Raw genomic sequence first — 72,089 nt, forward strand, 5'->3', positions numbered from 1 at the left:
AAAGATGGGCTCAATAAAGGACAGAAATAGTATGGACCTAACAGAAACAGAAGATATTAAGAAGAGATAGCAAGAATACACAGAAGAACTGTACAAAAAAGATCTTCATGACCCAGATAATCACGATGGTGTGATCACTGACCTAGAGCCAGACATCCTGGAATGTGAAGTCAAGTGGGCCTTAGAAAGCATCGCTATGAACAAAGCTAGTGGAGGTGATGGAATTCCAGTTGAGCTCTTTCAAATCCTGAAAGATGATGCCATGAAAGTGCTGCACTCAATATGCCAGCAAATTTGTAAAACTCAGCAGTGGCCACAGGACTGGAAAAGGTCAATTTTAATTCCAATCCCAAAGAAAGACAATGCCAAAGAATGCTCAAACCACCACACAATTGCACTCATCTCATATGCTAGTAAAATAATGCTCAAAATTCTCCAAGCCAGGCTTCAGCAAAAAGTGAACCATGAATTTTGAGATGTTCCAGTTGGTTTTAGAAAAGGCAGAGGAACCAGAGACCAAATTCCAACATCCGCTGGATCATCAGAAAAGCAAGAGAGTTCCAGAAGAACATGTATTTCTGCTTTATTGACTCTGCCAAAGCCTTTGACTGTGTGGATCACAAACTGTAGAAAATTCTGAAAGAGATGGGAATACCAGACCACCTGACCTGCCTCTTGAGAAATCTGTATGCATGTCAGGAAGCAACAGTTAGAACTGGACATGGAACAGCAGACTGTTTACAAATAGGAAAAGGAGTACATCAAGGCTGTATATTGTCACCCTGCTTATTTCACTTATATGCAGAGTACATCATGAGAAACGCTGGACTGGAAGAAACACAAGCTGGAATCAAGGTTGCCAGGAGAAATATCAATAACCTCAGATATGCAGATGACACCACCCTTATGGCAGAAAGTGAAGAGGAACTAAAATCCTCTTGATGACAGTGAAAGTCGAGACTGAAAATTTTGGCTTAAAGCTCAACATTCAGAAAACGAAGATCATGGCATCTGGTCCCATCACTTCATGGGAAATAGATAGGGAAACAGTGGAAACAGTGTCAGACTTTCTTTTGGGGGGCTCCAAAATCACTGCAGATGGTGACTGCAGCCATGAAATTAAAAGACGCTTACTCCTTGGAAGAAAAGTTATGACCAACCTAGATAGCATATTCAAAAGCAGAGACATTACTTTGCCAACAAAGGTCCATCTAGTCAAGGCTATGGTTTTTCCTGTGGTCATGTATGGATGTGAGAGTTGGACTATGAAGAAGGCTGAGCGTCGAAGAATTGAGGCTTTTCAACTGTGGTGTTGGAGAAGACTCTTGAGAATCCCTTGGACTGCAAGGAGATCCAACCAGTCCATTCTGAAGGAGATCAGCCCTGCGATTTCTTTGGAAGGAACGATGCTAAAGCTGAAACTCCAGTACTTTGGCCAGCTCATGCGAAGTGTTGACTCATTGGAAAAGACTCTGATGCTGGGAAGGATTAGGGGCAGGAGGCGAAGGGGACGACAGAGGATGAGATGGCTGGATGGCCTCACTGACTCAATGTACGTGAGTCTGAGTGAACTCCTGGAGTTGGTGATGGACAGGGAGGCCTGGCGTGCTGTGATTCATGGGGTCGCAAAGAGTCGGACACGACTGAGTGACTGGACTGACTGACTGATACTCTCACTGACCCCATATAAGATGTTCCACTGAGTCAAATTCTATGTAAAACTAACTTATTTAATACTAACTGATTTGATTTCAAATTTCGCAAAACTAGCATTCATAAATGATACTACATTTCATTTCCGTTCAATTAATAAGGCTGCTGCTAAGTCACTTCAGTCGTGTCCGTTTCTGTGCGACCCCATAGACGGCAGCCCACCAGGCTCCGCCATCCCTGGGATTCTCCAGGCAAGAACACTGGAGTGGGTTGCCATTTCCTTCTCCAATGCATGAAAGAGGAAAGTGAAAGTGAAGTCGCTCAGTCACGTCCGACTTTTCGCGACCCCATGGACTGCAGCCCACCAGGTTCCTCCATCCATGGATTTTCCAGGCAAGAGTACTGGAGTGGGATGCCATTGCCTTCTCAGTAATAAGACTGAATACATTTTAAAATTCTTATTTATGATTCATGTTTTCTTTCTGTGGAAGGCTTTTGTTCTTTTCCCCGTTTGATTTTGTCTGTTTTCTTATTGCTATATACGGATTATTTTGGCAGTTGTACATATCACATATATCACAAATATCTTACACATTTCTGTCTTGTCTCTTTTCATCATGTCTTTCAGTTCAGTTCAGTGCTTAGTCATGTCTGACTCTGCGATCTCATGAACTGCAGCACACCAGGCTTCCTTGTTCATCACAAACTACCAGATCTTGCTCAAACTCATGTCCATCAAGTCAGTGATGCCATCCAACCATCTCATCCTCTGTCATCTCCTACTCCTCCCACCTTCAATCTTTCCCAGCATCAGGGTCTTTTCCAATGAGTCAGTTCTTTGCTTCAGATGGTCAAAGTATTGGAGTTTCAGCATCAGTCCTTCTAATGAATATTCATGATTGATTTTATTTAGGATTGACTACTTTTTTCTTCTTAAAATCCAAGGGACTCTCAAGAGTCTTTTCCAACACCACAGTCCAAGAGCATCAATTTGTTGGTGCTCAGCTTCCTTTATAGTCTAACTCTCACAACCATACATGACTACTGGTAAAACCACAGTGATTCATACTTGTCTATAGGTTCAATTCATTTAAAAACCTTATTTCAGCATGGTTTTGGGGGAACTTGACAAATACGTTATAAAATTTATGTAAAGTACAAAGATTCAGTGATAAAATACAACCCTGGAAAAGAGAAATGGAGTGGTATTTTTAGTAATAAGACAGTGAGAATGTTGTCCTAAAGATAAATAAATAAAAATAAAATTGGGAACTTAGACCTGTACATTGTGTATAATAGTGATGGTGTTTGCAGGTCACTGGGAGAAAAAAAGACTATTCAGTAAAATATTTGGCATTTATCACATACCCTGTGACACAGAAATTTCTTCTTAGATGTATTTTCTAGATGAGATATAGCCTGCCAGGCTCCTCTATCCATGGAATTCTCTAGGCAAGAATACCGGAGTGGCTGGATTGGCATTCCCTTCTCCCGGGGATCTTCCCAACCCTGGGATCAAACCCTGGTGTCCTGCACTTCAGGAAGATTCTTTACTATCTAAGCTACCAGGTAAGTCAGAACTCCTACCCAGAGATGTACAAAATGTTCATAGCAGCACTACTCAGTAACAATAGCTAAAATGGTATTTCTATGTATTTATAGATTAAATTTAAGTTTCTGAAAATGTAAGAATTAAATGTAAAATCAAGATCTCAATTATTTTCAATTAGGAAATAAGTCCTTAGTGTCAATACAGCAATTTTGCCTTTTGTTGTTTTGGTTACTAAAGTTATGAACATTTTCCTCAGTGTTGTTCCCTAAATTTTAAGATCTTGATTTTACATTTAATTCTTACTCCAGTATTCTTGCCTGGAGAATTCCATTGATAGAGGAGGTCTGTTCATAGTGATGCTTCCTAAAACTCACTTGACTTCACACTTCAGGATATCTGGCTCTAGGTGAATGATCACACCATCATGGTTATCTAGGTCATTAATATATTTTTTGTTTAGTCCTTCTGTGTATCCTTGCCACCTTTTCTTACTGTCTTCTGCTTCTCTTAGGTCTACTGTTTCTGTCCTTTATTGTGCCAATCTTTGAATGAAATATTCCCTTGGTAACCCTAATTTTCTTGAAGGGATTTCTAGTATTTCCTTTCTATTGCTTTCCTCTATTTCTTTGCATTGATCATTTAGGAAGGCTTTCTTATCTTTCCTTGCTATTTTTTCAAACTCTGCATTCAGATGTATATATCTTTCCTTTTCTCCTTTGCCTTTCACTTTTCTTTTCTCAGTTATTTGTGAGGCCTTCTGAGACAACCTTTTTTTTTTTTTTTTTTTTTTTTTCCTTTTTGCATTTCTTTTTCTGGAGGATGTTTTGATCACCACCTCCTGTACAATGCTGTGAACCTTCATCCATAGCTCTTCAGTCACTTTCTCTATCAGGTATATTCCCTTGAATTTATTTGTCACTTCCACAGTATAATAGTAAGGAAGTTGATTTAGGTCATACTTTAATGGTCTAGTGGTTCATCTTCACTTTTTTCTATGAGGGTGGTGCCACCTTCATATCTGAGGTATTGATATTTATCTCAGCAATCTTGATTCCAGCTTCTGCTTTATCCAGCCTGGCATTTCACATAATGTATTCTGAATATAAGTTAAATAAGCAGGGTGACAATATACAGCTTTGACATACTCCTTTCCCAATTTTGAATCAATCTGTTGTTTCCTGTCTGGTTCTAACTCTTGCTTCTTAACCTGCATACAGGTTTCTCAGGAAGCAGGTAAGGTGTTCTGGTATTTCTATGTCTTTAAGAATTTCCCACAGTTTGTTGTGATACATGCAGTCAAGGATTTCCATGCCTCCATCTATTTATCTATCTGTGCCTCCAATTTATTTCTGTGGTTTTGAGTAATCTTTACTGTCATTACTCTGAATTCTTTTTCTGGTAGTCTGCCTATTTCCTCTTCATTTGCTTGGTTTGGTGAGTTTTGACCATGGTCCTTCATCTGCTGCATGTTTCTATGTGTTTTCACTTGGTTTAATTGAAGGAATGAAGCTGAAGCTCCAGTACTTTGGCCACCTGATGTGAAGAACTGACTTACTGGAAAAAAAACCTGATACTGGGAAAGACTGAGGTCAGGGGAAGGGGATGAGATGGTTGGATGGCATCACTGACTTGATAGACATGAGTTTGAGCAAGCTCTGGGAGTTGGTGATGGACAAGGAAGTCCAGCATGCTGTAGTCCATGGGGTCGCAAAGAGTTGGACACGACTGAACTGGACTGTGCCTGAGGACTCTCTTCTGCAGGCTGTAAAGTCAGAGTTCCTCTTACTTATGGAATCTGTCCCTGGTGGGTAGTGTTAGACCAGTGCCTTTTTCCTGGTAGGGGATGGCTGGTGCCTACTTTCTGGTGAGTGGAGTTGGATCTTGTCCTTCTAAAAGGCATAGTTGTGCCCAATGTTGTGCTATGGTATATTTGTGATCTTGGTATGACTTTGGGCAAGTTGTCTGTGAATTTGTAAGTTGTGTTCCTTTGTTGCTAGTTGTTTGGTATGAGGCATGTGGCATGTGGCACTGGAGTTTGCCTGCATTTGAGTAGGGTCAGGTCCTGGTTTTGAAATAGAGGCCTTTGGAAGTTTCTTACCTATTAGTATTCCATGGGGTCAGGAGTTCTCTAGTGGCCCAGTGTCCTGGTCTCAGGCCTCCCTCTTGGAGTTCGGGTCCAACCCCTTGATGGAGCACCCATACTCTACAAGCCTCATAGCACAGAAGGGAAAAGAAAAGAAAAAAGAAAGAAAGAAAGAAAGAAGAAGAAGAAATGGAAATATTTAAATAAATATATAAATAATGACAAAAAAAGAACAGATAGAAAAGGGCCCAAGACAAATGGGAATAGCAGCATTAATCAGACAGGAACACACAAAGAAAGCCACAAACACGCTCACAGAAAGAAAGAATAAAGAGAGTAACAAAAAGAAGAGAGTAATCAAAGCAAAAAACAAACCCATAAATGAAAACAAACTCTAAAAGCTAGAGTAACAATAATACAAAACTACAAGCATGGAAAAAATGTAATATAATGATAAAATATTGTATAAATAGCAAAAAAAAATAACTTATTTAAAAAGAAAAGTATTAAAAAGTAAAAAGTGAGTAAAAAATGAAAATTAAAGGATTAATATAAAGGAACAATAGAACAAAATATAAAAAAAACCAATACATATACACACATATACATGTTGTGTGTGTGTGTGTGTCTGCATAGAGTGAGAGAGAGAGAAAGAGAGAGAGGTAGTAAGAAGAACACACTGTGCCATCAGTTGTTCTTACCATCAGTGAACTCCAGCCAATCTACCTACTCAGAAAGTTTATGAAGTAGGTCTCTGGACCTATTGTGAGCACTGCGTACTCAGCTCTCACTCAGATCTGGCCCTACTCTAGCTTGTTCTTGCTTCCAAATTCCACAATCGCCCTCAAAGTTCACAAGCTATTTGCAGGAATTTAATCTGCTGCACCTGCTGCTGCAGGAGTGAATTCCCTTCTTTATTCATGCAGCCTCTGGTGTTCCACTTTGGTTTTCTTCCCTTTTGCAGGCCACCTCAAGTATCTGTTCCCCATCCAGGTAAGAGTGGTGAAGGCTGAGGCTTATTAGACCTCACTTGCTCAGTTAGGCTTGGGGATGGTAGGGGCATGAAAGCCACAGTGGGATGTTCATGGAATGCTTGAGGCTGTAGAGACCTGTCAGAAGTTACTACTGTCTGGGAGGAGGGAGGGGTCATGCACTGTCCCAGGGAAGTTGGGTTATGGATCCCTTGGAAAAGCCAAGCTGGATAGGTTCCCAGAAAGTTGTGGATAGTGACTGGCTCATAGCTTGGCAGCTGCTGCAGTCATCATCACTCTCATGTCTGTGGTAACAGACCCAAGACACATATCACCCCTTTACCTCTGGCACTTGTACCAGACTTGGAGGTGGCAGGTTCACAGGCATGCCCACCTCTGGGGTCACAGACCACAGTTGGCTCACCCCACCTATGACACTCATGAAGGCGGGTCCTGTGGTCTGCAAGCATGTGGAATTAGAAGGTCTTCATGACAATGATCTCTTGCCCCTCTTTCAGGCCTAAACTTTTCCCTGGAATCCCTCAGCTGTGTTGTTCGAGCCCCACCTGAGTATCTTCATGGCAGTCAACCCCAGCCCTCTATCTGGTGTCAGACTTCCAAAGCTAGAGCCTCAGCATTCAGACCCCACTGGGGAAGTGGGTGTGCAGACCTCCTGTTGCCTGGGAAGTGTTGGTGGGCAGCTATCTCCGTGGTGAATTCTCTCTGTTTTGCCTTCCGAGCACCTGTTGCTGCAGTTCTCTTCTGAGGTTCTGAAGTTTTGCCCCCGGCCAGCGCCATCCCTCCCCACCCCACCTATGAGGGAGTTTCTGAGTGTGCAGAAACTTTTCTTCCTCCACTTCTCCCTCTCCAGAGTGCAACACCTGATTTGTTTCCTCTCTCTCTCTTTTCATGCTTTTCTTGTTGCTGCTTCCATACCATTTTATGTAGAGATTAGCTTGCCTTTTTGGAAGTCTGAGGTCTTCTGCCAGTGTTCAGTAGGTGACCTGTAGGAGTTGTTCCACACGCAGCTGTATTTTTATGTATTTTGGGGGAAGAAGATGATTTCCATATCTTACTCCTCTGCCATCTTCAATCCCCTTCCAAGATAATACTCTTTGAAAAGATACATATGTTTCCAAAAATGTGGATTAATGAAGAAGATAGCTTAGGGTTTAGTAAAAGTTTCTTCACTGGAAAAAAACACTTCCAAATTTTCTATATGAGCAACTTCTGCTCATGATTGCCAAAATATTCTACAGCCCATGAAATATATTTCGATTAATCACTATTATTAGAATATCAGCCTCAGTGTATTGATTGGTTGCATGCCTTGTGCATGTTAAATTGCTAAGTCATAGCTGACTCTTTACGACCCCATAGACTGTAATCTACCAGGCTCCTCTATCTATGGTATTCTCCAGGCAAGAATACTGGAGTGGGTTGCCATTTTGTCTTCCTGATCTTATTCTTCAGGTATCAAACCCACATTTCTTGCATTACATGTGTCTTCTTTACCACTGAGCCACCTGGAAAGCCAGTTGGCTTGCTATGGTCACCATAACTAAATATCATAGCCTGTGTACCTTAAGCAACAGAGTTTTTTTTTTTTTTTTTAATATGATTCTGGAGGATAGAAATCTGAGATCAAGCTCTGCAGACTTGGTTTCTTCTAAGGGCTGTGAGGAAAGGATCTACTCTAGGATCTGCTTATAGAACACCTCTTCTCCTTGTACACATCTTCTCTCTGTCCATACCTGTATCCAGATTTTCTTAGAAAGACACTGGTTTTATTGAATCAGGGCCCACAATAATAACCAAATTTTAATGAAACCTCTTTAAAGACCTTATTTAAAAAAATGGTCACACTCTGAAGTACCAGAGTTAGGACCTTAATATATGTATTTTTGATGGGTTATAATTCAGCCAGATGGTTACCTCATCTCCATATTAAGATAAGGAAATAAACCCTAGTTTAAGTATATTGTTTAAGGTCACATAATTAATAAACTAAAATTAGAATGCAAATCCATGTTTGTGAGAGTGCAATGTCAATGTCATAATCACTAATTAAGCAGCTGATTTTTTATTTATTTAATTTGCTTATTCTTTAACTTTATTTTTTCAAAATGATTTACAATAAGTTAATGACAGACATGATCAAATTAAAGACCATTTTCATCATTAGTATTATAAATTTCTGTTGTTGTTGTTGTTCAGTCACTGTGTCATGTCTGACTCTTTGTGACCCCATGGGCTGCAGCATACCAGGCTTTCTTGTCCTTCCTTATCTCCCAGAGTTTGAAAAAACTCATATTCATTGAGTCAGTGATGCTATCCAACCATCTTATCCTCTGTCATCCCCTTCTCCTCTTGCCCTCAATCTTTCTCATCATTAGAGTCTTTTCCAGTGAATCAGCTCTTTGCATCAGAGGACCAAAATATTGGAGCTTCAGCTTCAGCATTAGTCTTTCCAATAAATATTCAGGGTTTATTTCCTTTGGGGTTGACAAGTTTGATCTCCTTACTGTCTCAGTTCAGTTTAGTTGCTCAGTCGTGTCCGACTCTTTGCGACCCCATAAATTGCAGGACACCAGGCCTCCCTGTCCATCACCAACACCCAGAGTTCACCCAAACTCATGTCCATCGAGTTGGTGATGCCATCCAGCCATCTCATCCTCTGTCGTCCCCTTCTCCTCCTGCCCCCAATCCCTCCCAGCATCAGAGTCTTTTCCAATAAGTCAACTCTTGTTATGAGGCGGCCAAAGTATTGGAGTTTCAGCTTTAGTATCAGTCTTTCCAATGAACACCCAGGACTGATCTCCTTTAGGATGGACTGGTTGGATCTCCTTGCAGTCCAAGGGACTCTCAAGAGTCTTCTCCAACATCACAGTTCAAAAGCATTAATTCTTTGGCGCTCAGCTTTCTTCACAGTCCAACTCTCACATCCATACATGACCACTGGAAAAACCATAGCCTTGACTAGATGGACTTTTGTTGGCAAAGTAATGTCTCTGCTCTTTAATATCCTATCTAGGTTGGTCATAACCTTTCTTCCAAGGAGTAAGCATCTTTTAATTTCACAGTCTAAGAGACTCTAAAGAGTCTTCTCCAACATCACAATTAGAAAACACCAATTCTTTGGCTCTCAGCCTTCTTTATGGTCCAATTCTCACATCCATACATGCCTACTGAAAAAATGATAGCTTTGATTATACAGACATGTCAGCAATATGATATCTCTGCTTTTTAATACACTGTCTAGGTGTATCATGCTTTTTCTTCCAAGGAGCAGGAGTCTTTTAATCATATGGCTGCAGTCACCTCTGCAGTAATTTTGGAGCCCCAGAAGATAAAATCTGCCACTGTTTCTATTCTCCCCCCACCCATCTATTTGCCATGAATTGATGGGACCAGATACCACAATCTTAATTTTTTAAATGGTGAGTTTCAAGCAAGCTATTTTCACCCTGCTCTTTCACATTCATCAAAAGCCTCTTTAGTCCTCTTCACTTTCTGACATTAGGGTGGTATCATTTGCATATCTGAGGTTGTTGATATTTCTCCCTACAATCTTGATTCCAGCTTGTGATTCATCCAACCCAGTATTTAGCATGGTATATTTTGCATATAAATTAAATAAGCAGGGTGACAATATACAGTCTTGTGGTACTTCTTTCCCAATTTGAACCAGTCCATTATTCCATGTCTGATTCTAGCTGTTGCTTCTTGACCAGCATACAGATTTCTCAGAAGGTAGGTAAGGTGTTCTGGCATTTCTTCATGGCAAAGAAATATTCTCATTTCTTTAAGAGTTCTCCACAGTTTGTTGTGATTCACACTGTCAAAGGCCTCAACATAATCAATGAAGCAGAAGTCGATGTTTTTTCTGAAATTCTCTTGCTTTTTCTATGATGCAATGGATGTTAGCAATTTGATCTCTGGTTCCTGTGCCTTTTCTAAATCCTGGTTGTACATCTCGAGGTTCTTGGTTCATGAACTGTTGAAGCTTAGTTTGAAGGATTTTGAGAATTATCTTGCTAGCATATGAAATGAGCACAATTCTATTGTAGTTTGAGCATTCTTTGGCATTGCCCTTTCTAATTATATAGTATTTGATGTAATACATGTACTTTTATTTGATAATTTTTATACACAATGGTCTTTCCCAACAGATATAAGAAAGTTTGTGTAAAAAGTCATATTTGCAACAAGAACATAAATAAAAAAGAACAAGAACTTACCAAGAAGGTGCTGGGTTTGACCAAAGAAACACAATTAAGGTAAACTATGAGCAATTTTCCTAAATGCAAACCTTATTTCTGAATGTCCTACTTGTATGTGTGGAGACTAGTTCAGCCTAAAGAAGGAACCAGAACCCCATGTGCAATTGTTATATTCAGAAAATACAGTATATCTGCATGTCCAAAACTTGAAAATGTAACAAGAACATTAAAACAAACTCTCCAAATTAAAGCCCTGCATTATGCAACAAGTTCAACTTAGAGGTATCTGATTCCCTGAGGGTTGTATGGGAATGTGAGTTCATTTTGGAAATGTGACTCCGTTTGAATTATTATTTACTATTAGGGCTCAGATTCTGAAAAGTTGTTGTCTTATACAAAACGTTGTCTTGTAAAAAATAGATAAATTGAAAATTATTTTTGTCTAGGAGAGATGAAAATGATCCCAGTCTATTGGAAGAGATAAAATAACCCTAAGGTTACCATTGCATTGCTCAGTAGAGCAATAACAAGTTTCCTCTCCCAGTTATAGTATTCTTATTCCCTCAATCACTTTTTTGTGTGTATGTAATCAACTTTATTATTCTGTATCATTAACAAGTTAAATATATCTCTCAATCTTTAACTTGTGTCCACTAAAAGACTTATCCATTTAACTTTTTAAAAATATTATCTTAACATTTGATAATCTGATGGGTCAATGATCCTCCAGGCTTCTGTTTAATGAGATATATGTATTGGGCAGATACTGCTTTGATATTTTATGCACAGATGCCTAGACCAAACCTGAGAGAGAAAAGAGAACAGAGATGGTTTTGTTGGTTCATCCTTAGCTCCAACCTGGTGATTAGATGTGATCTATTATGAGCAAAGTGTGAAAGGAGCAGGACTGTCTTGAAGAAGCTCAGAGCACAATCAATATTACATCTGAACCCAGCCCTGAGTGAGGGAGAGGGGCAAATCCACAGTCCCAAATGTGGGTCAGTAGGTATCAAGAACCATAATGCAGAGGGGGTCTTTTCACTGCAGAGAGTATCATCGGTGAAGCAGTCACCACAAGGGCAGTGCTGACTGGCCTCTGAAAACCAGGCTCCCATTTCTAATGATTTCTGAGAAATGAAATTTAGTCAGGAGACCATAGCAGAGGTACAAGCAGGGGCTCAACTCTTAGGTCATAGAAGATACTACCTTAAAATTCACAAACATAATTGAGAAAAACTGAGAAAGATAATTTGGTTTTAAAATAAGGGACGTGCCCCGGGGGGTGGGTGTGATGTCATAGTAAAAGTCATGTGTTCATATTGACATTAATTTATTTGAATACAATGTAAGAAGACCTGAAGACATTTCATTTTTCCAGTTTTAAAACAAACATTGTATGTAAATGTCACAACAGAACTTTTCTACTTAGTTACCCAGTCTTAAGGAATTCCAGAGTCATCTTTGCATTATATTTTGTACAAAACAAGAAAATTTATCCCTCATAAGGGGTAATACTATACCATGACTATTAGTATAAGAAAATATATTTAATTGTGGTTTCCAAACTGAATTTTTCTTTCAACTAGCTTGTTTATAACAGATAAAGCATAACAAACCTGAGATTTCTTTCACTTTTGCTTGATTTTGTAAACAAAGGCAAGACTTTTATTTCTATAAAAATACTTTTTTTTCTAGAAACTAATAACAGATTATTAGTAGAGGAACAAGGAGACATATAAGAGCATTAGGAAAACAATATAATATACATCTGACCAAGATACTTTCAATCGTGAAAGGGGAAGCTATTAATAATTAACCCAGAAATGCAAGTGCAAATCAGAATGGTGAGGAGCAATTGAGATTTAAGTTCACTCTAGTAAAAGAATAAACCTTAATATTTTCTACATAATTTCAGAAAATGTGAATATACTTGTAATGAACAAAGAGATGTACTACTCGTATCAGACCACCCCCCCTCCTCCACCAGGAAAGTTTCCCAACTCTTAGGACCACTGTCAGCTCCTTCATAAATGCCTCAGCTATAGAGGTAAGTCTTGCCCAAGATCTTTCCCTTCCCAAGGTAGTTCAGACCATTTTAGTTCACATAGGACTATTCTCAGACCACTTATTTTCAGAGCTTCCCAGAGACTTCTTCCTCTGCCGAATCCTGCTTACCTCCCCCTAGGATGTTGATCTTAAGGGCACTCCCTAATAAATGCCTTGTGTAATAGACTCCATCTCAGGATTTGCTTCTCAGAAATTCCACCTGAGACAGTGCTTGATGTTGATATGTTATGTAGATTGTGGTCACTCAGTGGCAAATGGGTGATGACCACAGACTCTGAAACTATCTCCTGGTTACAACCTGGGCTCCACCACTTAACACCTATATGCCTGTGGGCATGTTTCTAAGTCCTAATTTCTATCTCTGTAAATTGTAGACAAAAACAGAACCTATCTCATAGGGTTGCTGTGAAATTTCATAGCAGTTGGGATTGACTAAGTTCCCTGTGGCAGGGCCCTTTCTCGCATCCCAAGGAAATGCCAGCTTCTTGACAAGCACGTAGGTCCTAATACATTATTCAGATTCTGGCACTAAGCACAGTTCTTCTAGGGATGAAATTTCTTGTCTGGGGTCCATGTCTATCCAAAGTCTAGATTCCTAGAATAGCTCAATTTTCCTACAACCATGTCCCTGAAAGTCACTCTGGGATATCCCCCAAACCTCCAAATCCACATAGTCAGACCTTCAATTCTATCAAGTTCAGCAGATATCTGGGCCTCATCTCAGTCTGACCTTTGCCAGTAGCATGCTTATGTTGCTCCCCACCCCCACCCACTGATCAAATTTCCCAAGATGATTCATGCTTAGACAACAGTCTCATATTATTTTTCCTGTTTACATAATCAACCCTGTCAAGCTGCAATTCTTTTGTTCTATAATCTGGTCTTTGTTGATACCTTCAAAGTCTCAGTCCCAATCAGTGTGATGAAAGAAAATCTCTCAGAGGAACAAACTACAAGTGACATAGAGATGCTAAAAATATCATCAATAATACCAACCACAGTGAAATTTCAGGACTCTGGTGAGGTTGTAAAGTACATCTCCACAAGTGACTTTGTAGAAAGACTGGAGAATAGTATGCACCATTCACTATTTCAGATAGTCTAGATTATGATAATAGTAATGGCTTCTGGAATCAAAAAAAATGAACATTTATTTTGAGATATTATTTATTCTTTCTAAATAAGAAACTATTTCTGAAAGAAGGCAGAATATTGTATTTTTTTTTTAGTCTTTAGATAAATAAGATAGAAATAGTGACAACTAAATTGCATAACCTGTTACTTCATGTATTTCCCAATTTATTTTTGTTAATAAAAGGTACACTTTATATTTACAAAGTCTTTAAAAGTTTTAATCAAAACTTGTTTTCATAAAATAAACATATTTTTACTGCTAAGGAAAAATACTTATAATAAAACAATTTTAGTTTGAGTGTATTTGTTTTGGTGATAATGGTCATTTACTATGATGTATTAAAAATCCATCATGGATACTAGAAAAGATCTTGAATAACCAAAGCAATCCTGAGAAAGAACAAAGCTGGTGGCATCATACTTTGTTATTTCAAGCTATACTATAAAGCTTTAGTAATCGAAACAGAATAGCACGGGCATAAAAACAGATACATAGACCAATGGAATAGAATCAAGGGCCCAGAAATATACCTATACACATATGGTTAGTTAATATTTGATAAGGAAAACAAGAATCCTCATTGGAGAAAAGACAGTCTCTTCAATATATTCCATTGGGGAAATTGGATATTCACATGTGAAAGAGTCAAACTAGACCCTATCTGATACCAACCACAAAAAATTAATTGAATCAAATTGAAGGCTTAAATGTAAGACCTAAAACCATAAAACTCCTGGAAGAAAGCATAGGGGAAAGATACTTATGGGTCTTGGCAACTTTTGTTGTTGTTGTTATGATACCATAAGCCATAAAATAAAAAATAAACAAATATTCTAAACAAGTATTCTAAGTACTCTGGACAGGGAGGCCTGGCTTGCTGTGATTCATGGGGTCGCAAAGAGTCGGACATGACTGAGCGACTGAACTGAACTGAACTAAGTACTCCAGCTTGGGTTATGCTACTATTTCTGTCACCAAAGTGAAAGAAAAGTGAAAGTGTCAGTTGCTTAGTCATGTCTAATTCTTTGTGACCCCATGGACAGAAGCTACAGTCCATGGGATTCTCCAGGCAAGAATACTGAAGTAGTTAGCTATTCCCTTCTCCAGGGGATCTTCCTGACCCAGCAATCAAACCTGAGTCTCCTGAATTGCAGGTGTATTCTTTACCATCTTAGCCACCAAGGAAACCCTATTTATATGACCAAAGGAATGAAATAAAATAATTAGTTGAAGTGGGAGGAAATGCAGTTCCCCAAAAGAAGGGGAAAATTTGTTCCTTGGGAGGGAAGGAACAGAACATTAACTGTCCATTACAAAAAAAAAAAAAAATCCTTGTCTCCAACTTTAGCTTTTAACCAGCTACTGCTGCAAGAAAATGCCTGGAAGACACTGTTTCTTATTCTCATGTCAAGCTTCAGCAAAGCTGATACTATTTATCACTGGTCATGCATGGTTTAGATATACTTGATCTTGGTTCTAGAAATGCTGACATCCCTTTCCTCTACCAACCGAGGCCAATGTTCAAGTGACCTCCAGAATCTGAACCAAATGAAGCTAAGAACAGCCTTGGGAGAATTCAACACCTAGTAAGACAAAATTTTGATACTGAAATAATCTTGAGAAACACAACAGTTTTCCTAAGGACTTCAATATCCCTTCTTTATTGTAAGCAACATCTATGCCTGGCTCATAATATTGGCATTGTTCTTCTACTCTCCATTGTGATTCCAAGAGTTGTGAAAGGGCTACTTAAGGGCATGAAGATGTCCACAGAGATGAGGTTTTTATCTAAACAGGCAATAACTGAAGGTATCAGGTTATATATAAAATAAAACAAAGAGAAAGGTGCACAGCTGAGATGGATTTGGGTTCTTTCCATTTTAACAGCAATAAGTCATTTGTCATTATTCCATAGTGGCCTCATGCCTAGAGGGATGAAGGAAAATGGAAAAGCAATCCCAGTTGTGCAGCAGAGGCAGCATCCATTGCACAGCTTGCTAATTGTTCATTATATAAACTTCCCAGTGAATAACCATTCTAGCAACAACAGAAGAGTCCTGATATTTGGCCCATATCATTTCTGAAATATTCAAATTCCTATTAAAATGATAAATCATAATGATTCTTTTAAAAAAAATTGTAATATTCTTGGTTTAGCAGCTGAATAATCACTGGATTAAGAGTCTCCAACAATATTATAGATGTAACTCCTTGGAAGAAAAGTTATGACCAACCTAGATAGCATATTGAAAAGCAGAGACATTACTTTGCCAACAAAGGTCCATCTAGTCAAGGCTATGGTTTTTCCAGTGGTCATGTATGGATGTGAGAGTTGGACTGTGAAGAAAGCTGAGTGCCAAAGAATTGATGCTTTTGAACTGTGGTGTTGGAGAAGACTCTTGAGAGTCCCTTGGACTGCAAGGAGATCCAACCAGTCCATCCTGAAGGAGATCAGCCCTGGGATTTCTTTGGAAGGAATGATGCTAAAGCTGAAACTCCAGTACTTTGACCATTGCATGCGAAGAGTTGACTCATTGAAAAAGACTCTGATGTTGGGAGGGATTGGGGGCAGGAGGAGAAGGGGACGACAGAGGATGAGATGGCTGGATGGCATCACTGACTCGATGGGCTTGAGTCTGAGTGAACTTCGGGTGTTTGTGATGGACAGGGAGGCCTGGCGTGCTGCGATTCATGGGGTCGCAAAGAGTTGGACACGACTGAGCGACTCAACTGAACTGAACTGACTCAATGGACATGGGTTTGGATGAACTCCGGGAGTTGGTGATGGACAGGGAGGCCTGGCGTGCTCAGTCCATGGGGTCGCAAAGAGTCAGACACAACTGAGCAACTGAACTGATCCCCAAACCAAAGGCCCTCATCAATTTAAATTTATTTGATTAATAGCCCAGAAAATAAGTTACTAGTGCTGGACATGCAGGAAGTGGACTATGTGAAAAACCAAATTAAAATCTACATCATTTGTCTTTGATGCCATAAAAAAAATAGTATTAAATAAGATAAATACAAATACATAAGTCTATTCTAAATTTAAATAGACAACAAGTTGATAGAGTGGATTCAATTTTAAAATTATAATAACTATAAAACCACTGAGTTTTTTTTTTTTTTTTTTTTTAATTGATGATGAATGGGTGAGTTTTGCCCTGGATTGTTGAATCTGAAGGCCGTAATCCAAACTAGCCTTCAATTGCTAGCCTGTTCAAGGGCTGCTCATCAGGGGCTCTTTCCATCCTGGTGGATTATGTTTTCCATCAGCCAGTGAATTTACCTACAAAAATGAAATCAATAGGTAAGCCAGCTCACTCCATTTCCTTTTAAATAGCTTAAACTTTCAATAGAACAAGAAAATAGAGTCTGTCATGAGATTAAATCAAACCAAGGGTCAAGGCTTGTGGTGAAAAGAAGCTGAGATTTCAGAACTTACTGGGGGGATCTGATAAAAGTGGAGAGGCTTTTTTTCAATCTCAAGAGGACAGCTGAAAAATTGTTTTACTGCAGGTGATATGTCAGCCTGTTACTTACTCATCATATCTGCCAAACTTGAGAGGCTCTCTGTTATTACTTATAACTGCCACTTTACAAGATGTCCCTGTAGGAAGTAAATGAACCAACTGAAACACACAGAGTTTAGACCACAGCTGTAATGTCTACTCTAGTAAGCACAAGCAGTGAATCTTAAATAGGAAGGACCAGCCCAAATACTTTTCCTTGAGGTCATCAGATCTTGTGGGTGTGAGGAATGGCTCCCAGCCCCAGGAGTTAACTTCTGTGGAGTGCTGTGGCCTGGGAATTCTGATTGATAGCTCAGGAGAAAGGCTTGATTTGATCACATAAAGACTTTCCACATTAACTGCTTCTGAATAGATAAGATTTTTCCTAGTAACTTTACCTTTAGTTCAAAATATGGGGGAAGAGCAAATAATTAAGCAGAAACATCAGTGAAAATGTGCAGCAATATGGGAAACACACAAAGACAGCCCTGACAATCTGAGTAGACTGAAATAAGAGAAGCTGAAATTGAGAAAAGGATTCTGTCTGCCTAGAATATTTTTTCTGTGCCATTTTTCTTCCTTTGTCATGCCTTTCTGTTTAAGCATTTCAAGTTAGAGGCTGTTCTGGACATAGTATATGGCTCATCTATTCACCCTGGTCTTACTTAGATTTGATCTTTCAGTTAAATTGGCATTTTGTAGTTGTTTGGATGGAGAAGGCAATGGCACCCCACTCCAGTACTCTTGCCTGGAAAATCCTGTGGACAGAGGAGCCTGGTAGGCTGCAGTTCATGGGGTCCTTAAGATTCAGGCATGACTCAACGACTTCTCTTTCACTTTTCACTTTCATGTATTGGAGAAGGAAATGGCAACCCACTCCAGTATTCTTGCCTGGAGAATCCCAGGGACAGAGGAGCCTAGTGGGGTTGCACAGAGTTGGACACGACTGAAGCGACTTAGCAGAAGCAGCAGCAGCAGGATGACCTAGGGAAATTTTAAAAATACCCATGCCTGTGTTTCATCCTTGGACATTCTAATTTAATTGGACTAGGTCAGGACTCAGTTCTCAAACTTTTAAAAAAGTTCTCTCAGATATTTATAATGTGCACGTATTTCTAATATGCAACTAGAACATAGAACCCTAGCTGCACATAGAATGCCTAAAAGGCAGGGGGGAAAGCCAAATACAAAGACAGTGAGTGCTCTGGTATATAAGGGGATGTGTGCTGCTATTTGTAAAGGATCCATTAAATTCTTAATGACATTGGGTCTGTTGTTTGATGAGATATATAACCCTAATAGATGCTCATCTCTGTGCTTCTTGGCATAACATTATGCATGTTGGGATTGTGTGTGTGTGTGTGCATGTGTGTAACTATACATATATATCTATATCTATATAGCCTGACATGCATGAGGCATGTATTCATACCTGTTAGTAGCTTAAAACAATAGTGTCAAGTGAAGATTCAAACTTCATTCTTCTGAAAGAATACCGTGGTGATAATTGTAACACCAATGCATTTCAAAAGTGTAAACCTTCACTAACTTGAGTTCAAAATCTTTTCAATGTATCATTAAAGAAATTCTTCTCCATATAAAATTTGATATTCAACCAGAGTAAGAAGGGCTGCAGTTTTTCAAATTGACACAATTTCTTTGATAAAGTAAAGACTGTCAAAATTATACATAGAAGCCCTAAGGCAGGAGAAAAGATGCTTTCGATCTCCAAGGTAAATAAAGTTTTTGATAGAGTCTGAGTGAAAGAGGACAGCAGTCCAGTTGGCAATCTCCTAATAGTCATTCTTGATATGATGGAAGATGGATTATGGAAGGGGGGGCATGATTAGATTTCATCACAGTTTCATGACAGAATCTTCCCATCAGCAGGACTAGCCTTATGGGAAAGATTATGATACATACTGCCATTCATAAATTGTCTATATTATGCAACTGATGATAAAAAATATTTGACATTCCATGAAGTCTAAATAGAAAAAGCAAAGCATATGAATTATGATTTAAGTGGAAAAGCAACCTCCTGGGGAGAGAGCAGGCTAGTCCATCACAAGAAATTTGGGCTTTAATATTCCTGTATTCCAAGTTTCAGTAGGCTGATGAATAGGAAGTGATGAATGATTACTTTGTTGCAGAGTATACAACTCCCTTTGAGAATTAGAATTGATACTGGCTATTTACTCTGAATATTCACTGGAAGGACAGGTGCTGAAACTGAAGCTCCAATACTTTGGCCACCTGATGCAAAGAGCTGACTCATTGGAAAAGACCCTGATCCTGGGAAAGACTGAGGGCAAGCGAAGAGGGTTATAGAGGATGAGATGTTTGGCTGGCATCACTAACTCAATAGGCATGAGGTGAGCAAACTCCGGAAGATAGTGAAGGACAGGAAGCCTGGTGAGCTGCTGCTCACTATGTCTTATTCCTTCTTATCTTCTCAGAGTGTACAAAGCCAAGCAGCTGGTAGGTAGACAGCATGACTGAATTGAGCGACTATGGCACCATGATAGGAGTAGGAAATGCCAACCCAATTCAGTATTCTTTCTTGGAAAATTCCACAGACAAAGGAGCCTACAATCAGAGAGCAGGCTACAGTCAATTGGGGTTGCAAAAAGTTGAACAAGGGCCTGGCACAACTATGAAAACATGAGATGATGCTGCAGGACTTGAGAAAAAGCTCTTGCAATTTACACAGAGTCAGCAATTGACCCACATAACTCCATTTATTGAATAGTAATGGTGAAAGTGGGCACCCTTGTCTTGTTCCTGACTTTAGAGGAAATGCTTTCAATTTTTCACCATTGAAGATAATGTTTGCTGTGGGTTTGTCATATATAGCTTTTATTATGTTGAGGTATGTTCCTTCTATTCCTGCTTTCTGGAGAGTTCTTATCATAAATGGGTGTTGAATTTTGTCAAAGGCTTTCTCTGCATCTATTGAGATAATCATATGGTTTTTATTTTTCAATTTGTTAATGTGGTGTATTACATTGATTGATTTGCAGATATTGAAGAATCCTTGCATCCCTGGGATAAAGCCCACTTGGTCATGGTGTATGATCTTTTAATGTGTTGTTGGATTCTGATTGCTAGAATTTTGTTTAGGATTTTTGCATCTATGTTCATCAGTTATATTGGCCTGTAGTTTTTTTTTTTGTGGCATCTTTGTCAGGTTTTGGTATTAGGTGATGGTGGCCTCATAGAATGAGTTTGGAAGTTTACCTTCCTCTGCAATTTTTTGGAAGAGTTTGAGCAGGATAGGTGTTAGCTCTTCTCTAAATTTTTGGTAGAATTCAGCTGTGAAGCCGTCTGGACCTGGGCTTTTGTTTGCTGGAAGATTTTTGGTTACAGTTTCAATTTCCATGCTTGTGATGGGTCTGTTAAGATTTTCTATTTCTTCCTGGTCCAGTTTTCACACCAGTCAGAATGGCTGCGATCCAAAAGTCTACAAGCAATAAATGCTGGAGAGGGTGTGGAGAAAAGGGAACCTCTTACACTGTTGGTGGGAATGCAAACTAGTACAGCCACTATGGAGAACAGTGTGGAGATTCCTTAAAAAACTGGAAATAGAACTGCTTTATGATCCAGTAATCCCACTGCTGGGCATACACACTGAGGAAACCAGAAGGGAAAGAGACACATGTACCCCAATGTTCATCGCAGCACTGTTTATAATAGCCAGGACATGGAAGCAACCTAGATGCCCATCAGCAGATGAATGGATAAGAAAGCTGTGGTACATATACACAATGGAGTATTACTCAGCCATTAAAAAGAATACATTTGAATCAGTTCTAATGAGATGGATGAAACTGGAACCTATTATACAGAGTGAAGCAAGCCAGAAAGAAAAACACCAATACAGTATACTAACACATATATATGGAATTTAGAAAGATGGTAACAATAACCCTGTGTATGAGACAGCAAAAGAGACACTGATGTATAGATCAGTCTTATGGACTCTGTGGGAGAGGGAGAGGGTGGGGAGATTTGGGAGAATAGCACTGAAACATGTATAATATCATGTATGAAACGAGTCGCCAGTCCAGGTTCGATGCACCGTACTGGATGCTTGGGGCTGGTGCACTGGGACGACCCAGAGGGAGGGTAGGGGAGGGAGGAGGGAGGAGGGTTCAGGATGGGGAACGCGGGTATACCTGTGGCAGATTCATTTTGATATTTGGCAAAACTAATACAATATTGTAAAGTTTAAAAATAAAATAAAATTAAAAAAAAAAAAAAAAGAATAACCCATGGGGAGGGGGTGGGGAACACATATACATCCATGGTGGATTCATGTCAATGTATGGGAAAACCCATACAATATTGTAAAGTAATTTGCCTCCAATGAAAATAAATAAATTTATATTAAAAAAAAAAAAAAGAATAACCCTTTGAGCTCTATTCACATTTTACTGTAAAGGGCCATGTGTCTTTCTTTTGTATTTTCTCCTCTCAGTACCAGAATCATGGGACCATACCTAGGCCTGTTGATATCCAGCATCTCTGAATACTTCAGTTCCTGATCTTATGTGCTTGTCTTACTCTTTGTATCAAGGAAATCCACATCTAAAGCCAATAGGCAAATGATTGATTGATTTTTATCTTGTAACTAGAATGTAAACATTTTTCCCATAGCCAATGGGATTCTTCTTGCATATCTCATTATCTTTTCTTCCTTCTGTTATCTATCTAGGACTCTACATTAGTAGTCATTCATTAAAACACATATGCTGTAACTTTCATAAGACTCTAGAATGTAAGAGGAAAAATACTATAAGAGTGTGTGTGCATGCTCAGTCCCATGTCTGACTCTTTGCTAATGTCAAGCAAAGCATTAAAAGAATATAAAATCAGTAAAAAACAAAACAAAACAAAACAAAACAAAAAAAACACAAAACAACAACAAAAAAAAACCTCCATTTATTATTTTTTATTTCATATTGTAGTATAGCTGATTTACAATGTTGTGTTATTTTCAGGTTTACAGAAAAGTGATTCAGTCATATATATATACAAAATGTCCCAATTCTTTTCCATTATAGGTTATAACACAATATTGAATATAATTCCCTGTGCTGTACAATAGGTCCTTGTACATTGTATATCCAAGTCATATATATAGTAGTGTGTATATGTTAATTTCAAACTCCTTATTTGTCCCACCCTCTTCCACTTCTCCCTTTAGTATCCATAAGTTTGCTTTCTATGTCTGTGCATGTAACTACATTTAATATTGAACTAATTTATTTTAAATTTTAAAATCACAGAATCTTAAACTAATATGGGGGTATATGTTCATGATTTTGCTCAAGATAACCAACAAGAACCTACTTTGTAGCAGAGGGAATTCTACTCAATATTCTGTGATAACCTATACAAGAAAAGAATCTAAAAAAAGAATGAAGATGTGTATATGTATAACTGAATACTTTGCTGGTAGTGTTCACCTCTGTATCCTCAAAATCTAGAAGATGCTTATATGCAAAATAGACAACAATGAGCATGGTCATCTTGAATGAACAAATGAATAAAACTTCATTGTTTATAGACAATACAATTTGCAATATCCAAATATACTTAAGTGTTTATGGTACCTATTTGAAAATTTGGGGTCAGAATACATAATTCCTAGCATCAAGTTTTGTGCTTGTACATTGAAAGGCAAATACTCTTTGGGGTAATACTCAGTAAATGTTGTTGTTTAGGTGCTAAGTCATGTCCTGACTCCATGAATTGCAGCATGCCAGGCCACCATGTCCATCACCAACTCCCGGAGTTCACTCAGACTCACATCCATCGATTCAGTGATGCCATCCAGCCATCTCATGCTCTGTTATCCCCTTCTCCTCCTGCCCCCAATCCCTCCCAGCATCAGAGTCTTTTCCAATGAGTCAACTTTTCGCAAGAGGTGGCCAAAGTACTGGAGTTTCAACTTTAGAATCATTCCTTCCAAAGAAATCCCAGGACTGATCTCCTTCAGAATGGACTGTTGATATCCTTGCAGTGATCAATTCCTCTCCTTCACAGTCCTAAATCCGTATATGGAAAAACCATAGCCCTGACTAGATCAAGAGTCAATGTTCTTTTCAATATACATCTTTTAATTTCCTTCAAGGAGTAAGCATCTTTTAATTTCATGCAGTCAGTCATCATCTTCAGTGATTTTGGAGCCCAAAAAAATAAAGTCTGACACTGTTTCCACTGTTTATCTTTCCCATGAAGTGATGGGACCAAATGCCATGATCTTCGTTTTCTGAATGTTGAGCTTTAAGCCAACTTTTTCACTCTCCGCTTTCACTTTCATCAAGAGGCTTTTGAGTTCCTCTTCACTTTCTGCCATAAGGGTGGTGTCATCTGCATATCTGAGGTTATTGAGATTTCTCTCTCCTGGAATCTTGAGTCCAGCTTGTGCTTCTTCCATCCCAGCGTTTCTCATGATGTACTCTGCATATAAGTTAATAAGCAGGGTGACAATATACAGCCTTGACGTACTCCTTTTCCTATTTGGAACCAGTCTGTTGTTCTATGTCCAGGTCTAACTGTTACTTACTAACATGCATATAGGTTTCTCAAGAGGCAGGTCAGGTGGTCTGGTATTCCCGTCTCTTTCAGAATTCTCCACAGTTTATTGTGATCCACACAGTCAAAGGCTTTGGAATAGTCAATAAAGCAGAAAGAGATGTCTTTCTGAAACTCTCTTGCTTTTTCCATGATCCAACAGATTTTGGCAATTTGATCTCTGGTTGCTCTGCCTTTTCTAAAACCAGCTTGAACATCTGGAAGTTCATGGTTCACGTATTGCTGAAGCCTGGATTGGAGAATTTTGAGCATTACTTTACTAGCGTGTGAGATAAGTACAATTGTGTGGTAGTTTGAGCATTCTTTGGCATTGCCTTTGTTTGGGATTGGAATGAAAGCGGACCTTTTCCAGTCCTGTGGCCACTGCTGAGTTTTCCAAATTTGCTGGCATATTGAGTGCAGCACTTTCACAGCATCATCTTTCAGGATTTGAAATAGCTCAAGTGGAACTCTTTCACCTCCACTAGCTTTGTTCATAGTGATGCTTTCAAAGGCCCACTTGACTTCACATTCCAGGATGTCTGGCTCTAGGTCAGTGATCACATCATTGTGATTATCTTGGTTATGAAGATCTTCTTTTGTACAGTTCTTCTCTGTATTCTTGCCACCGTTTTTTTTTTTTTTTAATTTAAATTTATTTAATTTAATTAGAGGCTAATTTCTTTACAATTGTCTTGGTTTTGCAATACATCAACATGAATCTGCCATGGGTGTACACGTTTTCCCAATCCTTAACCCCCCTCCCACCTCCCTCCCATACCATTCCTCTGGGTCATCCCAGTGCACCAGCCCCAAGCATCCTGTATCCTGCATCGAACCTGGACTGCTTCTGTTAGGTCCATATAATTTATGTCCTTTATTGAGCCCATCTTTGCATGAAATGTTCCCTTGTTATCTCTAATTTTCTTGAAGAGATCTCTAGTCTTTCTCATTCTGTTGTTTTCCTCTATTTCTTTGCATTGATTACTGAGGAAGACTTTTTTATCTCTCCTTGCTATTCTTTGGAACTCTGAATTCAGATGTTTATATCTTTCCTTTTCTCCTTTGCTTTTCACTTCTCTTCTTTTCACAGCTATTTGTAAGGCCTCCCTAGACAGTTATTTTATTTTTTATTTTTTGCATTTCTTTTCCATGGGAATTTCTTGATCCCTGTCTCCTGTACAATGACATGAACCACAGTCCATAGTTCATTAGGCACTCTATCTATCAGATCTAGTCCCTTAAATCTATTTCTCACTTCCACTGTATAATCAAAAGGGATTTGATTTAGGTCATACCTGAATGATCTAGTGGTTTTCCCTACTTTCTTCAATTTAAGTCTGAATTTGGCAATAAGGAGCTCATTATCTAAGCCACAGTCAGCTCCTGGTCTTGTTTTTGGTGACTGTATAGAACTTCTCCATCTTTGGTGGCAAAGAATATAATCAATCAATGTTGACCATCTGGTGATGTCCATGTGTAGAGTTTTCTCTTTTGTTGTTGGAAGAAGGTATTTGCTATGACCAGTGCGTTCTCTTGGCAAAATTCTATTAGCTTTTGCCCTACTTCATTCCATATTCCAAGGCCAAATTTTCCTGTTACTCCAGGTGTTTCTTGACTTCCTACTTTTGCATTCCAGTCCCCTATAATGAAAAGGACATCTTTTTTGGGTGTTAGTTCTAAAAGGTCTTGGAGGTCTTCATAGAACCGTTCAACTTCAGCTTCTTCAGCATTACTGGTTGGGGCATAGACTTGGATTACTGTGATATTGAATGGTTTGACTTGGGAAATGAACAGAGATCATTCTGTCGTTTTTGAGATTGCATCCAAGTATTGCATTTTGGACTCTTTTGTTGACCATGATGGCTACTCCATTTCTTCTAAGGGATTCCTGCGGGCAGTAGTAGACATAATGCTCATCTGAGTTAAATTCACCCATTCCAGTCCATTTTAGTTTGCTGATTCCTAGAATGTGAACGTTCATTCTTGGCATCTCCTGTTTGACCACTTCCAATTTGCCTTGATTCATGGACCTAACATTCCAGGTTCCTATGCAGTATAGCTCTTTACAGCATCATACCTTGCTTCTATCACCAGTCACATCCACAACTGGGTATTTTTGCTTTGGCTCCATCCCTTCATTCTTTCTGGAGTTTTTCTCCACTGATCTCCAGTAGCATATTGGGCATCTACTGACCTGGGGAGTTCCTCTTTCAGTATCCTATCATTTTGCCTTTTCATACTGTTCATGGGGTTCTCAAGGCAAGAATACTGAAGTGGTTTGCTGTTCTCTTCTCCAGGTGACCACATTCTGTCAAAATCTCCACCATGACCTGCCTATCTTGGGTGGCCCCACAGGGCATGGCTTGGTTTCACTGAGTTAGACAAGGCTGTGGTCTTAGTATTATTAGATTGACTAGTTTTCTGTGAGTATGGTTTCAGTGTGTCTGCTTTCTGATGCCCTCTTGCAACACCTACCGTCTTACTTGGATTCCTCTTACCTTGGGTGTGGGGTAGCAGCTGCTCCAGCAAAGCACATCCGCTGCCCCTTACCTTGGACGAAGGAAATCTCCTCACTGCCGCCCCTCCTGACCTTGTATGTGGAGTAGCTCCTCTAGGCCCTCCTGCGCCCGGGCAGCCACTGCTCTTAGACCTGGGGTTGTTCCTCTCAGCCACCACCCCTGACCTCGGGCATGGGGTAGCTCCTCCGGGATGCCACCCCTGGCCTCAGGCAGGGAATGGCTCCTCTTGGCTGCCGCCCCTGACCTCGGACCTGGGGTAGCTCCTTTTGGCTGCTCCTGGGCTGTCGCAGCCTGGCACTCTCAGCCACCACCCCTGACCTCGGAAGCGGGGTAGCTCCTCCTGGCTGCTGCCCCTGACCTTGGACGTTAGGTAGCTTCTCTTGGCCTTTCCTGTGCCATCGCAGCCTGGCACTCTCGGCCGCTGCCCCTGACCTCGGACGTTGGGTAGCTCCTCTTGGCCGCCACCCCTCGGGCATGGAGTCCTCCCAGATTCTGCCCCTGATCAGCTCAGAAGATTAGATCCCACTTATTTATTTTTGCTTTTATATCCTTTGCTCCATGAGACATAGCCTATATATATATATTCCTGAGACCAATGTCAAAGACCATGCTGCTTATGTTTTCCTCTAGAAGTTTCATGGTTTCATGTATTACTGCTACTGCTAAGTCACATCAGTCATGTCCAACTCTGTGCGACCCCACAGACGGCAGCCCACCAGGCTCCTCTGTCCCTGGGTTCTCCAGGCAAGAATACTGGAGTGGGTTGCCATTTCCTTCTCCAATACATGCATGCTAAGTCTCTTCAGTCATGTCTGACTCTGTGTGACCCCACAGGCAGCAGCCCACCAGGCTCCCCTGCTGTCCCTGGGATTCTCCAGGCAAGAATACTGGAGTGGGTTGCCATTTCCTTCTCCATCATGGAATTACATGTATTACATCATGTATTACACTTAAGTCTTTAATCCATTTTCAGTTTAATTTTGTATATGGTGTGAGAAAGTGGCCCTGTTTCACTTTTACATAGAGCTTACAGTTTTCCCAACACCATTTATTGAATAAGCTGTCTTTTTCCCATTGTATATTCTTGGCTCCTTTGCTGTGGATTGACTGTATGTGTGTGGGCTTATTTCTAAACTCTCACTTCTGTTCCACTGATCTTTCTGTGTCCCTTTGTGTAAGCACCCTGCTGTTGTGATTATTTTAGCTTTGTAGTATAGTTTGAAGTTGGAGAGTGTTAGCTCCAGCTTTGTTCTTTAAATTTGCTTAGGCCATTCAATCACCCTTTGTGTTCTATGCAAATTTTAGGATTTGGGTTCCAATACTCTGAAAAAATACCTCTGCATTTTAATAGAGATTGCATTGAATCTGAGGATTACCTTAGGGAGTATGGTCATTTTAGTAATATTAATTCTTCCAATCCATCATCACAGTTTATCTTTTCATTTGTTTCTTTCGACTTTCTTTCATCAATGTCTTACACAGAAATTTTCTGAGTCTAGTAACTTTACCTCCTTAGTTAGCTTTATTCTTATTTGTTTTATGCTTTTTCATGCAATTGTAAATGAGACTGTATTCTTAAATTATCTTTTTGAGAGTCTGTGACTACTCTATAGATATATAACTTAGTTTACATATTAATTTTCCTCCCACAACTTCACTGAACTCATTTATTAGTTCTACTTGTTTTTTGGTGGCATCATTAGGATTTTTTATGTATGATACTAGTTATGTAACCACAGTGACAGTTTTACTTATACTTTTCCAATTTTGATGTATTTTATCTCTATTTTCTCACCTGATCGCTATGACTAGACTTCCAATACTATGCTGAATTTAAGTGATGAGAATGAACATCTTTATCTTATTTGTGATCTTAGAGCAACTGCTTTCAGCTTTTCACCATTGAGTATGATGTGGTTGTACATTTGCCATATCTGGTCCTATTATGTTGAGTTATACTTGCCTGGAAAATTCAGTGGATAGAGGAGCCTGACAGGTTACAGTCCATGCAGTTGCAAAAAGTCAAACATAACTGAGTGACTGAGCACACACATATACCCACAGACATACACGCATTTCCTCTATAATAAATTAGTTGAGAGCTCTGTCATAAATGGATGTTGAATTTTGTCAACAATTTTCTTTTCTGAATCTATTGAGATGATAATATGAATTTTATCCTATGCTTCTTTAAATGTGGTGTATCACATTGATTTTGTTGATACTGATCTATCTTTGCATTACTAAAATAAATCCCAATTGCTCATGATGTTTGGTCTTTTTTTTAAAAAAATGTTTTAAAATTTAAATGTATTTATTTTAATTGGAGGCTAATTACTTTACAATATTGTATTGGTGTTGCCATACATCAACATGAATCCACCACGGGTATACACATGTTCTCCATCCTAAACCCCCCTCCCACCTCCCTCCCCGTAGGTGAGACAGCAAAAGAGACACAGATGTTTGGTCCTTTTAATGAAATGTTGAGTTCAGTTTATTAATATTTTGTTGAGGATATTTGCATCTATCTTCATCCAGAATATCAGCCTGTAATTTTTTTTTCTGCTATGTCTTAGTCTGGTTTTGTTATTAGAGTGATGCTGCTCATGTACAAGTGCTCTTTCCTCTTCAAATTTTTGGAATAATAATTTGAGCATACATATTAACTCTTCTTTAAATATTTGGTAGAATTCTTTATTGAAGCCATCTGTTCCTGGACTTTTGGGGAATTTTTATAGTTTATATATTTTATATCTTTTGTATTTCTGTGATATTAGTTGTCAATTCTCTTCTTTATATTTCTGATTTTATCTGTTTGGTCCCTCTCTCTTCTTGAGCTTCAGTAATAGCTCAGTTGGTAAAAAAAAAAAAAAAAAAAAATCTGCCTGCAATAAAGGAGACCACAGTTCGATTCCTTGGTTGGGACAATCCCCTGGAGAAGGAAAAGGATACCCATTCCAGTATTCTGGCTTGGAGAATCCCATGGACTGTATAGGCTATAAGGTCACAAAGAGTCAGACTGAGAAACTTTCAATTTCTCTTTTTTCTTGATTAATCTGGATAAAGGTTTATCAATTTTGTTTATATATTCCAAAAATCGGATCTTATTTTCATGGATCTTTTTCTGTTTCCTTTCAGTTCAGTTCAGTTCAGACACTCAGTCATGTCCGACTCTTCGTGACCCCATGAATTGCAGCACGCCAGGCCTCTCTGTCCATCACCAACTCCAGGAGTTCACTCAGACTCACGCCCATCGAGTCAGTGATGCCATCCAGCCATCTCATCCTCTGTCGTCCCCTTCTCCTCCTGCCCCCAATCCCTCCCAGCATCAGAGTCTTTTTCAATGAGTCAACTCTTCGCATGAGCTGGCCAAAGTACTGGAGTTTCAGCTTCAGCATCGTTCCCTCAAAGAAATCCCAGGGCTGATCTCCTTCAGAATGGACTGGTTGGATTTCCTTGCAGTCCAAGGGACTCTCAAGAGTCTTCTCCAACACCACAGTTCAAAAGCATCAATTCTTCACTGCTCAGCCTTCTTCACAGTCCAACTCTCACATCCATACATGACTACTGGAAAAACCATAGCCTTGACTAGATGGACCTTTGTTGGCAGAGTAATGTCTCTGCTTTTCAATATGCTGTCTAGGTTGGTCATAACTTTCCTTCCAAGGAGTAAGCGTCTTTTAATTTCATGGCTGCAGTCACCATCTGTAGTGATTTTGGAGCCCAGAAAAATAAAGTCTGACACTGTTTCCAATGTTTCCCCATCCATTTCCCATGAAGTGATGGGACCGGATGCCATCATCTTCATTTTCTGAATGTTGAGCTTTAAGCCAACTTTTTCACTCTCCTCTTTCACTTTCATCAAGAGGCTTTTGAGTTCCTCTTCACTTTCTGCCATAAGGGTGGTGTCATCTGCATATCTGAGGTTATTGATATTTCTCCCAGCAATCTTGATTACAGCTTGTGTTTCTTCCAGTCCAGCATTTCTCATGATGTACTCTGCATATAAGTTAAATAAGCAGGGTAATAATTTAGTCTCTATAATAAATTTACATTCTCTGCAGTCTTCACTATTCCTTCCTTCTATTAAGTTCGGGCTTAGTTCCTTTTTATTTTGTACTCCCTTTAATGTAACTGTGTTATTTAGTTGAGGATTATTTGTTTTCTCAGGTAAGGACTGTATTGTTATATACTACCCTCTTAGAGCTGCTTTTGTTGTGGCCAATAAATTTTGGAACATTGTCTGTGTTTTCATTGGTTTCCATGTATTTTTGTATTTCTTCTTTATTTCTTTATTGACCCACTGGCTATTTTCTAGCATACAGTATAACCTCCATTTTTTTTTTTTTTGAAGTTTTTTTCTTGTTAATTTCTAGTTATATATCATTGTGGTCACAAAAGATGCTTGATTCTTAATTTTATTGAGACTTATTTGGTGACCTAACATGCTCTATCCTAGACAATGTTTCATGTACATTTGTAAAGAATGTATTCATCCAAGAGATGAAATGTTCCATCTATCATCTATATTTCAATTAAGTCATTTAAAGCTAGCATTTATTGCCTTTCTGTCTGGATTATTTGTCCATTGGAGTAAACAGCAGTCAATCATAAAGGAAATCAATCCTGAATATTCATTGGGAGGACTGGTGCTGAAGCTGAAGTTCCAATAATATGACCACTTGATGTGAAGAGCTGACTCATTGGACAAGACCATGATGTTGGGAAAGACTGAGGACAAGCAGAGAAGGGGTCAACGGAGGATATGATGGTTGAATCGGATCACTGATTCAATGGACAAGGGTTTGAGCAGACTCCTGGAGATAGTGAAGGACAGTGAAGCCTGGTGGGCCTTCATTCATGGGGTAGCAAAGAGTCTGATATGACAGAGACTGAAGAACATCAACAAATAAGTAGCATGCTGAGGTTTCTTACTGATAGTGTGTTACTGTCAAATTTTCCTTTTATGTTTATTAATATTTGCTTTTATTAATTTAGGTACTTATATATTATATGTATAGATATATACAAATATTATATAATTTTACTGGATTGAGCAGTTTATCATAATACAATGTCCTTCTTCATCTCTTAATGCACTCTTTGCTTTAAAGTCTATTTTGTCTGATATAAATATTGCTACTCTGGCTTTCTCTTAATTTCCTGTGCATTTAATATTTTTAGAGATACCAAGGAATATTTCATACAAAAATGGACACAATAAAGGACAGAAATGGAATGGACCTACAAGAAAAAGAAGATATTAAGAAGAGGTGGCAAGATTACATAGAACCATATAAAAAATATCTTAATGACCAAGATAACCATGATGGTTATCACTCACCTAGAACCAGACAACTCAGAGTATAAAATCAAGAGGGCCTTAGGTAGCATCACTACAAATAAAGCTAGTGGAGGTGATGGAATTACAGTTGAATTATTTCAAATCTTAATAAGTGATGCTGCTAAAGCACTTCATGCAATATGCCAGCAAATTTGAAAAACTCAGCAGTGGTCACAGGACTGGGAAAGGTAAGTTTTCATTCCAATATCAAAGAAGGGAAATGCCAAAGAATGTTCAAACTACCACACAATTACACATATTTCACATGCTAGCAAAGTAAGGCTCAAAATTCTCCAAGCTAGGCTTCAACAGTACAAGAACTTAGAGAGTCAGTTCCCAGGCAGGTTGATAAGAAGTCCAGGGTCCCTGAGGAAGAGAGAGGGGTCTGGAATTTTCAAGGAGGGGGAAAGGACAAATGTATTTTTTTTTCCCTCTATATTCTCTATATTCCTTGTTTTCTTTAAGCCCAGAATTGATGATTACACAACAAATAACTCATTTTAAACTCTGACTAAGGATTATATAATAACACTGTACCCTGCTGGAGGAACGTTTCTGCTTCTTGAAAACTTTCTGACTAATTCTGTTATCTCAGAATTTATATTATGGGAATGGGTCTTGTAAGATCTTTCTATTGTTAGTTCTAATCCTGTCATCTTAAAATGTAAATTGTAGGAGTGGGTCTGGTAAGATCTTTACAACATTGAGACATTCTTTTGATTTATTGTAATAATCAATTTATAAAGTACATAACTCCTCTGCTTAGACTAGGGAGGGGGCACTCTCCATCCTCTTTCTGATGTCTATGTCAGAAGCTTCCTCTGTCCCTTTTTATACTTCAGTAAAACTGTGGTACACAAAAGTTCTTGAGTGATCAAGCCTGGTCCCTGGCCCCAAAACTAAAATCTTCTTCAGAAATCATGAATCCTACATTGTACACTGTAAAGTATCATCTTGGGGGCTCCCCTGGGATCTTCAAGACAAGTAAGAACACTCAGAGCTGTAGCCTCTCTGCATTCTCAATATACGCATTTTCTGTCTTACTTTACTAACTCTATGGTGTGCTTGTGTGAATGAATGACACACCCTGTGTGAAACAAGTGATGAGCCCTTCTCTGAAGTTTCAAGGTGCCTCGTAATGACTGAAGACAGTCCCCAAAAGGGGAGCCTTGGGAGGGGTTTATACCAACCTGCCAATGCCAAGAGACACCCAGTGTCCCTGCGAGGGGAATGGCCAGAAATGGGTGAAGCATGTGAACTGAACTTTCTTTTCTCATTCACCTTTTCTTAGTTTCTTTGACCATTCATAATTGCATGGGGAATTATAACTACTAACTTAATCTGTCAGATCATAGACTTTGAAGGGAATTGTGATCCATGCTGTTACTATGTACTTTTACTTAGACCCCATGTATGGAAGTGCCTAGCCTTACTAGTAGCCGAAAGTTACAAGAGCACATTTGGGAGCAAGGCAGAACTCTAGCTCCAGGAATATCTCTCAGGCGTCACTCTTTTGGCTGCCTGCCTCAGGGGCTAGCGACCTGAAAGTGAGTCCTTGTCATAGCTGTGCCTCCAAACTATATGGATGGAAGCACTGCTATCTAGCATGAGGTTTCCAATAACATAGATCGAGAATCCCAGATTGGAAGTACAGTGGGCTTCTTTTGGTAGTGCTAGCTCTTAGCAGACCAGAGAAGGCTCTCTGATGGTTTTTGTCTTAACTCCTTAGATATTTCTTTTGTGGAATCTGTGGCAATACACTTGAAGGATTGAACCTAGTAGCTTGAGGACAAAAATCACTTTTTCCTCACTGGCCAACCCTCCACAACCTCTTTTGCTATCACATATCCTGGTGTGGTGACACTCAGAGGAGACATCTTGGGTTTGTTGTTCACCTCTTTATGACTCACCATTTCTACTGCTGTCAGGACTGTACTCAAGAATGTACACTTAACGTGGATGCTTCCCCTAGTAGTCCAAGTTGGGAAACATTCCAGGAAGACTACTCTGCTCCAACCCGAGTGGTGTCAGAGGAAAGGGGGAAATCAAACAAAGGTGTTGGTGGTGAGGAACTAAATCAATTTGGAGTGACATCAGGTCTGTCCCTGGTGTATCTCCACCACACCTCAGTGGTAGAACCAGTAGGGATGAGTATGGCACTTGTATAGGTAAGGGGCAGACTAAGTCCAAACAGGGAAGGAAAGCTTCAGTGGAGAGTCTGTCTACATCCCCATCTAGAGCAGGGAGGATCACTTCCGGTGGAAAAAAGCCACGGCTAAGGGTGTCGCTTTTTTCTCTCTTACAGATGGAAACTAACAGTTTCAGAACCACTCCTTTAAAATGTAATTAAAAAAAAAAAAAAAGACATACCTCATCTTCTTCTGTGATACTGAATGGCCACAGTGTCTTCTGGAAGATGGGGAATGCTGGCCATTTGAATGGTCTCTTAATTACCATACTGTTTTACAACTAGATCAGCTCTGTAGAAAACAAGGGAAATGGGTAGAAGTGCCATATATGTTGCTCTTTATCTCTCTTCAAGACATGCCAGACTTGTGTCCTAAGGGTACAGATTTGGGTGTGAAACCTCCTGCTCCCTTCTCTTCTCTTACTTTGCCCCATGTCTGGGGCTCCCAAATGAACAGGCTGAGAATCAGGGCACCTTTCCAGGAGTGGTTGCCTCAGTTTCAGTAAAAATTCAAACAGTCCCATTTGGGGTCAAGATTATTTAGAGGATCCAGAAAGTGCATAAAAGCCTTTATAGGACAAACTTTACTTTATGACCTTACTTAGAGAGATAACAGCCCACTGCTTAGGGCTTGGCAACCCACTCCAGTATTCTTGCCTGGAGAATTCCATGGACAGAAAGACCTGGCAGACTACAGTCCATGGGGTCACAAAATGTCAGACACGATTGAGTGACTAACACACTTATAATGTAGGCCTAGGGCAGACACTGGTCTCTGACTCAAAAACTCGAGTTTTAGGGAAGCTGCTACTTTTAGAGATGAATGGCTTGGGCATGAGATAAGGGGAAAGAGGGAACATGAAATAGCCCTCCTCCTTACTGGGAACCAAGCAGTTCTCATGACAGAGTCAGATTGGGGCTATAACATGGCTAAAAGAGGGTAGGATCAGAACAAGTTTGCTGGATGTATTCTTGAAGGACTCAAGCGAGCACACACTAAGACTTTAAACTATGCTAAGTTGAATGACATAGAATGGAGGGTAAGGAAACTCCTGGTAAATTCCTAGATAAACTATACGGGAGACTCTCCACATGTTTACTGACATTGATCCTGAAAGAGCAGAAGGAGGAATAATCTTTAAAGATTTTTCACTCAATCAAATCCAAATATCTATGATAAGTTAGGAAAACAGGCATTTGGACCAAATCAGTCTTTAGAAAAACTGTTGCAGCTGGGACTCAGATAGTGTATTATGGTAGAAAATATGAGGAGGAAAATAGGAGGCATAAAAGAACCAGGCAAAAGACTGACACCCCAAAAATGGCTGTTAGATCTGCTCTGAAATAGCCTGAGAAAAATGCCCAGAGAAACTCAGGTGAAAAGGAATGGACTTGTTATTACTGTGGAAAGGAGGGGAATCACAAGTGAGATGGCCCACAGGCATCTAAGCCTCCCCCAGCTCCATGTCCAGTCTGCAAAGGACCATACTGGAGAAGTGACTGCCCTCTGAGGTGTAAGCCCCAGGGGTTGGACTCTCAAGACAATCAGGACTAAAGGTCCTTGGGGTTCTTTACACAAGCTCCCATCCTAATTATACCCGAGGAACCCCAGGTGTTAGTAACTGTGGGGCCAATCAGTCATTTTTCTTTTGGATACTCAGGCAAATTTCTCTACACTCATTGAGGCCCCTGGTCCGCTTCCCTCCCAAACCACTACCATAATGGGACTGTCTGGATTAGCCAAAGGTTATTATTTCAGCTGTCCTTTTAGCTGCAACTGGGACTCTGCTATTTTCTCACAGGTTTCTGATTGTGCCGGAGTTTCCCTCACCCCTTCTGGGGAAAGATATACTGAGTAAGGTCCAGGCCTCCATTTTCAAGATATGGAACCAGCTCTTTTTAATTGAACAAAATGTAGATCCTACAGTGTGGTTTGATGGAAAAACTGGGTTGAGCACAAAATGTTTTTCCTGTTGTTGTCAAGCACAAAGACCCTTACCTATTTTCACATCAAAAGCAGTATCTACTAAAGCTTGATGTTAAGGAAGATTTAAAACCCATCATTGAAAATTTAAAAGATCAAGGACTATTAATTCCCTATAATAGTTCTTCAATTCAGTTCAGTTCAGTCGCTCAGTCGTGTCCGACTCTTTGCAACCCCATGAACTGCGGCACGCCAGGCCTCTGTCCATCACCAACTCCTGGAGTTTACCCAAACTCATCTCCATTGAGTTGGTGACGCCACCCAACCATCTCATCCTCTGTTGTCCCCTTCTCCTCCTGCCCTCAATCTTTCCCAGCATCAGGGTCTTTTACAATGAGTTAGCTCTTGGCATCAGGTGGCCAAACTATTGGAACTTCAGTATCAGTCCTTCCAATGAACATCCAGTACTGATCTTCTTTAGGATGGACTGGTTGGATCTCCTTGCAGTCCAAGAGACTCTCAAGAGTCTTCTCCAACACCACAGTTCAAAAGCATCAATTCTTCAGCACTCAGCTTTCTTTATAGTCCAACTCTCACATCCATACATGACTACTGGAAAAACCGTAGCCTTGACTAGATGGACCTTTGTTGACAAGGTAATGTCTCTGCTTTTCAATATGCTATTTAGGTTGGTCATAACTTTCCTTCCAAGAAATAAGGGTCTTTTAATTTCATGGCTGCAATCCCCATCTGCAGTGATTTTCAAGCCCCCCAAAAATAAAGTCAGCCACTGTTTCCAATGTTTCCCCATCTATTTGCCATAAAGTGATGGGACTGGATGCCATGATCTTAGTTTTCTGAATGTTTAGCTTTAAGCCAACTCTTTTACTCTCCTCTTTTACTTTCATCAAGAGGCTCTTTAGTTCTTCTTCACTTTCTGCCATAGGGTGATGTCTTCTGCATATCTGAAGTTATTGATATTTCTCCCAGCAAACTTGATTCCAGCTTGTGCTTCATTAAGCCCAGCATTTCTTATGATGTAACAGTCCATACAATACTCCTATTTTGGGTGCAAAAAAAGTCAAATGATAAATGGAGACTTGCTCAAGATATACAAGTAATAAGTGCCTAATCTCTATACTTTATTGTCTGAAATTCCTGAACAAGCCAAATATTTTTTTCAGTCACTAATTTTAAGTGTACTTTCTAGAGTTAAACCTATATTAAATCCTCCTCTCCCTATGTCTTTAAGACAACTTAGAGGATTCTTGGGCATTACAGGCTATTGTCACATTTAGATTCCAGGCTATGGAGAACTTGATTGGAACTTGGTGATGGCAAGTCACCTGCAGATGGTGATTGCAGCCAGGAAATTAAAAGATGCTGGATGCTTGGGGCTGGTGCACTGGGACGACCCAGAGGGATGGTATGGGGAGGGAGGAGGGAGGAGGGTTCAGGATGGGGAACACACGTATACCTGTGGTGGATTCATTTTGATATTTGGCAAAACTAATACAATTATGTAAGGTTTAAAAATAAAATAAAATTAATTTAAAAAAACATAAAGTTCATCCATATTTTAAAAAATAAAATAAAATAAAAGATGCTAACTCTTTCCAAAGAAAGTTATGACTAACCTAAATAGCATATTCAAAAGCAGAGACATTACTTTGCCAACAAAGGTCCGTCTAGTCAAGGCTATGGTTTCTCCAGTTGTCATGTATGGATGTGAGAGTTGGACTGTGAAGAAAGCTGAGGGCTGACGAATTGATGAACTGTGGTGTTGGAGAAGACTCTTGAGAGTCCCTTGGACTGCAAGGAGATCCAACCAGTCCATCCTAAAGGAGATCAGTCCTGGGTGTTCATTGGAAGGACTGATGCTGAAGCTGAAACTCCAATACTTTGGCCACCTCATGTGAAGAGTTAACTCATTGGAAAAGACCCTGATGCTGGGAGGGATTTGGGGCAGGAGGAGAAGGGGAAGACATAAGATGAGATGGATGGATGACATCACCGACTTGATGGACATGAGTTTGGGTGAACTCCGGGAGTTGGTGATGGACAGAGAGGCCTGGCGTGCCATGATTCATGGGTCACAAAGAGTCGGATATGACTGCGTGACTGAACTAAAAGCCCATAATTTTATTAATGGACAAAACCTTACTGTACTGACTTCTCATGATGTAAGTGGGATCTTAAAATGTAAAGTTCAGAGCAACAATGCTCCATCTTTAAAGCTGCTGTTACTCAAGGGGTGTCAAAAGCTCTAGGAATAGAATATCACTTACCCTGTTTCTGGAGACTCCAATCTTCAGAAAAAGTTGAAAAGGCTAATGACATTATTAAGAGGCACCTGCATAAACTAACTCAGGAAACATAAGACATCTGGTTTAAATTTTACCCATACCTTTATAAGGGCTCAAATTGCCCCTTAAAAATGGGACTATTTTCTATGGCAGGCTGTTTTTGTGTGCAAATATTGTCATAGATCCTGAAGCCTAAAAATTAACTGTTACTCAGCTTTTAGCTTTACAACAGGCATTACAAGGAGGTCAACTACTGATCCAGCCTTTGAGTCAAACAAGCAGCTGTTAGAGCCAGGAATGGAGATGTGCCTGAGAATCTATGTAGGCTTGTTTCTGCTAACTCCAAAAGTCCTGAGTCTGCCATTTGACCCTCAAGACAACACCTTCTTGTCCTGGGCTCATTCTTACACTGCATTCCACAATTGGTCTAATTACTGGGTCTGCAGAGTGCTCCCCTCCTTATCAATTGAAGACTTCCCATGGTAGGTTTCTCCACTTCAAGGAAAATGCTTTCTTCAACTCTGTGATGACATCTAACAATCTTTAGATGGACTGGTATAACATATTGTACCTTAACTATGAACATAATGTAACTTTTAATTTTGATTATGTTTTAACTTGGTTTAGTGACTATTTTTCTGCACATAAAAAGTTCATGTCCTCCTTTTGCATGGCCAGGCACTGATAGGGACTGGATTCCTCAGTAATGCTGCTGCTGCTGCTAAGTCGCTTGTCATGTCCGACTCTGTGCGACCCCATAGACAGCAGCCCACCAGCCTCTCCCATACCTGGGATTCTCCAGGCAAGAACACTGGAGTGCTTTGCCATTTCCTTCTCCATCAGTAATGCTGGTTTGCTCTAAATGGGAACTACTGAATATGTGGCTCTTACCTATGAGTGTGGCTTCTCCCTGACTGGATAGGGAGATGCACCCTAGGTCTAACTTTTACTCGTGGCTTCATATTTTCAGAGCTTCCAGAGAAGCCTACTAATCTGCTATACCTTAAAACTCACTGGGAAAGGTCTGTATTTCACTGGTATGATTATCTGGCTGCAATATTTCCCTCTCTGGGAAGTACAGATGTTATGCTGCAAGTTGATGCTCTGACTAAGTTTACTCAACAGGGTTTACAAGATTGTCAAAAAGCTATTTGAGCCCTTAATGCTGAACAAATGCAAATTAGAAAGAGGGCTTTACAAAACAGATTGTCCTTATATATACTAACAGCCACACAAGGAGGAACTTGTGCTATTATTCCTACCCAATATTGTACATATGTACCAGATATAAGTACTAATGTTACTCACTTCACTAAACACATGAATAAGATAACTCAGCCTATGGATTCTCCTGAAGCCTCAGTTACCTCACTTTGGGAAACGTTAATCAGCTCCCATTGGTGGAAAAATATCTTAATCATTAATAATTCTAATAAATCTATTAATAATTCTAACTGTTCTATTTTTATTGTTTGCTCCCTGCATCTGTAACTGTGTAACTGGATTTGTTTCTAACTGTCTGCAAGTTTTTTTGTTTTTTTTTTTAATACAAATGGTTGTCCAGGTTCCTGAAAGTGCCACAGTCTCCTCCAACTATTACTTGGGGCCCCTAGATCAGATATCCTCAATATGAGGGTGAAGAGAATATGTTGCATCAATGATTTAGGGACAATGCCTCTCAACAGCAGGAAGTAGTTATGGAATGAAAATGATGCCCCTTTCCTTTGGAAACATAATTCTCCTAAAATAAAAGGGGGGGGGGGGATGAGAGAGTCAATTCTTAGGCAGATTGACAAGAATTCTGGAGTCCCTAAGGAGGAGAAAGGGGTCTGGGGCTCTCAAAGAAATGTTAGGGGTCTGGAATTCTCAAGGAGGAGGAAAGGATAAGTGTCTTTTTTTTTTTTTTCCTCTACATTCCTTAGTCTGAGTCACATAAAACATCATTTTCTTTAAGTCTGGAACTGATGATTACACAACAAACAACTCGGTTTGAACTCTGCACTAAGGATTATATAACAACAATGTCCCCTGCATGAGGACAGTTTCTGCTTCTTGAAAACTTTCTGACTAATCCTGTTATCTTAGAATAATGGGAGTGGGTCTGGTAAGATCTTTCTATTTTTAGTTCTAATCCTGTCATCTTAAAATGTGAATTGTGGGAGTGGGTCTGGTAAGATGTTACAACCTTGAGGCATTCTTTTGATTTATTGTAATAACCAATTTAAAAAGTATATAATTCCCCTGCTTAGACTAGTGAGGGGGGAACTCTCCATCCCCCTTCTGATAGACATATATGTCTATGTCAGAAGCTTTCTCTGTCCCTTTTTGTACTTTTATAAAACTCTGCTGCACAAAACTCTTGAGTGATTAAATCTAGTCCCTGGTCCTGATGCTAAAATCTTACTCTTTGGAGATCATGAATCTGACATCTTTCACCATAACCTATCAGAACTGAGAACTTCCAGATGTTTAAGCTGGATTTAGAAATGGCAGAGGAACCAGAGTTCAAACTGACAACATCTGTTGGATCATAGATAAAGCAAAGAATTCCAGAAAATCATCTATTTCTGCTTCATTGAAACAGAAAGCTTTGACTGTGTGGATCACAATAAACTATGGAGAATTCTTAATACCAGTGAAACTTGTTAACCTCCTGTGAAATCTGTATGCAGGTCAAGAAGCAACAGAACTAGACATGGAGCAACAGATTGGTTCCACATTGGGAAAGGAGTACATCCCTGTATATTGTCACCCTGCTCGATTAACTTATATGCAGGGTGTATCAAGTGAAATGCTGGGCTAGATGGAGCAAAAGCTGGAACTGAGTTTGCTGGGAGAAATATCCATAACCTCACATATGCAGATGACACCACCCTTATGACAGAAATTGAGGAAGAACTAAAAATAAAAATGGAAGAGGAGAGTGAAAAACCTGGCTTAAAAGTCAACATTCAAATAATGAAGATCATGGCATCGAGTCCCATCATTTCATAGTGAATAGATGGGGAAACAATGGAAATATCGACAGACTTTTTTTTTTTTTTTTTTTTTTCATTGTGCTCCAAAATCACTGCAGATGGTGACTACAGCCATGAAATTAAAAGACACCTGCTCCTTGGAAGAAAAGCTATGACAAACCTAGACAGTGTATTAAAAAGCAGAGACATCACTTTGCTGACAAAGGGCCATATATTCCAAGCTGTAGTTTTTCCAGTAGTCATGTATGGATGTGAGAGTTGAACCATAAAGAAGGCTGAGCACCAAAAAATTGATGCTTTTGAACTGTGGTGTTGGAGAAGACTCTTGAGAGTCCCTTGGACTGCAAGGTGATCAAACTGGTCAATACTAATGGAAATCAATCTTGAATATTCACTGGAGGGACTTACATTGAGGATGAAGCTCTAACATTTTGGCCACCTGATTTCAGTCGTTGGAAAAGCCTCTGATGCTGGGAAAGACTGAAGGCAGGAGGAGAAAGGAATGACAGAGGATGAGATGGTTGGATGGCATCACTGACTCAAAGCACAGGAGTTCATCCTGGAGATGGGGATGGACAGGGAAATCTGGCGTGCTGCAGCCCATGGAACTTCAAAGAATCGGATATGACTGAGTGACTCTACCACAAGAGCAATATTTTTCCACCCATTCACTTTTAGTCTATTTGTATCTTAAGATCTGAAGTGATTCTCTCATAGGCAGCATAGGATCTTGTTTTTTATTCATTGTTACCCTATGTCTTAATTCGAACATTTTGTAAATTTAAATTTATTTTAATTGCTGGTTATGTACTTGCAGTCATGTTGTTGTTTTCCTGTTGTTTTTGTAGTTCTTCTTTGGTCCTTTCTTTTTTTCTTGTTCTCTTCCCTGTGATTGATGACTATCTTTAAGATTATGTTTGTATTTCTTTCCCTTTATTTTCCCTGTATCTGTTAGAGGTTATTTTTCTCTTTTGAAGTAAATATGAGGTTCATATATAACAACCTATGTATAAAGCAATCTAAGTTGATGGTCACTTAAGCTTGCATTTTAAACCTTTAACATTTTATGTTTTTGACATCATATTTTAAATCTTATTTTACATGTCATTTAACTATTATTAACTGTTATGTTAGATATAAATAACTTGACTTTATTATAATTGTTTGTTTTCTTTTTTTGTGTGATGTTTCTTTTTAAAATTTATTTATTTTTTAATTGAAGGATAATTGCTTTTCAGAATTTTGCGGTTTTCTCTCGAACATCAATAAGAATCAGCCATAGGTAAACCCATTTCCCTTCCCACCTGAACCTCCCTCCCATATCCCTCCAAATTCCAACCTAAATTGTTATAGAGACCCTGTTTGTATTCCCTAAATCATACAGCAGATTCTACCTGGCTATCTATTTTACATATGGTATTGTAAGCTTCCATGTTACTCTATCCATACATCTCCCATTCTCCCTTCTCTCCCACCCCTCACCCTGGTGTCTCTAAGTCTGTCCTCTAAGTCAGTTTCTCCATTGCTGCCTGCAAACAAATTCATCAGTATCACCTTTCTAGATTTCATATGATACATTAGTATATGATATTTATATTTATATTTCTGATAGACTTCACTTTGTATAACAGGCTCTAGGTTCATCCACATCATTAGAACTGATGAAAATGTGTTCCTTTTTATGGCTGAGTAACATGGAGCAACAGACTGATTCCAAATAGGAAAAGGAGTATGTCAAGGCTGTATATTGTCCCCCTGCTTATTTAACTTATATGCAGAGTACATCATGAGAAACGCTGGGCAGGAAGAAGCACAAGCTGGAATCAAGATTGCTGGGAGAACTATCAATAACCTCAGATATGCAGATGACACCGCCCTTATGGTAGAAAATGAAGAGGAACTAAAAAGCCTCTTGATGAAAGTGAAAGAGGAGAGAGAAAAAGTTGGCTTAAAGCTCAGCATTAAGAAAACTAAGATCATGGCATCTGGTCCCATCACTTCATGGGAAATAGATGGGGAATCAGTGGAAACAGTGTCAGACTTTATTTGTGGGGGCTCCAAAATCACTGCAGATGGTCATTGCAGCCAGGAAATTAAAAGACACTTACAGCTTGGAAGGAAAATTATGACCAACCTAGATAGCATATTAAAAAGCAGAGACATTACTTTGCCAACAAAGGTTCGTCTAGTCAAGGCTATGGTTTTACCTGTGGTCATGTATGGATGTGAGAGTTGGACTGTGAAGAAGGCTGAGGGCTGAAGAATTGATGCTTTTGAACTGTGGTGTTGGAGAAGACTCTTGAGAGTCCCTTGGACTGCAAGGAGATCCAACCAGTCCATCTTAAAAGAGATCAATCCTGGGTGTTCATTGGAAGGACTGATGCTGAAGCTGAAACTCCAATACTTTGGCCAGCTCATGCGAAGAGTTGACTCATTGAAAAAGACTCTGATGCTGGGAGGGATTGGAGGCAGGAGGAGAAGGGGACGACAGAAGATGAGATGGCTGGATGGCATCGCCAACTTGATAGACATGAGTTTGGGTGAACTCCGGGAGTTGGTGATGGACAGGGAGGCCTGGCGTGCTGTGATTCTTGGGGTCACAAACAGTCGGACATGACTGAGAGACTGAACTGAACTGAACTCTGCATATAAGTTCAACAAGTAGGGTGACAATATACAGCTTTAATGTACTCCTTTCACAATTTGGAACCAGTCCATTGCTCCATGTCCAGTTCTAACTGTTGCTTCTTGATCTGCATACAGATTTCTCAGGAGGCAGGTAAAGTGGTCTGGTATTCCCATCTCTTTAAGAATGTTCCACAGTTGCTGTGATACACACAGTCAAAGGCTTTAGCATAGTCAATAAAGCAGAGGTTTTTCTGGAATTCCCTTGCTTTATCTATAATCCAAAAGATGTTGGCAATTTGATCTCTGCTTCTGCTCCGTTTTCTAATTCCAACTTGAATATGTGGAAATTTTTGATTCACATATTTTTGAAGCCTAGCTTGGAGAATTTTGAGCATTACTTTGCTAGTGTGTGAGATGAGTGCAATTGTGCAGTAGTTTTAACATTTTTTGGCATTGCCTTTCTTTGGGATTGCAATGTAAACTGGCCTTTTCCAGTCCTGTGGCCAATGCTGAGTTTTCCAAATTTGCTGTCATAATGTGTGTAGCACTTTAACAGCATCAGCTTTTAGGATGTGAAATAGTTCAGCTGGTTTTCCATCACCTCCACTACCCTATAGTGATGCCTCCTAAAGCCCAATTCACTTACATTCCAGGAGGCCTGGCTCTAGTTTAGTGATCGACACCATCCTGTTTATCTGGGTCACTAAAATCTTTTTTGTATAGTTCTGTGTATTTCTGCCATCTCTTCTTAATATCTTTTCCTTCTGTTATGTCCATACAGTTTATGTCCTTTACCGTGCAATTCTTTGCATGAAATGTTGCTTTGGTATCCCTAATTTTCTCGAAAAGATCTATAGTTTTTCCCAATCTAAAGTTTTCCTCTATTTCTTTTATTAATATCACATAGGTTTTTTTTTTTAAATCTCCACTTGCTATTCTTTGGAACTCTGCATCCAGATGTATATATCTTTCCATTTCTCCTTCGTTCTTTGCTTCTCTTCTTTTCTTTGCTATTTGTAAGGCCTCCTCAGACAACCATTTTGTCTTTGTCCTTTATCTTCCATAGAGATAGTTTTGATCACAGTCTCCTTTACAATGTCACAAACTTCCATCCATAGTTCATCAGTCACCCTGTCTATCAGATCTAATCCCTTGAATCTACTTGTTACATCCACTTTCTAATTGTAAGGGATTGTATTTAGGTCATATCTGAATAGACCAGTGGTTTTACCTCAGTCAGTTCAGTTTAGTCGCTCAGTCGAGTCTGACTCTTTGAAATCCCATGAATTGAAGCACGCCAGGCCTCCCTGTCCATCACCAACTCCTGGAGTTCACTCAGACTCACGTACATTGAGTCAGTGATGCCATCCAGCCATCTCATCCTCTGTCGTCCCCTTCTCCTCCTGCCCCCAATCCCTCCCAGCATCAGAGTCTTTTCCAATGAGTCAACTCTTCACATCAGCTGGCCAAAGTACTTGAGTTTCAGCTTTAGCATCACTCCTTCCAAAGAAATCCCAGGGCTGATCTCCTTCATAATGCACTGGTTGGATCTCTTTGCAGTCGAAGGGACTCTCAAGAGTCTTCTCCAACACCACAGTTCAAAAACATCAATTCTTTGGCACTCAGCCTTCTTCACAGTCCAACTCTCACATCCATACATGACCACAGGAAAAACCATAGCCTTGACTAGATGGACCTTTGTTGGCAAAGTAATGTCTCTGCTTTTCAATATGCTATCTAGGTTGGTCATAACTTTTCTTCCAAGGAGTAAGTGTCTTTTAATTTCATGGCTGCAGTCACCATCTACAGTAATTTTGGAGCCCCCCAAAATAAAGTCTGACACTGTTTCCACTGTTTCTCCATCTATTTCCCATGAAGTGATGGGACCGGATGCAATGATCTTCGTTTTCTGAACGTTGAGTTTTAAGCCAACTTTTTCACTCTCCTCTTTCAATTTTATCAAGAGGCTTTTTAGTTCCTCTTCACTTTCTGCCAAAAGGGTGGTGTCATCTGCATATCTGAGGTTATTGATATTTCTCTCTCCTGGAATCTTGAGTCCAGCCTGTGCTTCTTCCAGCCCAGCATTTCTCATGATGTACTCTGCATATAAGTTAATAAGCAGGGTGACAATATACAGACTTGACGTCCTCCTTTTCCTTTTTGGAACTAGTCTGCTGTTCCATGTCCAGTTCTAACTGTTGCTTCCTGACCTGCATACAAATTCCTCAAGAGGCAGATCAGGTGGTCTGGTATTCCCATCTCTTTTAGAATTTTCCACAGTTTATTGTGATCCACACAGTCAAAGGCTTTGGCATAGTCAATAAAGCAGAAATAGATGTTTTTCTGGAACTCTCTTGCTTTTTCCATGACCCAGCGGGTGTTGGCAATTTCATCTCTGGTTCCTCTGCCTTTTCTAAAATCAGCTTGAATATCTTTAAGTTCACGGTTCACATATTGCTGAAACCTGGCTTGGAGAATTTTGAGCATTACTTTACTCGTGTATGAGATGAGTGCAATTGTGCGGTAGTTTGAGCATTCTTTGGCATTGCCTTTGTTTGGGATTGGTATCAAAACTGACCTTTTCCAGTCCTGTGGCCACTGCTGAGTTTTCCAAATTTGCTGGCATATTGAGTGCAGCACTTTCACAGCATCATCTTTCAGGATTTGAAATAGCTTAACTGGAATTCCATCCCCTCCACTAGCTTTGTTCATAGTGATGCTTTCTAAGGCCCACTTGACTTCATATTCTACGATATCTGGCTCTAGGTCAGTGATCACACCATTGTGATTACCTAGGTCTTGAAGATATTTTTGGTACAGTTCTTCTGTGTATTCTTGCCACCTCTTCTTAATATCTTCTGCTCCTGTTAGGTCCATACAAATTCTGTCCTTTATCGAGTCCGTCTTTGCATGAAATGTTCCCTTGGTATCTCTAATTTTCTTGGAGATCTCCAGTCTTTCCCATTCTGTTGTTTTCCTCTATTTCTTTGCATTGATCACTGAGAAAGGCTTTCTTATCTCTTCTTGCTATTCTTTGGAACTCTTCATTCAGATGCTTATATCTTTCCTTTTCTCCTTTGTTTTCCACTTCTCTTCTTTTCACAGCTACTTGTAAGGCCTCACCAGACAGCCATTTTGCTTTTTGTATTTCTTTTATGGGGATGGTCTTGATCCCTTTCTCCTGTACAATTTCATGAACCTCAGTCCATAATTCATCAGGCACTCTATCAAACCTAGGCCCTTAAATCTACTTGTCACTTCCACTGTATGATCATAAGGGTTTGATTTAGATCATACCTGAATGGGCTAGTGGTTTCCCTACTTTCTTCAATTTAAGTCTGAATTTGGCAATAAGGAGCTAATGATCTAAGCCACAGTCAGCTCCCGGTCTTGTTTTTGCTGACTGTATAGAGCTTCTCCATCTTTGGCGACAAGAATATAATCAATCTGATTTTGGTGTTGACCATCTGGTGATGTCCATGTATAGAGTCTTCTCTTGTGTTGTTGGGAGACGGTATTTGCTATGATCAGTGCATTCTCTTGGCAAAATTCTATTAGCCTTTGCCCTGCTTCATTCTGTATTCCAAGGCCAAATTTGCCTGTTACTCCAGGTGTTTCTTGACTTCCTCCTTTTGCATTCCAGTTCCCTATAATGAAAAGGACATCTTTTTTTGGGTGTGAGTTCTAAATGGTCTTGGAGGTCTTCATAGAACTGTTCAACTTCAGCTTCTTCAGCATTACTGGTTGGGGCATAGACTTGGATTACTGTGATACTGAGTGGTTTGCCTTAGACATGAACAGAGATCATTCTGCCGTTTTTGAGATTGCATCCAAGTACTGCATTTCGAACTCTTTTGTTGACCATGATGGCTATACTCCATTTCTTCTGAGGGATTCCTGCCCACAGTAGTAGATATATATGTCATCTGAGTTAAATTCACCCATTCCAGTCCATTTCAAGTGGCTGATTTCTAGAATGTTGACATTCACTCTTGCCATCTCTTGTTTGACCATTTCCAATTTGCCCTGATTCATGGACCTGACATTCCAGGTTCCTATGCAATATTGCTCTTTACAGCATCAGACCTTGCTTCTTTCACCAGTCACATCCACAACTGGGTATTGCTTTTACTTTGGCTCCATGCCTTCATTCTTTCTGGAGTTCTTTCTCCACTGATCTCCAGTAGCATATTGGGTACCTATCGACCTGGGGAGTTCCTCTTTCAGTATCCTATCATTTTGCCTTTTCATACTGTTCATGAGGTTCTTAAGGCAAGAATACTGAAGTGGTTTGCCATTCCCTTCTCCAGTGGACCACATTCTGTCACACTGTCCACCATGACCAGCCCATCTTGGGTGGTCCCACGGGCATGACTTAGTTTCATTGAGTTAGACAAGGCTGTGGTCCTAGTGTGATTAGATTGACTAGTTTTCTGTGAGTATGGTTTCAGTGTGTCTGCCCTCTGATGCCCTCTTGCAACACCTACCATCTTACTTGGGTTTCTCTTACCTTGGACATGGATATCTCTTCACAGCTGCTCCAGCAAAGGGCAGCCACTGCTCCTTACCTTGGACGAGGGGTATCTCCTCACCGCTGCCCCTCCTGACCTTGTATGTGGAATAGCTCCTCTAGGCCCTCTTGCACTTGAACAGCCACCACTCCTTGGAGGTGGGGTTGCTCCTCCTGGCCGCAGTGGGGTAAGTCCTCCCGGATGCCGCCTCTGGCCTCAGATGTGGGGTAGCTTTCCTCAATTTAAGTCTGAATTTTGCAATAAGGAGTTCATGATCTGAGTCATAGTCAGCTCCTGGTCTTGTTTTTCACGACTGTATAGAGCTTCTCCATCTGTGGCTGAAAAGATTATAATCAATCGGATTTTGGTTTTGACCATCTGGTGATGTCCATGTGTAGAGCCATCTCTTGTATTGTTAGAAGAGGGTGTTGGCTATACCCCATGTGTTTTCTTGGCAAAACTCTGTTAGTCTTTTCCCTGCTTCATTTTTACTCCAAGACCAAACTTGCCTGTTACTCCAGGTATCTGTTGACTTCCTCTTTTTGCATTCCTGTCCCCTAAGATGAAAATGACATCTCTTTTGGTGTTAGTTCTAGAAAGTCTTGTAGATCTTGTAGATCTTCATAGAATAGTTCAACTTCAGCTTCTTTGGTATTAATGCTTGGGGACATAGACTTGGATTACTGTGAACTGGTTCCTTCTAGAGTATTTTTAATTTCAGTAATTGTGTTATTCTTTTCTGTTTGCTTATTCTTTATTTCTTCTATGTCCATGGTGATTGTATTAACTGTGTTAATTGTTTCTTGTATTTTCTCCATTCTATTTTAAAGTCTTCAGAACATGTTTACCATCATTATTCTTAATTCTCTTTCAGGTAGATTGTTATTTCCTCTTTGTTTATTTGGTCTTGTGAATTTCTACCTTATTCTTTCATTTGTGCTATATTTATATGCCTTTTCTTTTCTTTTTTAACTTGCTCCACATGAGATCTCCTTTCCCCAGACTTTAGGGTTGTATTCCTTTTCCTTTTAGGTTTTTGCCCTTGGAGGGAAAGGTTGGTTTAGTGGTTTGTATTGACTTCTTGTTAGGGGTGACTTATGCCTGTGTTCTAGTGGGCAGAGACCAAGCAGATCAAATAGATAATTACGGAGATAATGGGACATATACACACACTTCCACACACACAGTTATAACCAAAGTTATCTAAAGAAAAGAGTACAGGAGATTGACTTGGTGAACAAGGGAAACTAAATGCAATATTGACCAATTAAAAGCAGAGCTAATTAGTGCTCAATCTGGAAAACTAAGCCTGAGCAGAGTGTCACCTGGGGAGTGTAGTAACGAAATCTCAACAATTTAGGTTACATGGTGAAAAAAGAAAGTGTGTAGGAAAAAGAAAAGAAAAAGAAAAAATAGGAAAAGGAGATAAAAGAGAAAAGAAAGGAATGGAAAACAAGGTTTACAAAAGAGAGAAAAATATATAAAAGCAAAGATAAATAGACATATGTGAATAGGATTTATGTATATTCAGGAACAGCTGAAGCTTGGAAAGATGTATAAGAAATATAGTCAAATATATCAAAAACAAAGTCACAAAAATCACAGAAAAAGGTGAAACAGAAATAAAGATCTTTTGATCTTAAAAGAATTTTTTTATAAGAAAAAGAATAAAACTGTACAGCACTGCAAAAGGTGAATGTGAAGGTACAAATATGTAGGGGGAATAAACAGTGTGATTTAGAAGAAAAAACTTCTCAAAGTCATAGTTCTTGTTTGTAGAGTCTGCCCCTGGGCATGGGGTTGGATGACTGTCCTGTGATATTTTCCTGGTTTGAGGCAGCTTGTGCCTGTGTTCTGGTTGATGGAGCTGTATCTCATCTCTCTGAAGGACTGTGCAGTGTCCAGTTTTGAGATGTCTATGGGTTCAGTCTTTGGGCAGATCTTCTGGCTTTGGCAATGTTAGACATGTCTCTTTCTGCAGCTGCAACAAAGTGGCCCTCTCAGCATATCTTCACCACTATCAGCCCTCTACTTGTCCCTGGAATCTTTCCTGGTGTTTCTGTTCCATGGTACCTCCCTGAACTGAAGGCTGAACCTTGCTATTTAGAAGCTTGTGTGGATCTTTTCTTGGCTCCTCAACCCAGCTCTCTGCATGGCAGAGACTTGTGTGGGCCTCCCTCAGCCTCCTGAGCTCACCCTCTGTTTCATGGGGCTTGGGTATACTTGTCTCAGCTCATTGGCCTGACCTGTATGTCACAGGGATTACATGTTCTTCTTTCAACTCCCCGAGTCCACCCTCTGTACCACGAGATATCTGTGGGCTGGAAAGTTTTGCATGTCATGCCTTTCTAGGCCCTCCTGGTCTGCCCTCTATGCCATGAGCTTTGTGAGCACTGGAGAGGTTTGTGTGCTGCACCTCTCTCAGCACCCTGGCTTCTGTGGACTTCTCTCAGTTCCCTTGTAGGAGCCACAGTCTGTGAGCTGTTTGTGGGCTGAGACATGGAACTTTCTCTGTTTTCTGCTCTCTAAGTCCTTGTTTTGCCCAGTTTTCCAAGATTCCACAGCTCCCCCTTTAGGCCTACCGGTGAGTGAGCTTCTCAGTGCATGAGGACTCTTCCTGCTTCAGGACTCCTTCCCTTCCTTGTGGCACAAGCTCCCACCCATTAGTTTTCCATCTTTTCACTTTTTTATGTCTCCATCCTCTCTTCTACCTCATTCCAGGGAGGTTAGCCTGCCCCTCAGAAGGTCTGAGGTCTTCTGCTGTCACCTAAGGCTGCTTTGTAGTAGTTGTTCCATATCTTGATGAGTTTTTGATGTATTTGTGAGGACACTGGGAATCTCCCCATTTTACTCCTCTGCCATCTTCCATACCTCAACTTTATTACTACTGTATTTAAACCTTTACACTAGCTTTATAGATTATTGATTCACTACATTTATGACATGTTTGCTTTTAACAATGAGATTGTTTCTTTGATAATTTTCTTATTTCTATCTGGGCCTTTTGTTTCTCACGCAAATAAGTTCTTTTATAACCTCAGATAAGCAGATGACACCACCCTTATGGCAGAAAGTGAAGAAGAACTAAAGAGCCTCTTGATGAAAGTGAAAGGGGAGAGTGAAAAAGCTGGCTTAAAACTCAGTATTCACGAACTAAGATCATGGCATCCGGTCCCATTACTTCATGGCAGATAGATGGGGAAACAGTGACAGACTTTTTTGGGGGGGGGGGTGTGGAGGGGTTCCAAAATCACTGCAGATGGTAACTGCAGCCATGAAATTAAAAGATGGTTGCTTTTTGAAAGAAAACCTATGACTAAACTAGAAAGCCTATTACAAAGCAAAGACATTACTTTGCCAACAAAGGTCCATCTAGTCAAAGCTCTGGTTTTTCCAGTAATCATGTATGGATGTGAGAGTTGGACCATAAAGAAAGCTGAGTGCTGAAGGATTGATGCTTTTGAAGTGTGGTGTTGGAGACGACTCTTGAGAGTCCCTTGGAGTGCAAGGAGATCCAACCAGTCCATCCTAAAGGAAATCAGTCCTGAATATTCATTGGAGGGACTGATGCTGAAGCTGAAACTCCAATACTCTGGCCACCTGATGTGAAGAACTGACTCATTGGAAAAGCCCCTGATGCTGGGAAAGATTGAAGGCAGGAGGAGAAGGGAATGACAGAGGATGAGATGGTTGGATGTCATCACCAATTCAATGGACATGAGTTTGAGTAAGCTCCAGGAGTTGGTGATGGACAGGGAAGCCTGGCCTGCTGTAGTCTATGGGATTGCAGAGTCAGACACGACTGAGTGATTGAACTGAACTGAAATTCTTTTAATATTTCTTATAAGGCCAGTTTAGTGATGATGAACTCCTCTTGATTTTGTTTGTCTGGGAAAAATATCTTCCTTCAGTTCTGATGATAATCTTGCTGGGTTGAGCATTCTTGGTTATAAGTGTTTCTTTTTCCTTTCATCACTTTGAATGTATTGTATCAGATCCATCTGGTCCCTATGGTTTCTGATGAAAATATCAGTCTATATTGTTATGGCCATTCTTTTGTGCATAACTGTTTTTCTCCTACAGCTTTTAAATTTTAGTCTTTAGATTTTAAATTTCAGTTATCATGAGTCTCAGCTTGTGTTTCTGTGAGTTCATCTTGTTTGGCACTCTCAATGCTCTCTGGATTTTGATATCCATTTCCTTTGCTAGGTTAAGCATGTTTTCAGACGTTATTTCTTTAAATAGGGTTTACGTTCCTTTATCTCTATTTTCTCCTTCTAGGATTCCTATAATGCAAATGTTAGTGTGCTTCATATTATCTCAGAGGTCCATTAAACTATCTTTTTCCCCACTCTTTTTTCCTTTTGTGCTCTGATTGATTTCCACTATCTCTTCCAGGTTACTGATTTATTCTTCTGTATCCTCTAATCTGCTTTTGAGTCCCTCTAGTATATTTTTCATTTCACTTATTGTATTATTTAGTCTTGGTTGGTTGTTTTGTATAAATCATTTTGTTTTGATTAGTATATTATCTTTTCTTTGGTTGAATCATTTTCTGAAATTTTATCTTGTTCTTTTATTTGAAAGGTATTCCTGTGTATCCTCATTTGCCTAGTTCTGTTTGTTTCTATATATTAGATGTATCAATTACATCTCCCAATCTTGAAACAGTGGCCTTATGAAGAACATATCCTGTGGGACCCAATGACACAATCCCCTCTGATCAACAAATCTAGGTGTCCAGGAGTATCCTCTGTGAAGGTTGTGCACACTCTCCTGTTGTGTTTTGGCTACGATTGCTATAGGTGTGCTAATGGAGGAGGGGGCTGGACCCTGGCTCAATTAGCTGCATAACTTGGCTGTGATGACTGCACATACCCCAGAGGTGTGGGGCTGGCATCTGAATTGCCTGGCTGAACAGTCTGGCTACAACTGTTTCAGGCATGTTGATGTGCTAGACTGGCCTCTGGTGTGCATGGCTGGCCCACCAAAGCTGGAGCTGCTTTGAAGGGTTGCCAGCTGTGGCTGCATTTCAGGTAGGATGAAGCAGAAACTGCTTTGGAGAGGCTGGCTGGGGTGGATAGGTTGAGTGGGAAAGGTTCTCAGGAGAATGCTGGGATAAGGCATGATGTCAGTTTGATGAAGAGTAACAAAAATAGCTAGGCAAGCTAGGTGGAAGGAATATTTTAAAAATGGCACCCACCATATTTCTATTTCTGGAAAAAGTTCTACCACATCTTGGTGCCTCTAGCACATGCCCTGAAATTAGACAATGAACTCCACATATGACACAGATGCTTTTGAAGCTGCTGCCTCGATGGTTGGACTTAGAGTGAGTGAGTTTGTTCATGAGTCCTTCAAGAGCAGTCTCAAGTATACAATGCAATGCAGGGGACCTGTGTTTGGTCCCTAAATCAAGAAGATCCCCTGGAGAAGGGAATGTCTACCCACTCCAGTATTCTTGCCTGGAGAATTCTATGCACAGAGGAGACTAGTGAGTTACAGTCCATGAGATTGCAAAGAGTGGATATGACTGAAAAACTCTTGCATGCCACTTTCTTATAACACAGTCTTAAAATAGGAATTTTTAAGGTTTTGAGATTTTTTGCCAGATTTTCTACTAATTCATGTGAATGAATAAGACCATTGTCAGTATTTAAAATATTTGTAATATAGTAGATGTGCTGGCATTTCTGTTTTCCCTAACTGATCCATACTCTACCCATTGCCACCCTGATCTGTGCTCCAGAAAGCTGACCCTCAGAATCAATATCAACTGATTCCTTTGCCTCTGACTTCTGGTTAGGTTTGTCCAATGGATTTTTATTTGCCCAATGGAGGACACAGCAGGATACTGGAATATTGTTGGAAATGAGAGTGCATTTCCTCTCCTGGCTCCCTGTGTGCCAACACAATTGACAGTAGCTACATCGTTTCTTGCAACCACAGCTCTGCATGGTTCCAGTAAAAAGCTCCCTTTGTTTCCTCATCAGGTTGAAGATAGTAATAGTTGCCCACATTTACTATTAAGTTTTTTTATTGGCTACTTAAAGATGTTCACGGCTTTAAAAAATATGCCTTCATTAAATTCTCTTCCTAAAGAAGTGAGAATAGCAGACCACTTTACCTGTCTCTTGAAAAACCAGTATGCAGGTCAAGAAGCAACAATTAGAACCAGACGTGGAACAATGGACTGGTTTAAAACTAGGAAAGACAAGTACATCAAGGCTGTATATTGTCACCCTGCTTATTTAACTTATAAACATAGTACATCATGTGAAATACTGAACTGGATGAATTACAAACTGGAGTCAAGATTGCAGGGGAAAATATCAACAACCTCAGATATGCACTCTACTGGCAGAAAATGAAGAGAAAATAAAGAACCTCTTGATGAAGGTGAAAGAGGAAAGTGAAAAGTCTAACTTAAAACTCAGCATTCAAAAAATGAAGATCACACCCATCACTTCATGGAAAATGGATGGGGAAAAAGTGGAAACAGTGACTGATTTTCTTTTATTGGGCTCCAAAATCACTGCAGATGTTGACAGTTGCCAAAAAATTAAAAAGCACTCCCCCCTTGGAAGAAAAGATACGACAAACCTAGACAGCATGTTAAAAAGCAGAGACATCACTTTGCCAACAAAGGTCTGCATAATCAAAGCTATGTTTGTTTGTTTGTTTTTCAGTAGTCATGTACAGATGTGAAAGTTGGACCATAAAGTAGACTGCCAAATAATTGATGCTTTTGAATTGTGTTGCTGGAAAAGACTCTTGAGAGTCTCTTGGACAACAAGGAGATCAAACAAATCAATGCCAAATGAAATCAACCCTGGATATTCATTAGAAGGACTGATGCTGAAGCTGAATCTCCAATACTTTGGCCACCTGATGCAAAGAGCTAACACATTGGAAATGACCCTGATGCCAAGAAAGATTGAGGGCAGGAGGAATAGGGGGCAGCAGAGGATGAGATGGTTCGACAGAATTACCAACTCAATGGACATGAGTTTTAGCAAACTCTGGGAGATAGTTAAGTACAGGGAAACTTGGCATGCTTCAGTCCATGGGATCGCAAACAATCAGACACAACAACTGAACAGCAAACTCTCTTTAGCTACGCCATAGAGAGTTTCACTTTTTTTCCCCTAGATCTCTGACCAAAAGATGGACAAGCAAAAGTCTTTTTAACATAGAACTAACCCAGAGAAATCTACATGAAATGTTTATGAACAAAAATACAGTGAAATAAACAATTTTTATCCACTATTCACTTTGTGATATGCTGGTGTTTACAATGTTATCTTTTTTCCATGAAATTTTAGCTTGAGTTCAATTCAGTTCAGTCACTCAGTCGTGTCCTACTCTTTGCGACCCCATTAGCTGCAGCATGTGAGGCCTCCCTGTCCATCACTGACTCCCAGAATTTACTCAAACTCATGTCCATTGATGTCATGTCCTGTGATGTCATCCAATCATCTCATCCCATGCCGTCCCCTTCTCCTCCAACCTTCCATCTTTCCTAAACATCAGGGTCTTTACAAATGAGTCAGTTCTTTGCATCAATAGGCCAAAGTATTAGAGCTTCAGCTTCAGCATCAGTCCTTCCAAAGAATATTCAGGACTGATTTCCTTTAGAATGGACTGGTTGGATCTCCTTGCTGTCCAAGGGACTTTAAAGAGTCTTCTCCAATAACACAGTACAAAAGGATCAATTCTTCACTTTTTAGCTTTCTTTATAGTCCAACTTTCACATCTATACATGACTACTGGAAAAACCATAGCTTTGACGAGACGAACCTTTGTTGGCAAAGTAATCTTTATGCTTTTTAATATGCTGTCTATGTTGGTCATAACTTTTTTTTTTTTCCAAGGAGCAAGCATCTTTTAATTTCTTGGCTCCATTCACCATCTGAAGTGATTTTGGAGCCCAGAAAAATAAAGCCTCTCACTGTCTGCATTGTTTTTCCATCTGTTTGCCGTGAAGTGATGAGACTGAATGCCATTATCTTAATTTTTTGGATGTTGAGTTTTAAGCCAATTTTTTCAGTCTCCTCTTTCACTTTCATTAAGAGGCTCTTTAGTTTTTCTTCACTTTCTGCCATAAGGGTGGTGTCATCTGCATATCTGAGGTTATTGATATTTCTCCTGGAAATCTTGACTTCAGCTTGTATTTCATCCAGCCCAAAATTTCTCATGATGTACTCTGCATATAAGTTAAATAAACAGGGTAACAATATACAGCCTTGACATACACCTTCCCCTATTTGAAACCACTCTGTTGGTCCAAGTCCAGTTCTAACTGTTGCTTCTTGACCTGCATACAGATTTCTCAGGAAGTAGGTCAGGCAGTCTGGTAATCTCATCTTTTTAAGAATTTTCCAGAGTTTGTTGTGATCCACACAGTCAAAGGCTTTGGCATAGTCAATAAGCAGAAGTAGATGTTTTTCTGGATCTGTCTTGCTTTTTTGGTGATCCCATGGATGTTGGCAATTTGATCTCTGGTTCCTCTGCTGAATACAGCTTGAATACAGTTCTGAATACAGCTTGAACATCTGGAAGCTCATGGTTCATGTACTGTTGCAGCCTGGCTTGGAGAATTTTGAGCATGATTTTACTAGTTTGTGAGATAGTGGAATAGTGTGATAGTTTCAGCATTCTTTGGCATTGCCTTTTTTTTTAGGATTAGAATGAAAACTGATCTTTTCCAGTCCTGTGGCCACTATTGAGTTTTCCAAATTTGCTGTCATATTGAGTGCAGCAATTTCACAGCATCATCTTTTAGAAGTTGAAATAGCTCAACTGAAATTCCATCACCTCCACTAGCTTTGTTCATAGTAATCCTTCCTAAGGTCCACTTGACCACATTCCAGCATGTCTGACTCTAGGTGAGTGATCATATCACTGTGATTTTCTGGGTTCTGAAGATCTTTTTTGTACAGTTCTTCTGTGTATTCTTGCCACCGCTTCTTAATATCTTCTGCTTCTGTTAGGTCCATACCATTTCTGTCCTTTATTGGGCCCATCTTTGCATGAAATGTTCCCTTGTCATCTCTAATTTTCTTGAAGAGATCTCTAGACTTTCCCTTTCTATTGTTTTCCTCTATTTCTTTGTATTGATCACTAAGGAAGGCTTTCTTATCTCTCCTTGCTATTCTTTGGAACTCTACATTCAAATGGGTATATCTTTCCTTTTCTCCTTTGCCTTTTGCTTCTCTTCTTTTCTCAGCTATTTGTAAGGCCTCCTCAGACAACCATTTTTTTTTTGCATTTCTTTTTCTTGGGGATCTTCTTGATCCTTGCCTCCTGTACAATGTCATGAACTTCCTTCCATATTTCTTTAGACAGTCTGTCATTCAGATCTAATCTGGTTTAGCTTTGATCACCAGAAAGATCAAATTACTTTCAATATACTTAAAGAATAGTCTGATTTTTATAAAAAAAATAAAAGTTGCGATTGTTTTCAGTACACTGAAACATTGCCAACTATGCATTTTTCATAATTTTATAGCAATTGAGATAAGTAATTGGTTTTTAAAACAAATACTCAAACACTATTTATCCAAGAGGTACATGAACAGATGCTCCTATTATAAATAATCTTGGAACTGACAGTCAAACTGACAATGAGAAATCATTGCTTAACTTTTAGAATGGCTGTTATTCAAAAGGCAAGAAATTACAACTTTGGCAAGGATATGGACCAAAGGGAACACTTGTGGACTGTTGGTGGGAATATAAACTGGTGCAGTTACTATAGAAAATAGAACAGACCTTTATCAAATCATAAAGATAGAATTACCATATTATCCAGAAATTCCACTTCTTTTATTTTTCCAAAGAAAATGCTAATTTGAAAGGTAAATGAACCACTATGTTTATTTTAACATAATTTGCAATAGCTGAAGTATGGACAAGAATCTTTCAGTCAATGAATGAGTTAAAAAAAAAAAAGTAATATCTACATATCAGATCAGATCAGATCAGTCGCTCAGTCGTGTCCGACTCTTTGCGACGCCATGAATCGCCGCACGCCAGGCCTCCCTGTCCATCACCAACTCCCGGAGTTCTCTCAGACTCACGTCCATCGAGTCAGTGATGCCATCCAGCCATCTCATCCTCTGTCGTCCCCTTCTCCTCATGCCCCCAATCCCTCCCAGCATCAGAGTCTTTTCCAATGAGTCAACTCTTTGCATGAGGTGGCCAAAGTACTGGAGTTTCAGCTTTAGCATCATTTCTTCCAAAGAAATCCCAGGGCTGATCTCCTTCAGAATGGACTGGTTGGATCTCCTTGCAGTCCAAGGGACTCTCAAGAGTCTTCTCCAACACCACAGTTCAAAAGCATCAATTCTTCGGCGCTCAGCCTTCTTCACAGTACAACTCTCACATCCATACATGACCACTGGAAAAACCATAGCCTTGACTAGATGGACCTTTGTTGGCAAAGTAATGTCTCTGCTTTTGAACATGCTATCTAGGTTGGTCATAACTTTCCTTCCAAGGAGTAAGCGTCTTTTAATTTCATGGCTGCAGTCACCATCTGTAGTGATTTTGGAGCCCAGAAAAATAGTCTGACACTGTTTCCACTATTTCCCCATCTATTTCCCATGAAGTGGTGGGACGGATGCCATGATCTTCGTTTTCTGAATGTTGAGTTTTAAGCCAACTTTTTCACTCTCCACTGTCACTTTCATCAAGAGGCTTTTGAGTTCCTCTTTACTTTCTGCCATTAGGGTGGTGTCATCTGCATATCTGAGGTTATTGATATTTCTCCTGGCAATCTTGATTCCAGTTTGTGTTTTTTCCAGTCCAGTGTTTCTCAAGATGTACTCTGCATGTAAGTTAAATAAACCAGGTGACAATATACAGCCTTGATGAACTCCTTTTCCTATTTGGAACCAGTCTGTTGTTTCATGTCCAGTTCTAACTGTTGCTTCCTGACCTGGATACAAATTTCTCAAGAGGCAGATCAGGTGGTCTGGTATTCCCATCTCTTTTAGAATTTTCCACAGTTTATTGTGATCCACACAGTCAAAGGCTTTGGCATAGTCAATAAAGCAGAAATAGATGTTTTTCTGGAACTCTCTTGCTTTTTCCATGATTCAGCGGATGTTGGAAATTTGATCTCTGGTTCCTCTGCCTTTTCTAAAATCAGCTTGAATATCTGGAAGTTCACGGTTCACATATTGCTGAAGCCTGGCTTGGAGAATTTTGAGCATTACTTTACTAGCATGTGAGATGAGTGCAATTGTGCGGTAGTTTGAGCATTCTTTGGCATTGCCTTTGTTTGGGATTGTAGTGAAAACTGATCTTTTCCAGTCCTGTGGCCACTGCTGAGTTTTCCAAATTTGCTGGTATATTGAGTGCAGCACTTTCACAGCATCATCTTTCAGAATTTGAAATAGTTCAACTGGAATTCCATCACCTCCACTAGCTTTGTTTGTAGTGATGCTTTCTAAGGCCCACTTGACTTCACATTCCAGGATGTCTGGCTCTAGGTCAGTGATCACACCATTGTGATTATCTGGGTTGCAAAGATCTTTTTTATAGAGTTCTTCTGTGTATTCTTGCCATCTCTTCTTAATATCTTCTGCTTCTGTTAGGTCCATACCATTTCTGTCCTTTATCAAGCTCATCTTTGCATGAAATGTTCCTTTGATATCTCTGATTTTCTTGAAGAGATCCCTAGTCTTTCCCATTCTGTTGTTTTCCTCAATTTCTTTGCATTGATCACTGAAGAAGGCTTTCTTATCTCTTCTTGCTATTCTTTGGAACTCTGCATTCAGATGTTTATATCTTTCCTTTTCTCCTTCACTTTTCACTTCTCTTCTTTTCACAGCTATTTGTAAGGACTCCCCAAACAGCCATTTTGCTTTTTTACATTTCTTTTCTATGGGAATGGTCTTGATCCCTGTCTCCTGTACAATGTTACTAACCTCATTCCATAGCTCATTAGGCACTCTACCTATCAGATCTAGGCCCTTAAATCTGTTTCTCACTTCAACTGTATAATCATAAGGGATTTGATTTAGGTCATACCTGAATGGTCTAGTGGTTTTCCCTACTTTCTTCAATTTAAGTCTGAATTTGGCAAAAATGTGTTCATGGCCTGAGCAACAGTCAGCTCCTGGTCTTGTTTTTGCTGACTGTATAGAGCTTCTCCATCTTTGGCTGCAAATAGTATAATCAATCTGATTTCGGTGTTGACCATCTGGTGATGTCCATGTATAGAGTCTTCTGTTGTGTTGTTGGAAAAGGGTGTTTGTTATGACCAGTGCATTTTCTTGGCAAATTTTGCCCTGCTTCATTCCGTATTCCAAGGCCAAAGTTGTCTGTTACTCCAGGTGTTTCTTGACTTCCTACTTTTGCATTCCAGTCCCCTATAATGGAAAGGACATCTTTTTTGGGTGTTAGTTCTAAAAGGTCTTGTAGGTCTTCATAGAACCGTTCAACTTCAGCTTCTTCAGCGTTACTGGTTGGGGCATAGACTTGGATTACTGTGATATTGAATGGTTTGCCTTGGAAACGAACAAGGATTATTCTGCCATTTTTCAGATTGCATACAAGTACTGTATTTCGGACTCTTTTGTTGACCATGATGGCCACTCTATTTCTTCTGAGGGAATCCTGTCCGCAGTAGTAGATGTAATGGTCATCTGAGTTAAAATCATCAATTCCAGTCCATTTCAGTTCGCTGATTCCTAGAATGTCAACATTCACTCTTGCCATCTCTTGTTTGACCTCTTCCAATTTGCCTTGATTCATGGACCTGATGTTCCAGGTTCCTATGCAATATTGCTCTTTACAGCATCAGACCTTGCTTCTATCATGTCACATCCACAGCTGGATATTGTTTTTACTTTGGCTCCATGCATTCATTCTTTCTGGAGTTATTTCTCCACTGATCTCCAGTAGCATATTGGGCACCTACTGACCTGGGGAGTTTCTCTTTCAGTATCCTATCGTTTTGCCTTTTCATACTGTTCCTGGGGTTCTCAAGGCAAGAATACTGAAGTGGTTTGCCATTCCCTTCTCCAGTGGACCACATTCTGTCAAATCTCTACACCATGACCCGCCCGCCTTGGGTTGCCCCACGGGCATGACTTAGTTTCATTGAGTTAGACAAGGCTGTGGTCCTAGTGTGATTAGACTGACTAGTTTTCTGTGAGTATGGTTTCAGTGTGTCTGCCCTCTGATGCCCTCTTGCAACACCTACCGTCTTCCTTGGGTTTTCTCTTACCTTGAGTGTGGGATATCTACATATAGACATCTATAAACATATGTCTGTGTATATGTACATGGTGGAATATCATTCAGATATAAAAAGAGAATGAAATCTTGCCATTTACAACAACATGAAAGGACATTGATGGTGTTACACTAAATTAAATAAGAGAAATACAAGCACTGTGTGATATCATTTGTATGTATAATCCAAAGACAAACAAACAAGCAAACAAAAAAAATCAAGCTCATAAGTACGGAAAACAGATTGGTAGTTCTCAAAGGCAGGGGGTGGAAGGGAGCTAGAGTTAAATGATTAGTGGATCAAAAGGTATAAACTTCCAGTTGTAATTAAATAAAAATCAGACTAAAATATATAGCAAATTGACCATATTTAATAACACTATATTGTATATTTGAAATTTTTAGGAAAGTAGATCTCAAGTCGTCCTAATCACAAGAACAAAAATTGTAGCTATTTATGGTAATGTGTGTTCACTTATTGTGGTGGTTATTTTTCACCATATATTAAAATCAAATCATCATGCTGTATTTTGTTGTTTAGTCACTAAGTTGTGTCCAACTTTTGCACCCCATGGAGCCCACCAGGCTCCTCTCTTCATGGGATTTTTCTGTTAAGATCTTGATGCACATCTCCAGTATAGGTGGTCTGTGAGCTTTCTCAAAGGGAAGGTCCTATGGTAACCTCTACTTACTACTTCTAAGATCTACCTTGAGATACTAACAATTCTGATACAATGTCCCTGAACACATTCCCAAACCTTCTGCACACTACAGTATCACATGGCTGTCAGGTAACCAACACCCACTAAGGGTGCCTGGCATCCTGAGTGGATAACTATTACACCAGCTAGCCTTGGTCTCCAGACACTGTTCCTGCAGAAAGTCTCAAAGTTTCTAGAGCAGGTAGAAGCTGTTCTAAAATTAGTTCATGTTTATTTCAAACGTCATTAATTTTTCTGCTATATTCCAGTAAAGGGTAAAGTGATAATGGAATTTGAGTTTACAAAAAGTCTGTTATGACAACACCTCAAAACTTCACTAAGCTGGCAAATACACAAGTTCTAACATCATCAGGATATATATATATATATATATATATATATATATATATATATATATAAAATCTCCTTTTTTTTTCTTTATGGTAACAACAAATATAAAAAAATAGACTCACTGTCAAGCTGTAATTCAGAGAGCTTGCTTAGTCTAAAAATAATGGTATCTAGTCTATGCCTAACAATGAATTTTTTTTTTTTTCTGTTTCTTCAAAATAATTAGTTGTCCTAGACAGCCCTAAAGTGTCTGGGTTACAAAAGTGGCAAAATAAAATATCATTACAGACGAGTTAAGCAAGTTAGTAATTTCATACAATGAATAGTTTTTGTTGTTTCTACAAGTACAAGACAAAAGACAATATTAGATATTTAAGAGTTTATATGGAAAGATTGGGGCTTCCCTGGTGGCTCAGACAGTAAAGAATCCACCTACAATTTGGGATATCTGGGTTCAATCCTGGTTTGGGAAGATCCCTTGGAGGAGGGCATGGCAACTGACTCCAGTATTCTTGACTGGAGAAACCTCATGGACAGAGGTACCTGGTGGGCTCCAGTCCATGATGTAGCCAAGAGTTGGACACAACTGACTGACTAAGAACAGCACAGCATAGCACAGGGAGAGCTTGAATCATTGTTTTTAAGCTGATAAACTAATTTTGAACAGTAATTTTAAAATTAAGGTTAATTCCAATTTATGTTTCTACTCAAAACTTTATTGTAGTTCTGAGATATATTTTTAAAATTCAGGCTAGTAAACCTGAAAGAATGAGGTATTACAGAAGAACCCATTGAACATTTAGCAAGCTCTTGCCCTGTGTATTCTACTGAAACATGACTGCCTCTAAAGCTAATTTTTATTTCAATTCCATTTGAAATGCTACAGTTCTTCAGAGGAGTCTCAGTATAGTTGCAGACTACTGTAATTCACAGACTCAGTTTCACTCTGGAGTATTTAAATGCTGGAAGAGAATGCTGAGAATTAAAACATCAATGAAAACAGCAGCAAATGAAATGTAGAAGTGTGACTGGATACAGTCTCATTTTCTAGTTCCTCCCAGAGTAATATATGTAAAATTACAGGAAAATTGGTTTGATTTATCATTTTCAACAAAGCATAATGTTTAACTAGTTTTGTAGAATAACATTTCAAGTAGTTTGAAATATTATAAGTAATCAAGTAGGGCTAATTCTTTTGAAGACAAAGCAAATTAAAAGTAGGGGAGAATTCAGGTACAAATATAATCTCTTCCCAAGAGCTTTAATGTTCCTTCTAACATTAGAAACAGATCACTGGATAGACATCAATATTTAATATACTATTGAAAACAACTTACAGATACTAGATTATCATCAATGATACTCTGAAGATTGCTCAGAGTATCATTGCTCTGAAGATGAAAATGAAACAAGTAGAGACTTAGAGGAACAATTAAATTAGTCTTCTTAGCAAGAGAACAATACATTTCAACTAAGATCTTACTATATGCAAAACAAAAATAGGATGTAAACTCTAACTTCCTGTTACTTGCAATCTGATTAGAGGATGGTATAAATTTATAAGAAATAATAAAGATAGAATAAACAGATAGAATAAAGATAGAATAAAAAATAAATTGTAAAGATAATTGCTATGAGAGTGTTAAGTACATAAGTTCAAAGGAAAGAAAATAAACCTTTTTGAGAGCATCAGAAAACTTCATAAAAAAGATAGTCTTAAAGATGGAAAGAAGGTACTCAAGACAGGGTAAACAAGAATTTCAGGAGACAGTAAAAGCACAGATAAAAATAAGAAAGAAAAGTATTTGTTGCACACAGAAAAAGCATCTAGATTTCACTGCAGAATAGTTAAATGTACAGGACAAATAACTGGGGAATTGTGTTAAGATTTTTAGATTTCATTCTGTAGGAATTAGGGAGGCATACAAATGTTACATGCAGAAAACATGTTACAGGCAAAGTTATGATTCACAGTTCAGCATGAGTAGGAATAATTGGCATGGGAGATAAAAGTTGGGAACACCAGTTATAATACAGTCTCCATAGTTCAGGTCAGAAGTATGTAATTAAACCCAATTCTTCAGCCAAGATGGTGGCGACAGCTATTGAAGAATTGAGTTGCCCCATATGCAGTCAATAGATCTAATGCTACAGAAACAAGTCTTTTTTAAAGCATCATTGTGTGTAGTCAGTGTTCTATAATACATGCAGAAATAGAATCAACAAGGTATGTCATCAGGCTTCCCTGGTAAAAAAAATCTACCTGCAATGCATGAGACCCAGGTTCCATCCCTAGGCCAGAAAGATCCCCTGGAGAAGGGAATGGCAACCCACTCCAATATTCTTGTCTAGAGAATTCCATGAACAGAGGAGTCAGGGGCCTGGTTGGTTATGGTCCATGGGGTCACAAAGAGTCTGAAATGATTGAGAGACTAACACATATACAGACAAGACATGTCATCACAGTTCTCTATCATAATATTTAAAATAGGTAGGTTAAAGGATTTCCAGGGAGCTGACTGCAAATAATCCAACATCACGAGCTGACTACAAATAATCCAACATCACTATGACTGAGTGTTTTTGACATGTCTCCCCATTACTCAGTGGGCATGAGTTTGAGCAAACTCCAGGAGATAGTAAAGGACAGGGAAGCCTGGCTACAGTCCAAGTGGTGGCAAAGAGTGGGATACGACTTAGTGACTGAACAACAGAAATAGCCCATTACTCTGGACTCTGGTAGAAGCACCGCACAGTCATAGTGGCTCAGAATTGGGCCAGGGCACTCTGCTCCTTAATGACAGTTAATTCTTAACCATATGTTTATGCTTTCCATATATATATATTTTTAAATCATGCCTTTTTTGTCTGTTTATCTAGAAAGTAATACAGTGCAGGAGCCCTTCTTATTTTCTTATTTTCCAAAGCTGGCTCCTTCTGCTGCCACAAATGTCTTTCCCCAGCGAATAATCTGAATCTAAACAAGATAGATAGTTGTCCTCTGAGGCTTATCACAGAGGAGCCTCTGGGCATTACCAGCTACACTCAATTAGCAGGTGTCATTCCTGGGTGTGACAGTGACAGGAATTAAATCTTAAGAAAGTGCAGTCCAGGCACTTGAATTTTGGGTGACTAATTTGGTTGACTCCACTCACAAGGTCTGACCAACCACTTCAGGTGAAAGGATTTGATTGAGCATAGATCAAAAATCTCCCCAGAGCTGAGTGACCTTGTTAAGCAACTTTGCTACTTCTCTTATGCAGTGAGTTATGCTCAGCAAAGCACAACTATTTTCCATTAACCTCTGAGGCAACAACAAATTTATCCATTTCCTCTCCCTGCTTACTCACTTCACTCCAGTCCTTCAGCAAAATGCCCCTCACTTCTCCTATTTGCCAACTTGTCATGTGACTGCATGGATTAAGTCCCCAACTAAGACTGCTCTATGTACCAAACTTACAGGGTCATTGGGTTTGAATTCCTGGAATTCTTACTTTTTAAAAAGAATCCCAAATGTAATTTAAAGTGACTAGGTGAACTGGGGGAAACTCTTCAACAAACTGAATATCTATATGGAGTAGGATCAAGTCACTTTAGGCATTTCGCATATGCCTAAACCACAGGTCCCTGGTGGCTCAGATGGTAAAGTGTCTGCCTACAGTGCGGGAGACCTGGGTTTGATCCCTGGTCAGGAAGATCCTCTGAAGCAGAGGAAATGACAACCCACTCCAGTACTCTTGTCTGGAAAATCCCATGGACAGAGGAGCCTGGTAGGCTACAGTCCATGGGGTCACAGAGTCGGACACGACTGAATGACTTCACTTTCACTTTTCACTTTCATATGCCTAAAGCATCAGGCTCTATGCCAGTCCCTGGGTATACAATGACAGATTCACAGTACCTGGAAAAAGAGGGAAGGTGGCTTGTAAAATAGGCTTTGGAGTCTGGTAGACCTGGGCTCACATCCTACCTTTAAATTTCTCTGCAGCTTTCATAGCGTACACAATTTCTTTGAGCCTCAGTTTCTGTATCCGCAAAATAGAGGTAATAATACCTCATAGGGTTTATAAAGATATTCAGTAGGATGCTTAGTTTTCTTTGTGAAAATAGAAAGGGTGCCCAAATGTTAGCTATTTGTTGTTGCCGCAGGGTTAATTTTGTCTTGTTTTGGTTGGACTTAGTTTGGGTTTGTTTTGCTTTGTTTTAGAATATTACTCTCAGGAAAGGGGAGCAAATTAAATCAATAATTCTAATATCCGGACAATTACATCAATGGACCTCTCTCCTATTTCAGTAAAAGTTTAATCATTTATGGAACTAACATTTTAAATGAAATATAAGAAGGTCCCTTTTATCTTAACATCATAAAGTATGTTTCACGAGTGTGGATATAAATAATAACAAAGGCCATTTGTTGGACTTGCAAAACCAAACACAAATTTGTTTTTAGGAAGAGGGAAAGTGCTTTTAGCAGAGTTCAGTTACTGTCCATATTATTAGTACCACTCACAACATAATTTGTCAAATATAGACCTTATCAGTCAGATACAACTGAAGCGACTTAGCATGTGCACATGCAGGCCTTGGTCAGACTCTGGCTCAGCCACTAAATCTCATAAGAAACCACTGAATGTGCTGTTTTGCTGACTGTGCTGAGGAGCAGCCATGTCTGGAATTGCTGCTATGCTACTGGAAAGACCACAAGCTCATGGTATTCTCACAGCAACCTAAGTAATGTGCATAAATATCCGTTGGGATTTCTATCAGAATTCTCAACACCCAAATGGCCATTTGGAAAATGTGTGATTCTTTTTAAACCCTAGACTTTGGAACATATATGACCCACAAACAGCAAACGTAATCAGAGATTGCAAGAAATCTTTTAAATGTAAAAGATCTTGTTAGTTTCAGTGCCTTGTGTTATTCTCATTATATGGTTCCACTGTGCCATGTCAGATCTCCAATGGCTCAAACCAATCAAAGGGTTGAGTAATAGGATGGACCAAGGCCATTAGAGACTCAAAGGAGGACACTGACCAAATTGCTATAGACTCAACATAATAAGTGCTTGATGATTCTCCTGGCTTCACCAACAGAACACTTTGCTTGTGAGATTAAGGCCATAGAGATGATCATACTCCAAGTTGCCATTCCTCTTCCAAACCAAGTCTCCATGTCCACCCGTGAAAGGATGCCCTGGAGGCCTGCCCCATAACATGCCATGTGTGTGCATGCTCAGTTGCTTCAGTCGTGTCCGGCTCTTTGCAAACTCATGAACTGTAGCTAGCCAGGCTCTTCTGTCCATGAGATTATACTGTCAAGAATACTGAAGTGGGTTGCCATTTCCTCCTCTAGGGGATCTTCCTGGCCCAGGGATTGAACCTGGGCCTCCTGCATTTGCAGGCAGATTCTTCACTGCTGAGCCACTGGGGAAGCCCCATAACATGCCATGAGATCACAAAAACCTGGTTAACATAAATCAAGAAAAGGAAAGAAGAATAGAGATTTGCTCCAGTGGAATGTCTGTCCTTAGGATATACTGAATGCAGAATTTGAGGTTAGCAAAGAAGTCATTTCTCTTTTAACTTAGATAAAACTTTTTCTTCTCCCTCCTTGATTTGGTACACTATCTTCAAGGCATTAAGCCTCTTTGGTTTACTCCTGAGAAATGTCTAGATCTAGCCTCTGTGCTTTTGATTGCTCACTGCTTTTATTTTCTCTTGCTGTGAATTTTCCTTTGATGTTAAATTAAGCTCCCTCTAGTGTTATGAGGGTCTTGGTATCTGATCTATAGCTTTGCACACATAAAAAATAACAAGTTGTAAAGAAAGCAGTTCAGTCCTAAAAGAGATGTGGGATCTGTTTGAGTTGCAACATTATAAAAAAAAAAAAAGTTGTCCCTTTAAACAGTCAAGTTAAATAGGATGAAATTTGGGTTAAACTGCCCTTGTGTGAGAGTTTGTAAACCCTTCCACAGGCACACTCAGTCCTGGGAAGTCTCCTGAAGGCTTTTTTTCCCCTCCATGGTGGGTATTACATTTCAGCAGCTGAAGTACTTTAAAAGTGGAGAGCCCTGAGGCTCTGAGTACCCCAACGTCAGATGTGATCCAAACAAAACTTAATTTTAGGAATTAATAGCAGAAAATCCATAGTGATAGTCCAAGAGAACACATAGAGGGCAAGATATTAAGATCAGATTAGTCACTCAGTCTTGTCCGACTCTTTGCGACCCCATGAATCACAGCATGCCAGGCCTCTCTGTCCATCACCAACTCCCTGAGTTCACTCAGACTCACATCCATCGAGTCAGTGATGCCATCAAGCCATCTCATCCTCTATCGTCCCCTTCTCCTCTTGCCTCCAATCCCTCCCAGCATCAGAGTCTTTTCCAATGAGTCAACTCTTCACATGAGGTGGCCAAAATACTGGAGTTTCAGCTTTTGCATCATTCCTTCCAAAGAAATCCCAGGGCGGATCTCCTTCAGAATGGACTGGTTGGCCCTTTTAATACTGATAATTTTGATTTTTCCGTAACAAGTTTGTATATTGTTTTATTTTTTTTTTTTTTTTTTTTTAATGTGATATGTCAGAAAGATTGTCTCCTAGGTAATGACACACTCAGTACACTCAAGGACTATTACTTCTTCAGTTCAATTCAGTTCAGTCACTCAGTTGTGTCTGACTCTTTGTGACCCCATGGACAGCAGCACACCAGGCCTGCCTGTCCATCACCAACTCCTGGAGCTTGCTCAACTCATGTCCATTGAGTCAGTGATGCCATCCAACCATCTCATCCTCCGTCGTCCCCTTATCCTCCTGCCTTCAATATTTCCTAACATTAGGGTCTTTTTCAATAAGTTGGCTCTTCCCATCAAGTGGCCAAAGTATTGGAGTTTCAGCATCAGAATAAGTCCTTCCAATGAATATTCAGGATTGATTTCCTTTAGAATGGACAGGTTGGATCTCCTCACAGTCTAAGGGACTCTCAAAAGTCTTTACCAACACCACATTTCAAAAGCATCAATTCTTTGGTGTTCAGCCTTCTTTATAGTCCAACTCTCACATCCATACATGACTACTGGAAAAAACATAGCTTTGACTAGACAAAATTTTGCTGGCAAAATAATGTCTCTGCTTTTAATATGCTGTCTATGTTTATCATAGGTTTTCTTCCAAGGAATGAGCATCTTTTAATGAATTACTTCCTGCTGCCTGCAAATATGCATTTACTTTCTACAGCATATTTTGGGTACTTGTGTCTTCCATGACATGACAGCAGAATCCTACCTTCATCCAGGTCAGTAGATTGACTTTACTGTGTTCAGGCTAGCAAACCCAAATTTGTTTTGGTAACATACCTGTAAGTTCCCCTAGGAGTATTTAAAACAAAGATGATGTCCTCCAGGCACATAAATATTTTATTACTAGCCAGACTGCAGTCCCTGACTCTTAGGTTGCCATGAGGACCTGATTTTCTCATTTCCACTCTAACTCGATACCTGCGCTAGATGAAAGCCCATCTAGATATTATACCCCCTTTCCATTCTCCTCATCCCGGGCCTTGTTTTAGAACATCCTCACAAGCTGGGGAAGACTTGTTTTCATTTTAACACCCCAATAAAATAGGAGAAGCCTGTAAAAGACACAAAATCTACAAGAGTGATATTCTTGCACAAAGAAAAAATTTCTCTGTTTACTACCACATGAAAATTTTATTGTCTGAATTTCTGAACTGACTAGTTGAGGGCTTCCTCCCTCTGTCTGTAAAGGCCTAATGAGGGGATTTGGAATGTGACATTAGTTAGAGGGTTTCCACACAGATTTTTCCTTTGCAGCCAAAGATGGAGAACCTCTATACAGTCAGAAAAAACAAGACCCGGAGCTGACTGTGGCTCAGATCATGAGCTCCTTATTGTCAAATTCAGACTTAAATGGAAGAAAGTAGGGAAAACCACTAGACCATTCAGGTATGACCTAAATCAAATCCCTTATGATTATACAGTGGAAGTGACAAATAGATTCAAGGGGATTAGATCTGATAGACAGAGTGCCTGAAGAACTATGGACGGAGATTTGTGACATTGTACCGGCGGCAGTGATCAAGATCATCCCCAAGGAAAAGAAATGCAAAAAGGCAAAATGGATGCCTGAGGAGGCCTTACAAAGAACTGGGAATAGAAGGGAAGCAAAAGGCAAAGGAGTAAAGGAAAGATATACTCATTTGAATGCTGACTTCCAAAGAATACAAGGAGAGATAAGAAAGCCTTCTTCAGTGATCAATGCAAAGAAATAGAGGAAAACAATATAATGGGAAAGACTAGAGATGTCTTCAAGAAAATTAGATATATCAAGGGAACATTTCATGCAAAGATAGGCTCGATAAAGAACAGAAATGGTATGGACCTAACAGAAGCAGAAGATAGAAAGAAGAGGTGGTAAGAATACATGGAAGAACTGTGCGATAAAGAACTTCACAACCCAGATAATCATGATGATGTGATCACCAACCTAGAGCCAGACATCCTGGAATGTGAAGTCAAGTGGGCTTAGCAAACATTATTACAAACAAAGCTAGAGGAAGTGATGGAATTACAGTTGAGCTATTTCAAATTCTGAAAGATGATGCTGTGAAAGTGATGCACGCAATATGCCAAAAAATTTGGAAAACCCAGCAGTGGCCACAGACCTGGAAAAGGTCAGTTTTCAATCTAATCCCAAAGAAAACCAATGCCAAAGAATGCTCAAACTACCGCACAATCGCACTCATCTCACACGCTAGTAAAGTAATGCTCAAAATTCTCCAAGCCAGGCTTCAGCAATATGTGAACCGTGAACTTCCAGATGTTCAAGCTGGTTTTAGAAAAGGCAGAGGAACCAGAGACCAAATTGCCAACATCTGCTGGATCATCGAAAAAGCAAGAGAGTTCCAGGAAAACATCTATTTCTGCTTTATTGATTATGCCAAAGCCTTTGACTGTGTGGATCACAATAAACTGTGGAAAATTCTGAAAGAGATGGGAATACCAGACCACCTGATCTGCCTCTTGAGAAATTTGTATGCGGGTCAGGAAGCAACAGTTAGAATTGGACATGGAACAACAGACTGGTTCCAAATAGGAAAAGGAGTACATCAAGGCTGTGTATTGTCACCCTGCTTATTAAACTTATATGCAGAGTACATCATGAGAAACGCTGGGCTGGAAGAAGCACAAGCTGGAATCAAGATTGCCGGGAGAAATATGCAGATGATATCACCGTTATGGCAGAAAGTGAAGAGGAACTAAGAAGCCTCTTGATGAACCTGAAAGAGAAGAGTGAAAAAGTTGGCTTAAAGCTCAACATTCAGAAAACGAAGATCATGGCATCTGGTCCCATCACTTCATGGGAAATAGATGGGGAAACAGTGGAAACAGTGTCAGACTGTATTTTTCTGGGCTCCAAAATCACTGCAGATGGTGACTGCAGCCATGAATTTAAAAGATGCTTACTCCTTGGAAGAAAAGTTATGACCAACCTAGATAGCGTGTTCAAAAGCAGAGACATTACTTTGCCAACAAAGGTCCGTCTAGTCAAGGCTATGGTTTTTCCTGTGGTCATGTATGGATGT

Source organism: Bos mutus, chromosome 6 (assembly GCF_027580195.1).
Source record: "Bos mutus isolate GX-2022 chromosome 6, NWIPB_WYAK_1.1, whole genome shotgun sequence".
NCBI classification, from domain to species: Eukaryota; Metazoa; Chordata; class Mammalia; order Artiodactyla; family Bovidae; genus Bos; species Bos mutus.